The sequence below is a fragment of the Nicotiana tomentosiformis genome, chromosome 8 (assembly GCF_000390325.3).
Source record: "Nicotiana tomentosiformis chromosome 8, ASM39032v3, whole genome shotgun sequence".
NCBI classification, from domain to species: Eukaryota; Viridiplantae; Streptophyta; class Magnoliopsida; order Solanales; family Solanaceae; genus Nicotiana; species Nicotiana tomentosiformis.
The window spans coordinates 85,708,634-85,780,722 of record NC_090819.1 but is presented as its reverse complement, the minus strand read 5'-3'; the positions used below and the strand labels follow the sequence as shown (position 1 = coordinate 85,780,722).

Sequence of the window (72,089 nt, the reverse complement as noted above, 5' to 3'; positions counted from 1 at the left end):
TGAATCAATTTGGTTTGGGGTATGATTCATAGATTTGATATTGTTTTACACGTTCCGTGAGTTTGAGTGAGTCCGTTTTACGATTTCAAACTTGTTGATATGTTCGGGCGGGGTCCCGGGGACCCCAAGTGTTAATCGGACGAGGCTCAGACCAAGTTGGAAATTGGGAGCCAGAACTGAAGCTCCCAGCTACTGTCAGAATCGCACCTGCGCTTGGCCAGCCGCAGGTGCGACATTCACAGGTGCGGCAGAAGCTCGCAGGAGCGACACTCGCAGATGCGAGACTTATTCACAGAAGCGAAGATATAAGGGGAGGCCTGCCATCGCAGGTGCGGAATCTCGGGCGCAACTGCGAACGCGCAGGTGCGAGATGAAGAGCGCAGATGCGGAGCTGGGCAGTCAAGTTAAGCTCGCACCTGCGAGGCCTTTCTGCAGGTGCGAAAACCGCAGGTGTGGTACACCTTCCGCAGATGCGAAACCCCTGCTTGGCAGAATGTGTTAAAATCGGGGCTCAGACAATTTGGACCCATTTTTCCTCTATTTCCGGGCGATTTCAGAGCTTTTGAGAGGAGGATTTCAACTAGCAATTGGAAGGTAAGTTAATTCTACACCCCTTGAGTTAAATACATAGATTATGGGTAGATTATAACTAGTAAATCTTAGAAATTAAAGGATTAGATGAAAACCCTAGATTTTTATAAAAATGGGATTTTAACCACGAAAATAGTTATGGAATTGGATAGAAATTATATATTTGAGTTCTTGTGATTATGGGTAACGTTTTCATCCGAAAATTTCCGGAATCCGGGCACGTGGGCTCGGGGTAAATTTTAGGAATTTTACCATTTTGGATACTATAGTTTAGTTAATAGATGAATTTCGAATTATTGAGCATATATTAATTATTTTATATTACTTTTGGATAGTTTCGAATTTTTCGGCATCGAATAAAGAATTTTACGCGACGCGATAATCGGAAAGTAGACTTTGAGATAAGGTAAGTCTCTTGTCTAATCTTGTGAGGGGAAATTGCCTCATAGGTGACTAAATTAAATAATTGTTGCTAATTGTGGGAGCTACGTACGCACGAGGTGATGAGAGTCTGTGCGTAGCTACTATTAATATTAAAGTCCGGGTAGTTTAGGACTCAAAAGCATGAATTACTTGTGTAAATGGTAGTCTTTACTTAATTAAATTATTTGATATATATATATATATATATATATATATATATATATATATATATATATATATATATATATATATATTTGTGAGATTATTAGATAAAAATATTAAAGGATGAAAATATCATATGCTTGAATTTCTGTTTAAATTAATTAATTGTTAAGAGAAATTATTCTTCCTCCTGAATTTATCTTATAATAACTATACTCTCATTCTAGAGATACATAAGAAAATGTCCTCCTTTCTTGTAGAGCGGGCCGAACTCCTCGGCAGGATAGACGCATCTATGGATCGTGCCGCACGTCCCTCGGCAGTGTACACGACACTCTGGATCGTGCCGTACGTCCTCGATAGAAATCGTGCTTGATAATAATAATAATTACACGATTATTGGACAATTGAATTGTAGCTTGTAAAACTATTTGATAAATTAAAAATTTATTTAAATTGAATTGCAGCTTGTAAAGTTATTTGATAAATTGGAAGTTTTATTGAAATTGAAGGATTTAATTAATAGATTGAAAATTGTTGCATTTGAAATATTTTTATTATTTCTGCTAATTGAATAAATTATTGTTAACTCTCTGAATCATGCTGATTTGAATAATTATAATTTATTCCATTTATTATTGTTGACCCTTAGTGAGTGTCAAGGTTGGCCATCTCGTCTCTACCACTTCGATATTAGGCTTGATACTTACTGGGTACATGTTGTTTACGTACTCATGCTACACTTGCTGCACTTTTTGTGCAGGATCTGAGACAGATACTAGTGAAGGACCTATCATCGCACATCCTCGTTATCCAGGGGCATAGTGGTGAGCTGCCTTTCTGAGCCGTCCTGCAACTACCAGTGTGTCTTCTTGTATTTTTAATTCTGTCTATTTTCATTTCAGACAGTATTTGGAGTTTGTATAATCTACTAGATGCTCATACACTTGTGACACCAGGTCTTGGCACACATATTGGTAGAATTTGGTGTCTTATTATTTTTCTTGGATTTAAATTTTTTCGATATATGTTTAATTTATTAGTTGGCTTGCCTAGCTATAGTGTTGGGCGCCATCACGACCTATAGGTGAAATTGGGTCGTGACAGTTCCTAACTCAATATTGGTTAAATTACCCGAATCCATGGTTGTTTTTGACATTTAATTAGTGAATTAAGTTGGAAGATTTAGAAAACCCTCTTGGTTTAAATTGAAGATTTGAGGGTCGAGTTGAGGTCGGATTTTGGTAAAATTGGTATGGTTAGACTCGTGGTTGAATGGACTTTCGGATTTTGTAACTTTTGTTGGGTTCTGAGACATGGGCCCCACGGGCGATTTTTGAGCTAAATTTCAGATTTTGTTGGAAAATTAGTATTTTCTTATGGAATTAATTCTAATAAATTTTATTGACTGAATCAAATTATTTGTGGCTAGATTAGAGGAGTTTGGAGTCTAATTCACGAGGAAAAGATATTGCAGAATAAAGAATTCTACGGCTTGAGGTAAATAACAGTTCTAAATTTGGTCTTGAGGGTATGAAACCCCGCAATATGTATTATATGATTGGTTTTGAGGTGACTCACATGCTAGGTGACGAGCGAGTGTGCACCGTAGGAATTATGACTTGGTCAATTCCATGGAACTGTGTAGTTGAAAAATCTGTTGATATCCGTACATTTTTCCCCATATTAGAAAAATTGATCTATGAATCATGTTTAAATCATATGTTTACACTGTTGGGACCCACATAGGTCGTGTACTTGTGAAATCATTTGCTAAATTGCTATTTTGTACTCAGTCACAGTTCTATTTGCACATTTTTGACTCAGTCTCTCTTATTCATTATTGATGAATCATATCATTGTTGTTGGCTGCTTATCATGATTTTCGAGAGCCCGAGAGACTGGAGAGGTTGATGACTGAGTGAGGTTGAGGGCCTAATTGTGAGGATATTTATGGATCGGGCTACACGCCGCAACATGTTTTATTGATTTATGCCATGATTGGCTTGATATAGTGCTTGGGCTGAAAGAGCCCCTTCGGAGTCTGTACACACCCCTAGTGAGCGCATGTACCTACTGAATGCGAGTGACGAGTGATGAGTGATTGTGAGGAATGAGCGACAGTGAGGAAAGAGTGACTGTGAGGTTGGAGTGAATGAGAGGACTGATTGACTGTTACTCTGAGAGGATGCATTGATTTCATTATTTGTTGCATTTCAGCTATCATATATCACTATTTTTTTGAAATTTTGGAAAAACATTATTTTCTGTTTCGGTCAAACTTGACATGAAATTTCAGTACATAGATAGATCCCAAAGATTACTTGGACTGTTTCAAAGGGCCTACATTGAAATAATTCTGGAAAGATTCGGGATGAAAAACTGTTCACCTATAGAAGCTCCCATAATTAAAGGTGACAAATTCTTATTGAATCAATGTCCACAAAATGCATTGGAAAATGAGCAAATAAAAGACATTCCCTATCCTTCGCTTATTGGGAGCCTTATGTATGCACAGGTCTGTACTAGACCTGGTATTGCTTTTGCAGTAGGAATACTTGGCAGATATCAAAGTAATTCTGGTCTTGACCATTGGAAAGCTAGTAAAAAAGTTTTGAGATATTTGCAAGGAACCAAGGATTTTAAGCTCACATACAGATACTCTGACTTATTGGAGGTGATTGGATATTCAGACTCTGATTTGGGTGGATGCAAAGACACTAGTAAATCTACTTCAGTATATATTGCCCTTCTTGCTGGAGGTGTTGTGTCTTGGAGAAGTGTCAAGCAGACAATTGTTACAACATCTACTATGGAAGCTGAATTTATAGCATGCTATGAAGATACATCACACGCGTTATGGTTGAAGAAATTTATTTTTGGCCTTAAGATTGTCGATTCCATTTCAAGGCCATTGAGAATATTCTGTGACAATTCAACTGTGGTGTTCTTTTCTAAGAACAATAAGAGTGGCAGCCGAAGCAAGCACATCGACATAAAGTACTTAATGGTTAGAGACTATGTGAAGAAGCAAGATGTGTGTTTTGAGCATGTTAGTACTACTTTGATGATTGTTGATCCTATGACTAAAGGTCTGCCGGCTAATATTTTCAAGGATCATGTAACCCATACGGGTCTTAGTAGCTCTATTTAGCCTTGCTTTGCTCTCTAACAGTTTGTCTAGACATTATGTTTATTTTGATATATATGATAGTGCACACTTTGATTTTTCATGTACTATTTTGTGATCATTGGATTGCTATACCCCATATTTTCGTACGTGAAAGTACGCCATAAGTAAATTGATGAAAGCTCGAAAATGAGATATTACATCCCGCATTTTCGTACGTTAAAGTTTCGTCGCAAGTTAATCGACGTAAGTTCGGAAATGAGATTATTTTGAGATTATAAGAATTATGCTATTTCAAACAAGTGACGAGTAAATTCGTGAAGGTGAGGGGGTAAGCAAATCGAAGAAAATAAATTTCATCGAAGTTTGATATTTTGGGATAAAATACGGCCCGAGCTAAAATACCCGGTATTTATGGACTAGTACCATACAAGGTACCACATGGCCATGATAGTAAGGTATATAAGGTGTGTTAAAAGTGAGTACTATTTTAAGTAATTAAAGATAATTCTTAATTATGTGGGTAATTGATTAATTATTGGTAAATAGGAGATTAATTAGTTAAATAATAAATTAGTGATTAATTAAGAGTTTGGATAAACTCTTGAACCTAACGTGGCAGCCAAGAGCAAAGTTAGATATGACTCTTAAATCCATATAATAGTGTGGCACATTAAGAGAATTTTGTGGCTTAGTCATCTTACAAAGTGGGTTCCACACCACCAAGACTTAAAAGTCTCTCTAATTCACAAAATTAGATGCTTACAACTACTATGTAACGTGTAAGGCTTCAGCAAAGATAAGAATTTGCATTAGCAACGTGAGTGGCTTCATTCTTTCATACAAAGACATCTTCCTAAGTTATTAAGTGAAATGCTTGTATTTCATCTACATAGCAACGAGATTTCTTAATGAAATAGCAAAGAGATATCATTCTGGTAACGTAATTGCTTCAACATTTCATACGAAGACTATTTAATATTATAGCAACACGGGATTTGTAAATCTAAAGGAGTACGGTATAATCTTTCTCAAGAATATCATACGAATATTTTCCCACTTCGATCCGTTGTTACGTGTTGTCGCAATTGACTTGTATTAGAAGGATTGTCAAGAGAATCGGCTCAGGTATGTTAAGGGTATCCCTTCTTTCTTTTTGGCATGACCCAAATGATACTGAAAGAAACGAGCAAACGCACAGTTTCTATAAACGACTCTATTCATAGAAATATTAGGGGTGTCTATATTCTTGATTCCCCATGTGAATTATTATAATATCTTCTATTCATGGGTCTCAGAAAAATACGTATTTGATAAAATTTATCCGACATGCATATTATATTTATGACATTCCGAGAAAATCTTATTAACGTATTTCTTAAGGCATATTATTTTTATGACATTCCGAGAAAATATTATTAACGTATTTCTTATGCATTTCATGCATTTATATATTTACATTGACCCATGACCAGATGGCGTTATATACGCGTATATATGTATATTATATGTATATGGGATATGGGAAAAGGTTATGGCGTTATATACGCACCACCACCTGATCAACTGGTATACGTTGATGATTTGCCCACAGTGGCCGAAATGATATGATGGGATGCCCTCAGAGGCTTGATGATGTTATGAACGCATATACCAATGCAAGGTATGACGTTTATACGTATATGCATGACATTATAAAAATGAAATGATTCACAGAGCTATGCAGATGTACATGTCGAGTCTTTTACTCCATGTTTCTTTCATGTCTATTATTTACTGATTTTTATTCCTTACATACTCGGTACATTATTTGTACTGACGTCCCTTTTGCCTGGGGACGTTGCGTTTCATGCCTGCAGGTCCCGATAGATAGGTCGAGAGTCCTCCAAGTAGGCTATCAGCTCAACGGAAGATGTTGGTGCACTCCATTTACTTCGGAGTTGCTTGTTTGGTCAGTATGATTTAGACGTATATTGTTTGGTATGACGGGGCTCTGTCCCGACCTTTATGACAATTATATATTCTTAGAGGCTTGTAGACAAATATCATGTACGTAAAAGATTGTATGGCCTTTTCGGCCTATGTTCAGTATACGAGTGGTTATTTTGGTCTTACAGGCCCGTATGTCTTATGCATAAGTTGATATTTCATGTGGTATTCTACTTATCTCACGGCAGCCCCTCCGGCTCAGTTATCTATGATAGTATGATACGAAAAGATACGTTATGTTGCTACTTAGTTGAGTAAGGCACCGGGTGCCCGTCGTGGCCCATCGATTTGGGTCGTGACAAAAATAGTATCAGAGTAGTTCTGTCCTAGGGAGTCTACAAGCCGTGTCTAGTTGAGTGTTGTTTATGGGTGTGTTGTGCACCACACTTATAAGCAGGAGGCTACAGTGCATTTAGGACTGTTACTCTTTCTTTTTACTCTAGATCGTGTGGTAGAGCTCAGTTATAAGAACTTAATTTCCTAAACTCTATCTTATTCATAATACGATGATGCCTGCATCCAGGAAGATGATTGGTAAGAAATATAGTTGTGGAAGAGTTGAGTTAGAGGATGCTTATGATGGATAAATATGAGGTATTCAACAGATCATGTGTGTATTAAGACGTATAAGCTTCTTGATAAGGATCCCTAAGGCAGGAATGTCTATCCACTCTTACGGTAAAAAGGAATAAGAGAATCGGAAGGTAGACACAAGTTTCAGCAAGTAAAAGAAGCAAGGTGAAGAAGGGTGGGAGGTACCCAGTTAATGAAGATTAACAGTATTTACAATTCAAGTAGAGAAATATGAGCATTTTTGAGTTACCTTCAACTATAACAGAGGTATGTACAATTGGCTATACCTATCTCATTTATGCCCTACGGGGGCTAACAGAAGTAGTATAAGAGAAGGCATGATATCAGGATCTAACTGGGGTTAGGGTAACCCAAAATGGTAAATGGATTGTTAGCGTTAGCTGACATTTCCGAAGGATATTACATAGGTGCTAATAGATCTCCTTGTGAGACACCCAGAGGGTGCACTCTAAAATAATACAGCTAGATATGAATACTACAAAGATAGGCACTGGAAGCCTTGAAGGGATAAATATTACCTTAATGTAGCTCCAGTCCCTAACGGAGAAAGAATGTTAGGCAACCCAGAGAGCCAGTAGATGGAGCAAGGGGAGCTAAAAGCAAAAGAATGTCTTGTTCGAGTTTTCAGAATAAAGTGATAGACATAAATGTTAGCGGGAAATAAGAAGAGAGTTAATGAAACATTATGAGTAAGATGTAATACATGGCTAACAACGGTAGATCAAAAAGATGACAGTATTACAGAGTCTATAGTCAAGTGAAGGAAAAGGCAAGAGGTGACAGGCCTTGAGACAACAAAAGAGTATAGGCCATAAAGTCATATCCTCATTTCTAGAAGTAAGTTCGTGACTCCAACGCGACTACCAGAAGGAAAAGTTGGACCCTAGAGTAATAGAATTTAGTATGGACTGGTGAACAAGATAAACTAAACATAAATTAGGGACTGAGTGATTTGATAATGGTCGGCATCATGAGAATTTCAAATTGCGTTCCGGCGATAATAGAATGAACAACAGAAGAAGATTCATGAGAAATTCAGAGAATGGTCATTTAGTAAGACGCTTCCCTAAAGCAAGCAATGTGAGCAAAGTTAAGTTTAAGGGACTGTATGTGCCAGTTACACTAAGTGTCACCCTAGCGAGTAAGGAATTTCGTTATCCCTGGTATAGAAGGATTACCACGAGGTGAGTAAGGATCATGGATGATATGAAAAGACGCCAAAGATGAAGGGGTAAAACATCTATACATAGATCATCGTAGCAATAAATCTTAAGTACTCCCCTATAAGGGGGGAATATGGAGTGATGTGGCATTAAGTCAGAATTAAGTGGTTTTAATAACTATGGAATGGTAAAGTAAGAATGCGATAAACATGAGAAATGAATGAGATTACATTTATCCGAATCCTACAGTTATGCTACGATTCTAGAACATTATGTAATCACGACATCAAGAAAAGGAAGTAAGGGTTCATACCCGAGATGTTATTGATAGATAAGGAACCGGTGCGAGACATAAATTAAGACAAAGGAAATAACCCAAAAAAGTTTACACGGAATATTGATATGAGAATGAGCCAACGAGTAGTTAGTAGTTGATTCAGGAAGAGCCTAGTTATGGCTAAACAAGAGGACACTAACAAATCAACAGATTGTGCAAGACAAACATAGTGAACCCCAACATGGGGAATTCAGTCTCGCAGATATGACATCGTAATCCTTGAGATATATCCAGATAGGAGTTGGGTAGTTAAAGGTAAATAAAAGAGAATGCCACTGGGAAGACAGTCAAAATATAAGTTCAAAAGCAACCCTACAAGCATAAGGGCGTGGAGGTAAGTAACAACGAATAATTATATGTGAGTACGAACATCAAATCTCATCGAGTATACAATGTAATAAGCTCGTAGCCTTGCAAGAATCAGAGGGTCCTCCCTAAGTACTACAATGAAAGACTAGCTGAGGAAATAAGGACGAAGGCTTCAACCTAAGCACAGTGACCTAAAGAGGAAATGGTCTTGTAACAACAGTCTTACAACAACATTGTATGCACTCCATAAGAAAAAGGCACCTATCGTGGCTAATGAGCGGGAAATAAAACCAAAAGTAATATTGGAGACCTTATGAATTGCACAAAATTCTGGCATGCGTGGGAACTAAGATGAGCTAAGTATGCACGCAACAAGGGGGTAGAAAGACCAGGAAACGTAATTGCTTACGTTTAAAGAAAGCTGAGATGGATCGAAAGGAATTATTCTATTAGTGATCCAGAGTTAGTTACGTCATGAATGCACTTACGATTTCGGAATATGATCCATGCAGCATATATACTGACATTCATACAGTTGTAGAAGACTCTGGTATAAGTTAAAAGAAAGAATTGAGTCCAGGTCATAGACAAGGGATTAAAGTGTTAGATGATGGTATCACGGATATTCCATAGCGTCTATGAAAGTCTAAAGTAATAACTCATACCATGAGCCACATATCGGAAGATAGCTTAAGCCTACATAAAGGTTAATCAGAGGGAAGAGGAGACTAAAGAGTTACATCAACAAAGTAAATCAGGAGTCTGATTATTGGACCAAGAAAATTATAGAAATCGTGATTGAGGACAGTGCAGAATCACCCTTAATATCAGAGGTACAAGAGAGATAGTATAACAACCGTATTCCATAATGGCTCTAGGAGAAAATAGTTAGAAGAGTACCAGCCTCATAAGAAGTTAGTATGAAGCTCCCACCGGATTGTGTATGCGCCAGAGGTACAAGTATTATAATAGAGCTTCAAGTTGTAGATGTGAATCATACCTATATGGAAGGGAGGTCATGAAAGAAATAAAACATGTGACGCGAGATTTTAAGGCAAGTAAGGTAAAGGTGAACAACGTACGAGATACTCAGGTGCAGAATAAGGGGGTAATTGTGATAGATAAAAGATGACATTTGGGCCTTCGATTGAGTAATAATTTGATGAATTGTAAAGGATTAAAATACCCTCATAAGGAGAATCATATTGGGATACTACAAAATACGGTTATGGAAGTATAGTATCGCCCCTAGGTGGATCAATTTAAATACTCCAGATGTCCCCGATGAGACGTGAGCCTTAGCGGCAGTGTTACATAAAAAGTTTCAAGTTATCAGTGGTATATTGTAAATCAATATTGAGGTAAGTCAACAATGGATGGACAAAAGTCACAAAGTATGAGATGAGATTAGGTTGTCATTCTTAAGATGAACAGTAATGAGGAAGCATTAAAAGATCTAGATTTATACATATGGGATAAGCAATAAGAGTAAGCTGGAATTTGGTAGCAGACCTCAACAACGGTAAATCGAAGTAAGAGTTATGGTATAGTATGACCTACCTAGATGCAGCAAAGTCATACGGATGAATAACCAGGTCTATGAAATAAGATATAGAAATATTCGTAAATTCAACAAAGTACCGAGCGAAGAACTTCAATATACCTATAGATGCCCAGAGGGACATCGTATCAAGCTCAGTATATGTTTACAAAGTGAGGGCTAGAGATTGGCTAAAAGCTAGAGGAAAAAGGAGAGCAGAGTCGCATAGGCACACTCACAAGGTCAGACTCGTACATGCTGCACGATAAAAGGTAGCAACAGTTACGAGATTGGAAGAATTCCGATCACAAGTCATGGTGTGAGAAAGAGACCAAAAGGGGGGAATGCCCTGGCCTTTGGATTTATTCAAAGAACAGTTGCCTAAATGGCAAGAAGAGTATTAAAGTATTTGCAAGAGCTATGGGTTATGAGAATGATAAGTGCATCAGCTAACATTCGAGGACGAATATTCCGGGGGGGGGGGGGAGAAGATGTTATACCACATGTTTCGTACGTGAAAGTACGCCATAAGTAAATTGATGAAAGTTCGAAAATGATATATTACATCCCGCATTTTCGTACATTAAAGTTTCGTCGCAAGTTAATCGACGTAAGTTCGGGAATGAGATTATTTTGGGATTAAAAGTATTATGCTATTTCAAACAAGTGACGAGTAAATTCGTGAAGGTGAGAGGGTAAGCAAATCAAAGAAAATGAATTTCGTCGAAGTTTGACATTTTGGGATAAAATACGGCCCGAGCTAAAATACCCGATATTTATGGACTAGTACCATACAAGGTCCCACATGGCCATAATAGTAAGGTGTATAATGTGTTAAAAATGAGTACTATTTTAAGTAATTAGAGATAATTCTTAATTATGTAGGTAATTGGTTGATTATTGGTAAATGGAAGATTAATTAGTTAAATAATAAATTAGTGATTAATTAAGAGTTTGGATAAACTCTTGAACCTAACGTGGCAGCCAAGAGCAAAGTTAGATATGACTCTTAAATCCATATAATAGTGTGGCACATTAAGAGAATTTTATGGCTTAGTCATCTTACAAAGTGGGCCCCACACCACCAAGACTTAAAAGTCTCTCTAATTCACAAAATTGGATGCTTACAACTACTATGTAACGCGTAAGGCTTCAGCAAAGATAAGAATTTGCATTAGCAATGTGAGTGGCTTCATTCTTTCATACAAAGATATCTTCCTAAGTTATTAAGTGAAATGCTTGTATTTCATCTACATAGCAATGAGATTTCTTAATGAAATAGCAAAGAGATATCATTCTGGTAACGTAATTGCTTCAACATTTCATACGAAGACTATTTAATATTATAGCAACGCGGGATTTGTAAATCTAAAGGAGTACGGTATAATCTTTCTCAAGAATATCATATGAATTTTCTCCCACTTCGATCCGCCGTTACGTGTTGTCGCAATTGACTTGTGTTAGAAGGATTGTCAAGAGAATCGGCTCAGGTATGTTAAGGCTATCCCTTCTTTCTTTTTGGCATGACTCAAATGATACTGAAAGAAACGAGCAAACGCACAGTTTCTATAAACGACTTTATTCATAGAAATATTAGGGGTGTCCATATTCTTGATTCCCCATGTGAATTATTATTATATCTTCTGTTCATGGGTCTCAGAAAAATACGTATTTGATAAAATTTATCCGACATGCATATTATATTTATGACATTCTGAGAAAATCTTATTAACGTATTTCTTAAGGCATATTATTTTTATGACATTCCGAGAAAATATTATTAACGTATTTCTTATGCATTTCATGCATTTATACATATACATTGACCCATGACCAGATGGCATTATATACACGTATATATGTATATTATATATATATATATATGGGATATGGGAAAAGGTTATAGCGTAACTGGTATACGTTGATGATTTGCCTACAATGGCCGAAATGATATGATGGGATGCTCTCAGAGGCTTGATGATGTTATGAACGCATATACCAATGCATGGTATAACGTTTATACGCATATGCATGACATTATAAAAATAAAATGATTCACAGAGCTATGCAGATGTACATGTCGAGTCTTTTACTCCATGTTTCTCTCATGTATATTATTTACTGATTTTTATTCCTTACATACTCGGTACATTATTTGTACTGACATCCCTTTTGCCTGGGGATGCTGTGTTTCATGCCCGCAGGTCCCGATAGATAGGTCGAGAGTCCTCCAAATAGGCTATCAGCTCAGCAGAAGATGTTGGTGCGCTCCATTTGCTTCGGAGTTGCTTGTTTGATTAGTATGATTTAGACGTGTATTGTTTGGTATGGCGGGGCTCTGTCCCGACCTTTATAATAATTATGTATTCTTAGAGGCTTGTAGACAGATGTCTTGTACGTAAAAGATTGTATGGCCTTGTCGGCCTATGTTCAGTATACAAGTGGTTATTTTGGTCTTACATGCCCGTATGTCTTATGCGTAAGTTGATATTTCATGTGGTATTCTACTTATCTCACGGTAGCCCCCCTGGCTCAGTTATCTATGATAGTATGATAGAAAAAGATACGTTATGTTGGTACTCGGTTGAGTAAGGTATCGGGTGCCCGTCGTGGCCCATCGATTTGGGTCGTGACATGGATCAATAAAGTTGGACTCTAAATGACTTATATTAAGCTCATTCATAAAGTTGTTGACACTTTGTTAGAACATATTTTATGTTGTAATACATGGAAGGAATTGTTTGTTTAAGAGCATGACGACCACAATTCATGTAATGATATGTTCTAGTTAAAGTGATTGTTGCATAACTTTTAGTTGAGTGATAAAATCTATGGGCATATTATATGTTTATCTCTCATAAAGGATTATCTGATTTTAATATGTGGGCCAAGTGGAAGAATGTTAGAATTTAACGTCTCTTCTAGAGACTTCTAGTGTGGCCCATATATAAGGTAATAAATTATTTACATTGTCTCCCAAGTAAATAATATATATCAGATAATATTATGTAGTTATGTATATATGGTAGTTTCTTTGATGGAAAGAAACGTTTTTTTATTAGGAGTCCCTAGGGCAATCGTAATTTATGGAGAAGTCCTTATAGCTAAAGTATTTGCCTAAGAGTCCCCAGCCTACCTATAAATACGCTTGTGACTCCATCAGACTTGCATCCTATGATAGGCACAGGCTAAAAGGCTCATAGGTTTTTCTATCAAGGTTTTACAAAAGCGAATCCCTACCACGCTTGAACAACAATGGCCAAAGGTACGCTCATATTAATATTCCACTGCGTTGGCTATGTGTTTGTAGTCGAATTTCTACCAAAGCAGCTAGTGGAAAAAGAAGACGAGAAACAGGGAATATTTTCAATTGGAGCTTTTGTCGTTCCAATGTCAAAGTGCTTTGAATATTTATTACTATAGTTATGTAATAATAATGTGACCTAGACAACGTTGAAATGTTGTTATTAGCTCTGTTTTGCTACTCATTTGATTTGAACAGGTCTATGGTGCTGAAAAGAAGACTCCCGTTTCTTTAATTGCTTTCTATGCTACGGAGAGTCTTATAGTAAGGCAGACACAGAAATATAACTAGACTAGGGCATTCCAGCCTGTGCTGTGGAATCCGGTCTCTCTGAGAAAGAAGGTCGAGTAAGCTCACAGAAGGAGCTTGCGCGTATCCACGATTTACTTGCACCCTCGATTATGATCACTATTTGCTAGTAATGCACTAATTTTGTGTGGAAGATGTTGATTTAAGAATATATGAATAACAAATTGGGTGCAGAAAATGTTGCCGAAGCTTCTGGAGATGAGAGAGCCTGGAACATTTCAGGGTCAATGTCAAGAAAAGCAGAGAGACCAAATTATTGGTGGGCTATTTTGGATTTCCATGCTTAGTCAAAATTTGCAGCTGATGTGTCCATGTTCATCATTATACCAACGTGATCCTTTTCCAAATTTGTTAAGAGGGAAAGAGAAATTTTCCATTATAATCTCATAACTCACCCTTCTCCTTGATATTGATTATATTTAGCCCTTTTAGACAGTCTAAAACTTCACCAAAAGACTTTCCTAGTCATTTGCTTTTGAGAAGCTTTATTAGAATACAAGATTTGAGTAACAGATTTGTGCTTTTGATGATATGTAATGATTGCTCTCCACAAGCTTTACAAAGAATTGGAAAGATCCTTGGTTTCTCTCTTCTCAAAATAGAAAGAATAGAACATGTTTTTGTAGGGTACGAGCCAAAATTATCGCTAAAATTAAAGAAATAACATATAAGAGCTCTTGATTTGTATTAAAGGTATTCAATATGTATTATATGCCCATTAAATTTTGATCTTGTATATAGTATAATTTTCTGACAATAAAGATTCAAATAAACCCCTTGCGCCCCTAGCTTCGCCGCTATGAGACACATTGTGTTTCTATATTTCTTTTAAAAAGAAAGATAAAGAATAGCTCTTACTGTTGCTAGTGCCTAAAACTGTTCTTTGCTGCTTCTTTTTTTACCATTAGCATGAACAAAAAAAAGCTAGATGAAATCGTGGAAGAATAGTTACGTTAAAGTTCAGCAGCGTAACTATTCTATAAAACATCTATTTTTGCTGACGGAATGATATGATACTGTTTGTGTAATATCAAGAATGTTATAAATTGACTTTAAATATCTAAATATGATTATTAAATAATTATTACAAAATTAATGACCTATTACTAAAAAATATACATGTATATTAGCTCAAAGTGAACTTTTCATGTTATAACTTATAATTATGTATTAGTTGTGATTGATGAAGTTTATTCCGTAGAATCAGACAATCAGTCATGTTTGTGTTGGAGTTTAACATTCTATTTGTGATATATGGTAAGCAATACGTAAAATTCGCAAATTTAAGTAAATCAATAAATAGTCCCCAAAATGCATTTTTTGGTGTTGGTCCTTAGAGACTTTTATTATTCTAAAAGATCCTCATAAGTTTACTCTGGTTTCTAAATGGTCTCATAACCAGACCACCACTTGGTCTAAAATGACATGTTTTTCACGAACTTGCAACAAATGTCTTTGAAGTGAATGGTGTCCAAATCAAGAATTTGAATTATGAAATTTATAAGGTATAAAATAAAAATTTAAAAGTAAGTAGTTTTGTGTTTACTTTATATATAAAAAATACATATTTTTGCGTAACGTATAAGTATTAATGACTTTACGAGATGATAATAAGTTTCGTATCTTATATATTTATTTTGCATACTAAGAATGCTGGTTGCGATATAAAAGATATCACCTACCTTATCATACATAAATTATCATACACTCTAGTCTTGTATGACGTATAATAGTCTTTTCTTTGATAATTATTTTATATGATGATGGTGTCCGGATAACTTGCGTACATCGTTGTTATTTTATTAGAAAATACTACCTCTTACTAGTACAACCGATCAAAAACTTAGACAAAATAGAAATAAATTACATACTATTTGCCTCTGCAATCTTTTATGTGACTACTTAAAGAACAAAATAGTTATGGAATATAAGTTACCTCGTAGAGAGGTTACAACTACAATTAGTTAAATTATCAGGGTACACAATTGATACTATACATAAAATCCGTGTCTCTCCACTAAAAACATAAAATGTGATGCAGCAACCGTAATAAACCACAACTATATATACTTCTCTTTCTTCTCCTCTCTCATCCCGTTATCTACTAATGAACCCCATTTCTCCCTCAATAGCTTCTCCAAAACCCTAAAAATTTTATCTTAACAAATCCATCATTCTCCGTTTGTAAAGCTGAAGTACAAACCTTAGGGTTTATTTGCTTTGCCCTTTTTTCTATCATTCTTTAGAAGAAGAAGAAGAACGAACGAACGAAATCCCAATTTAAATTAGGAAAATTGGGTTTATTTAAAAAAGCAGGTAGAAATGATGGGGGGTAATTCGAATGTATTTGCGGCGCTTGATAGTTTAAGGAAGAAGAAGAAGTCTTCTGATAAAGAATCTAAGAATAGTAAAGGTTCGTCATCGAAGAAGGAACAGGAACCGGAAGTTTTGTGGGCTCCAGCGCCGTTGACTGTGAAATCTTGGGCTGATGTTGATGACGAGGATGATGATGATTACTATGCTACTACTGCTCCTCTTCAGTCTTTTTTGGGTTCGAATGAGTCTGAAAAGAAGCCTGAACCTGTTGAGGTAATTGGCCTTTTATGCCTGTTTTTTTTTATGGGTGTTGTGTTCTTTGGGTTCGGAAATGTTGTGAATTTTATGTCATGGATATGAGTGATAGATTTTATTTTTACCTTTTTGATAATAGTATGCTATTTATTTAGAAGTTCGATGATTCATGATTATATCTGGGAAGTCGTTGAAGAAGTCAATGAAACTAGCAAAGATAGTGTTGTGTCTTCTATAATTAATTAATTATGAACTAGGGTTCACTTATCAAAACAGTATTATTACTCTACTATGCTTCAATCCTGAACTAGTTGGGGTCTGCTCCGGTGGCGGAGCCAGGATTTTATACAAGGGGATTAAGAAATGTTACTTGGTATTTGCAGCCTTTTAAAAGGCGTGGACGTAAGGTGAGTCGTTTTACATATGCCTCAGCGGGGTAAGCCCCATAGGTATTTAATTTTTAATATTTTATAAAATAATATAATGACAGTAAATATTTATAAACATGTAAAATGGCATAAAAATTGAAGAAAACTATATATATGTGTGCTTCATCCCCACAAAAAACTAATCAAAACAATCTATTATACGTTACTTACAAGCACAAGTAATTTGAGTCTAAAAGAATAAAGTTTTTTATATGGAGGAACAAAAAGGATGATTAACCTGTAATTTGAACTTTGAATTTGTTGCTATGAAGAAGAATGTAGTTCTTTTTGTATTTGTAAAAAAAAATAAAATATTCGTTGCTTTTGGGAGATATTAGCAGACTAGCGGACAAGATAAAAAATTGGGAAAATCATGAATTAGGGCTTAAATCAATAAAAAAGGGTCTTTATTTTTAAATTTAATACTTTTGAGTTCCTTTTTAAACCTTTTGAGTAATTACCAAACTGACTTTTGAGAATTTGGGTATTATATGAAGGACTAATTCAACAAATTTTGTTTTAATTTTAAAAAGTCTCTGGGCGTACGCCCCAAATTGCGGGGCGTACGCCTCTTGTGACTTTTGCCCCACACCATTGCCCCGGGGCGTTTTTGGTACGCCTCGCCCCGGGGCTCGCCCCAGAAACGCCTTTTAAAACAGTGGGTATTTGAAACCTAAAGCAATTTTGAACCCCCTTTGCCCCTTTACTAGAATTTTTCCTAATATCTAGGGGGATTCAATAGCTTACCCTATTTGTGCATTATAATATTTTAGCAAAGTGGATTCAATTGAACCCCCTTTCTCCAAGCTAGCTCCCCCGTGGTTTGCTCTATTCAGATCCAGTCAATTTTAATAGGAAATAATTTTTCTTGTGGTTCTCTAAAATAGAAGTTTTCACATTTATATCTACACTAACATGCTATTTTCATACCAAGCTAAGATTGCAAAAGCCAGACTTAATGTAAGTGAAACAATAACAACTAGGCCTTAATTCGAAGTTCCAACTAGTTGATAAGCATATACGGAGGATTGTTTTGATTGTATTCTGTTATTAGTTGAGTCCATATTTATTTATTGTTGGTCTTTTCAGACTACTTCTTTATGTGATTTTAGGTCCTAAGAAGTTTGTCTCTTTCTGAAATTGGAATATTTGGAGGTTGTGGCCGCAAAAATGACTAGGATTTTCCGTTCTTTTGGAGCACAGGAGTTTTACAAGTTGATAGTTTGTTCCCTGCATGTAATACACCCCTTAAGTGTGTTCATTTCGCCTAATGATTTAATGTTCTGTTGGTTCCCAACTCATATGTATGTTTTATGTGTTGATTTGTTCGCCTAATTTTGGGGATAAATCCCTTCCTCTTTCATGAGGGATAGAAAGAGAATGGAGAAGGAAAAGGAAAAGGAAAAGGAAGTAAATAAGCACACAAGTTATTGCAATATATGGTAGCCATAAAAATTTGAACGCATCTCTGAGTCAGTATCGCACATATACTGATCGTTTAGTTGAGAAGGTTGAATTGCAGGAAACAGAAAGCGAAGAGGACCTTCTTGATGATGATGAAGATGAAGATGTGGAGGAGGACCATGACCACGAAGCTGAGGTTCCAGAACATGCTGAGCCAGTGGACCATAAGATAGAAGCTCCTTCAGCTCCTAAAGAAGCTGAGAGACAGCTATCAAAGAAAGAGAGAAGGAAAAAAGAGCTTGCTGAATTGGAGGCACTTTTAGCTGATTTTGGGGTTGCACAAAAGGAGAAAGGTCCAGACGAGTTACCTGGTAATTCTTTTGCCTCTCTTCTGACGACAGCAGCAGTCTATCCATTCTGTTAGTAAATTAATAATTGAAGTTGGGTGATGAAATTGATCTCACCTCCTTAAGACTGATTCGTTCCCTTACATTTTATCGACTCTGTAAACATGTCTACTCTTTATTCTTTTGGTTAGCACTTGTTGGTCATCTTGTGGTTAAGATTACTAGTTTGATTCTATGGGTATCTGAAGGTGGATTTTGCTAAGCGTTCTGTATAATTACAGATATTGCCAATGAGAAGAAAGAGTCTCAGCAAGGTGAGGATGCGGAAAAGAAAAATGGGGTGGTTACAGAGTCTAAAAATGCAAAGAAGAAGAAAAAGAAGGATAAAGCATCCAAGGAGGTGAAGGAATCAGAGGATCAGCCCAACAGCTCAGATGCCACTATTGGTCCAGAGGAAACTGGAGGAGGAGCTGAACAAGTAGAAGATGCATCAACAGTAGATGTGAAGGAGAAGCTGAAAAGGGTAGCTTCAGCAAAGAAAAAGAAATCCAGTAAAGAGACAGATGGTGCTGCTAGAGCTGCCGCGATAGAGGCTGCTGCAAGGAGTGCCAAGCTTGCTGCAGCAAAGAAGAAAGAGAAGAACCATTACAACCAGCAGCCCATGCGATAAATTCTACCCCAGCGTGGAATGATTAGCGTCAATGGTCCGAGTTCCAAACAGTTTGGTACACTATATTGCTTTTGGCTGATGCAGAATAAGGTAAGGGCTCTAGTTTTGGTCTTTAGGGCACATGAAATTATGGATTAGTTTTTGGAGCTTAGGCTAGAAAGTAAAAAAAAAATGAGGAAAAAGTAAAAGAAGTGTTTGGCTGGACAATTTTGCTGTGTGATAATTCGTATTTGGATCTAGAAAGTAAGCTTATGTGTAAAAGTGTCTGTTGAACTAAGGTTTTGATGGAATGAATTCGGATAGAGAACTATTGCTTTTTTTAATTGAATGGAGCATGATCTTTGCCTGTTAATTCGTTTATTTTTTGTTTGGCCGATTCTGTGATTCCATAATACTTCCTGTCTTAGCTAACAAGGGAAAAGATGGGAACGCATATCTGTGATGATATTGTTTTTCAGAAAGTCATAAAAAGACTTGGTGAACATGTTGTTTGATATCCCTATTGGTGGAAGATGGCAGGAGTCCGCCGAATTAGTTGAAATGTGTGCAAGCTGCGTCAGACATTAAGCCTTGTGTAAATAAGGTATGTTTTCAGAAAACTTAAACTAACAGGGAACAAGAGAATGAGAATCACAATGTGAAAGTGAACGGCTATGACATCTCTGTTTTGAGCATTTGGCATCTATTCTAAGTTTTGCAAAAAATTGAGATTGCATTGCCAAGGGCTATTGTTGGTTCAAATTGAAGGATTGCATCTGAATAGCTTAAGGTGAGAACGAAGTAGCTGCATGCTCCTCTTGAATAGTTTTGCTTTGCCTCATCAACCAGTGCAACCCATTTTATTTGAATAATTGTTTCCCACGAAGGCTCTGTATGAGAATTTTGTGCAATTTTTATCCAATGCACGAGTGGAAATCAGAATCACATGAAGGCTTTGTTTAAGAACATGTTCGCATAATCTTTTGTGGTTTACTGTTGTGAGTAATTTTTTTTCTTCTAAAGCACAAGCATTTCCTTGAGCTCGTGCTTATGCCTCCCAAAACCGCAAGAAAAAGCCAGCTAATCTTTCTTGAAAAAACTACTTGGTCGAACTGCCTAGTCTGCAAATCACCTCGTCTCTTTATGACTTTAAAATTAAGTGAGGAAAATTGATGCTTCTGAATGTAAGGTTTACTGTGCGTACTTCATGTTAATGATTGGTGGTATTTGTTCTATTCACGGTTATCGGTACTTCATAAAAGCAAAGTGAAACTAATCAAAGATGGAGGAAATTAATCTAAGTAAAAAAATAATAAATTCGTACTTCCTCCTCAATTTATGTGAATCTGTTGTAAGATATAAATAAATAAATAAATAGGTTAAAGAATATTGATCAGAGCTTGTGATGCAATTTTATTGTAAGGCAGTTAAGTAATTTTCTATTTTGATGGAACTTGGATATATATATATATATATATATATATATATATATATATATATATATATATATATATATATATATATATATAAATCAGAATAGCCATATTTATAACTGGTAATTGAAACATAGCCATAGTTCCAATGTATTCAAATTTAATCACTTTTCATTAAAAGATAAAATCTGAACAAAAACACTCTTAAAAATCCTGAAATATTTCAACATAATATGCTGGAGTTCAATTTTTTTACAAGCTTCCAGCATATATGCTGAAATTTTATAATGTGTTGGAGTTCCATCATAATTGCTGGAAGTTTATAGAGAAAACTACCCTCTATAGCCCCTCAAAATTTTAATAGCCCATGTTTTTCTCACTTACACGAAATGGCCCTTCGGCCCAAACATATTACATTTAATAGCCCGAAATGTCTATTTTGTATATTTTTTGTATAGTGACAGTCTATTTTATATATTTTTTGTATAATGACAGTCTATTGTATATAAATTGTACAATGACAGTCTATTTTGTATATTTTTTGTATAGTGACAGTCTATTTTGTATATATGTTATATATTGACAGTATATTTATTATATTTTTTGTATAGTAAGTGTCTATTTTTCATACTCCTATGCTAAGTATTGATTTTAAACACTTAAACGTATCTCTTTCTTTTTTGACTCTTCAAAAATCTAACTCAATCACAGAAATACCCAAATAATCTCCATAACAGTGGACCTTCAAGAATCGATCAGCAACCAAACAGGCGTATCCTTAAACGTAAAATACAAGAAGCCACAAGAAGCCACAATCAAACTCAACGCAAAACACAAGAAGTCACATCGTCTATTCCACTATGCACTATAAAATCCTCTTTTTTCTTTTGGGTAAAGTGGGATTGGAGAATGATCTTCGACTAATAATGAAGAATCACAGTACATCTCCAGCAGAATTCCAATGTTAACTAAAGGGGACAACAACATGGTCTTTTCCCTTTGTTGATCTAGTAGTGTTGGGTCTAATCGCAGCGGGTTCAAATGGTCCGACCCGTGACCAGTTGCTCGTTTTTCTCAAATCCAAATCTACCGATGAACTCAACTCTCTTTCTTCTCAGCTTGTTGATGTTATGGCTAGCCATTAGAATTACTTTTGGGCTATAAAATGTATATTACAATTTTGGGCTACCAAGTGATATATGTTTGGGCCGATGGGTTATAAATGAATTTTGCTCAAGTTTATATGCAAGAGTTTCATAATCCCGCATATTATGCTGAAACTTTTTGTGTGTTAGAATTTCAACATAATATGCTGGAAGTTTATATGCAGGAGCTCCATAATCCCGCATATTATGCTGGAATATTTCGCGTTTCAGTAAAATAATGGCTATTTTTCAATGACTTCGTAAGCGCTGGCTATTTTTTGATTACCAATCCGATAAATGACTAGCCCGTGCTATTTACTCTTCTTAATTCATTTCTTTACTGCGTATCCAAGTGACATTCATTGTACAAGTATATGATCATGTGCCTTTTGCATGCGATCATTGTTTCCTGCATGCAATGAAGTAGCCTTCATGCACGAAAGTAGCCTTTAGCTAGCCACCTAATTTCCTTACAATAATGATTAATGATTGCTAATCAATAGCCTTGCATTAATGATGGCTAATGTTAACCTTATCATAATGATTGTTAACCAGATTTCTGTAGTAGTGTTGGCATTATAACATTATAAAAGGTCCTCTTTCCTGCCTTCGAAGAGTGAATATTAACTCTCCATCAACCTTATGATTTAATAATGTGCAACCATCTGCCAAACCTTAATGTACCACCCTTTTCATTGGTTAACTGGGAAGACACATGATAAAAGCTACAGTATGCTGATTTCAGTGCTTGTATTAGTTGGAAACAACTATTGTCTGTCTGCCTGTGGAGCATTTGGCTAACCAGAAACTAATGTTTTTTATAAGAAGAAGAACCACATTAATGTGAATCAAATCATTGCCAAGGCAGTTGAATATCATCATGTAGCCGTCACACGTAAAACATCCACCAACACTAGGATCTTATACCTAAAGTGGCAACCACCAAAAAGTGGATTTTATATGTTGAACACTGATGAGGCTGCATGCACAAATACAGGAAAAAGGGGCTATTGGGTTTGGGGGGGGGGGGGGGGGGGGGCTTCAAATATAACAAAGAAGACTGGGTTTTGGGCTTCATGAGGGGCTTCCCAAATACTGATAGTTTAAGGGCAGAATTCCAAGCCTTATGGATGGGCCTTAAAGTAGCCCTTGAACAAGGTTTTGCACCTCTTGTGATAGACAGAGATTCTGAAATGATGCTAAAATTGCTAAAAGATGGTAATTTGATTCATAATCCCATAATCTTGGAATGCAGGTATCTGATGGATTAACTGGGGAACCCAGTAATAGGCCACAACTACAGGGAGCAGAACCAAGTAGCGGATCTCCTTACAAAGGAAGGAGCTAGGAAGGAAATTTTTGATATAACTCAATTTTTGACAGTTCCTCCTGTGTTTGCAAATGATACAGTGCGGACAGACATCTTAGGAACTGTATTTGAAAGGAAAACTAACGCATGTAATATTAACACAATGCTAGACATTGATGACAATCCTCAAGGGAGTCCATCCCCTATAATGATGTAATTTTTTGAATGTTTAAATATGTAAGAATCCAGTTAACCAAAAATAAAAAAAAAGTAAAGGACGACCAAGGGAGAGAAGATGCTCTAATAAATTCTAGTAAAGAAAGTAATTTTTGCTCGAAGATTTCAAGTAAACTTTTCTGGTACAATTTTCTTGTTTAAGTGTTTTTTTTAAGTAGATTGTGAAATTTACTAAGTTCTGTAATTTTCAATTATGTGGCCCAAAAAAAGAACCTATGCAACTGTTGCACTAAATTACGGAGCAAGAATAACATATTGCGTGTATTTTGTTACGTGCAACGGAAATTGTTATATAGTAAGATAATTGCCCAAAATCTACTTTAAATCACTAAAAAATAAAGTTTATTTCACAAACTAAATCCTTCCCTCTTTGTACGCGCGTATTGTTGGGAGAAGAAGAGAATTATTCTCTGTTGGAGAATTCTTCTGCATGAGATATATAGAAGAGGAGTAGAGGAAGAACTACCTATGATAACCACCATTGCACGTTCCCACATCTCTCAGTAGCGTGCGATAGTTTTTTAGGAGTCATAAAACCTCTGTTAGTAACCTCCTTAAGTTTAATCTCTTCTAAAACGAGTCGGGTCAGTTTACATGGGCGACCCGCGACCCAAACCTAATATCCAACATCTCCTACTTCGCACATGGTGGACTAGAATCAAACCAGTAACTACCATGGAAATAACACACATAATTCATACTGGCAAATAGTTCGTGCGACCTGCGAGCATTAAGAGCTATAATATTCTTAAACCCTTTAAGGTTGTTTAATAGCTCCATGTAAAAATCTAGTCATATGCAGAAAGGATTCACTACTACCATGAGGATCTTATTATTACTCTCAAAACCTCAGATATCATTCGCTATTCCAGTAGCTACTTATTCAATCCCTCAATTATCGAAAGAGGTAAACTCGAGTTCTCGTATAACATTGTATCCACAATTATACTCAATACCATCATGGTAAGTATAATGTCTGACCTATGAATACAAGTTAAATTACTAAATTATAGTTGTCTTTCCTTTCTACTAGAATCTTTCCATTCCAAATCAACTGCTTTCCTAGACATACACTGCATTGTCGAATCACTCATGGCTATTAGTGACATGCTAAAGTAGCAACATCGATTGGTACTTCAAAAAGCGATAAAAGGTCAAAGGGTATTCCAATAAAAAGTTAATATAACTTTTGGGGAACTCACACAATAAGGAAGCAGGGATCAATTCTTTCGTTATCCCATTGGTCGTTCGCACACGTGGTATAAAACACGTATTACTGTGTTCTCACCATATATTAGTGCGCGTGTCTTCTTTTACTAATTCAACACCGTACAGATCTTGGTCTAGACACCTATAAATGTCTAACCCGAATTTTTTATTTTAATAATCCTCAATCCTTCATCTTAGAGAAACTCGTATCTGGCTTACAAAACAAGTCATAATCGAATGGTGAAATTTGTAAGTCTAACTAGTTATCAAGATCGACCTTTACAAGTGAAATATGACCTCACACTGTTCAAAGTTCTATAACTTCTCATCTCTTTACAATTCTCAACGTAAGAGGCAATTGCTCGTGTGAGAGAGTCAATCTTGCAACTTGTTCGACATAGTTTATCAATAAAATATCATCCATACTAGATATGAACATAAATTCAAGAATCAAATATTGATGAGCATATTATCATAATCAAGTTATTTTATAATACATAAACATGGTCATATCCTTCACAAACCTAGAGCCATAACATGTTTCTCAAACTGGTCTCTAGATATCGCCTTTGTAAAAGGATCAGCTATCATATTTCGCATAGGAATGTACTGTAAATTTATCTTTCTACTTGCTACTATGTCATTCACAAAGTTATACTTGATGTCAATGTATTTGGTCTTGATGTAATACTTAAGATCTTTTGAGTATGCAATACTCGCTTGATTATTACAATATAAAGTTATGGGACCCTGAGAGTTCTTTGTAATACCAAATGCTCAAAACATCTCTTCAACTAAATATCTTTTTGTACTGCAGACGCACAAGCCACGAACTCAGCTTCCATCATGGAAAGGGTTGTACAAGTTTGTTTCTTACTTTTCCATGTCATAGCATCACCGTTAAGTAAGAAAGCATAATCAGATATTGATTTTCTATCATTCCGGTCACCAGCCAAATCATCATCTCTATATCCTCGCAAATATAAATCATTTACACTATAACATAGTGAATAATCTGCAGTTCCCTTCAGGTACCTGAAAAGTTTCTTCACAACTTTTTAATGATCTCTTCCAGGATTGGATTGATACTTGCTAACCATACCTACATCATAACAAATGTCCGGACGAGTACACATCAATGCATATATCAAGCTCCCGATAACACTTGAATACGGAACTCGAGACATGTCTTCCTTTTTTTTTTTTCAATCTTGGGACACATTTCAAGGCTTAAAGTTTCACCTCTCTCTATAAGAGGATCCATGGTTTTGCAACTTTTCATGCGAAAAAGCTCCAATTTTTTTAATATAAGTTTCTTAAGATAGACTCAATAACTTTTTGGACCGGTCTCTTTAGATCTTAACTCCAAGGATATAGTCTGCCTCACCCATATCTTTCATATCAAATGACTTTGAAAGCCATTAATTGATAGTTTTCAAATACTCCAAATTATTACCGGCCTATGAAATATCGTCCACGTAAAGAGAAAGAATTACAAACATCTCATTGGACTTCTTCACATAAATGCAATGGTCTTCATTGATCATGGTAAAATCATACGAGATCACCTCCTTGTGAAATCTCAAATACCATTGCCTTGAAGATTGCTTCAGGACATAAATGGATCTTTTTAATTTACAGACCTTCTTTTCTTGGTCTTTAACGATGAAGCCTATAGGTTGTTCTATATAAATTTCTTTGTTTAGTTCTCCATTGAAAAAAGCCGTCTTTACTTCCATTTAGTGTAATTTCATATCCAAACGTGCAATAATAGCCAAAAGTAAGCGAATTGAGGTAAACATCACACCTGGTGAAAATGCTTCCTCATAATCTATTTCATCTTCTCGAGTAAAGTCTTTTGCTACCAATTGTGCCTTGTATATTTTTATTGACCCATCCATTTTGTGTTTAACTTTGAGAACCCGTTTGTTCCCAATGGCTTTATACCCAAGCGGAAGGTCAACTAGATCCCATACTTTGTTGGTTTTTATGGACTCTAATTCTTCTTTCATTACTTTCATCCACTCATTTTTTTCAGGGTGCGATAAAATCTCAATCACAGACTTTGGCTCATCCATTTCTATGGGAGATACTAAGAAAATCTAATCTTCAATCTCATGAGTACGTTTGGGTATATTTTTTCTGGTACTCTTTCGTAGTTAAAATTCAAGTTCGTCAGAAGGATTTTAGGATTGAGAATTCCCACTCCTACTCGAATCAAGAACAAGATCCTGATCAATTTGATTATCAACCGTGTCAGAAGACACTTGCTGACTATCTGAGTTCAATATTTCATAAAGAGGTTCTCCGTTCTTTACCTCGCCCTTGTTTAGAAAATTATTTTCCAGAAATGTGACATCTCGTGATTCAATCTCAGTAACATTTACATCCTCTAATTCACCAATGAACACATACTCTTTGGAGTATTCTGAATATCTTATAAATATACATTTCTTGCCTTTTGGACCTAATTTACCAAACTTGCTAAAAGAATCTTTTACATATGTAGCACAACCCCAAGGTCGTAAATCATTTAAGTTTGATTTATGACCAGTCCGAAGCTCATAAGGAGTAGAAGAAACTGATTTAGAAGGCACTTTATTCAATATGTAGGTTGCACTCAATAATGCATATCCCCAAAAGGAGATAGGTAAATTTGCATGTGCCATCATGGATCTTATCATGTCCAATAATGTTTTATTCCTCCTTTCCGCTAGATCAGTTTGTTGAGGTATGTAAGGAATAGATAACTGTCTGGTGATCCCCTTTTCATTACACAATTTTTTAAATTGATTTGATATATATTCACGCCCTCTATCGGTTCTTAAGGTCTTAATCATTTTGTCTAATTGGTTCTCAACTTCATTCAGATATTTCTTAAAGAATTCAAGTGCTTTAGATTTATGAGAAATCAAATAGACATAACCAAAGCGCGTGAAATCGTCAATAAATGTAATGACATATAAAGCACCATACCTAACCTTCATATTCATTAGACCATAGATATCATAATGAATTAATTACAATGGAAGATCAGTTCTCTTTGCCTTTCCAAATGGTTTTACGTGTAATCTTTCCGGCAAGATAATTTTTACAAGTTGTCATTTTAATTTTAGAAAAAGTACCTAAATTTCATTCCTTCGCCAATCTATTCATGTGATCCTGCCCTATCTAACCTAATCTTGCATGCCGTATAATAACATCAACACCATTATTACTAGAATAATATGCTATAGTACAACAGTCAACATAATAGTTATACGTAAAAGGATTACATTCTAACACAATAAAACCATCATAACGATGTCCAAAACCATAAAAAAAATATTGTCAAGAGTAATTCTAACATCATCATGACTAAAATTCAAATTGAAGTCTAAATCTAGAAGAACAGACATAGATACTAAGTTTCGTCGAATTTGTGGAACATATAGGACGTCATGCAACATCAAATATCGACCACCATGCATGTCCATTCTGCAAGTGCCTATCCCTTTGACTTTAAGCTTTGCATTATTTCCTACATATACATACCTTGTTCTAGGTGAAACTCGACGAAACTCTATAAACGCTTCTCTATCATGGCTCACATGGTCGGTGGCCCCTGAGTCTACATGTAACGACCTGACCGGTTATTTTTCTTTCTAGATCCCTATTCCCCTAACTAAGACTCCTCGTACATGCTTTAACTATTTTATGACTTGCGAGGATGGTTGGTTTATGTTTGGAAGGGTTCGGGTTGAAATCAGAACACTTAGTTTCTTAATAGTGGCCTATGATGGCCAAGTTTGACTTGAGTCAATATTTTGAGTAAACGACCTTAGAATGGGGATTTGATAGATCCAATAGGTTTGTATGATGATTTTGGACTTGGGCGTGTGTTCGGAATGGGTTTCGAGTGATCCAAGAGCATTTCGACACTTAATGTTGGATGTTGGTTCATTGAAGGTTTCCTAGTTCTTTAAATTTGGTTTGCAGTAGACTTTGGTGTTATCGAGATTTGTTGGTTATTCCGAGCTTGGGAATAGGTCCGTATGGTGGTTTATGACTTGTACACAAAATTTGGCGTCATTTCGATAGTCTAAGTATGATTTGGCGCGTTCGGAGCTAGTTGAGATATTTGAAGTTCATAAGTTTATTCAATTAGGTTTTGTGGCACGATTCTTCATTTCGTCATTGTTTTACATGTTCCGAGAGTTCGAGCAGGTTTGTATTATGGTTATGAACTTATTGGTGCATTTGGGGGGGGGGTCCCGGACGGCTCTAGTGCATTTTGGACTGCCCGGAGCTAAGTCCAAAACTGCTGATGTACTGTTCTGGTTTCCTTCTTCGCGAACGCGGAAGGACCCTCTTATTCGCGATGGAGGATTTGGGGACTGGGTGATGTTGTTCTTCGTGTTCGTGAAGTAGGGGTCATATTCAGGGAGGGTTGGTACCAGTGGTATTTGCATTCGTGGTTGACTCGTCGCGTTCGTGTAGAAGGCCTGGGCTTGGGCCTGGGAAACTCACTTGCCTTTTGCGTTCACAAGTGGAGGAAAACGTTCGCGATGTGAGGGAGGCTTAGTGCATTGCATTCGTGAGTGTCTTCTCGCGATCGCAAAGAAGAGTTTTCCTAGGTTCGTGATTTTTGCCTTCGCGATCGCGAGGGCTTGTCCGCGATCGCGAAAAAGGCAAACATGGGCAGTGACTTAATAAAAATCGGGATTTTTGCCTTTTTGTTCATTTCTCTCATTTGTTGGCCTATTTTGGATCGTTTTACGGAGGAATTTTCACCTAGCATCTTAAGGTAAGCGTATTTTACACAATGTGAATTTAATACCTAGATTATGGGTAGATCTTAATATGAAAATTGTAGAATTTTAGTATTTTGTTGGAAAACCCTAGGTTTTGATAAAAATGGGATTAGACCACGAAAATGGTCATGGAATTGAGTAGAAATTATATATATGTGTTCTTTGAGGTTACGGGTAACAATTATTTACAAATATTTCCAGAATCCAGGCACGTGGGCTCGGGGGTGAATTTTAAAAATCTTTCAAATTGGGTTAGGTAATCACTCTAATAGTTAAATTATTAACGTTTGAGAAATTATTGATTAGTTTGTACAACTTTTGGCAAGTTTTGGATTATACGGCACCGACTTGAGACTTTTAGAGTGATGTGTGAACCAGAAAGTGGACTTGGGAATGAGGTAAGCCTCTTGACTAACCTTGTAAGAGGGAATTAACCCCATAAGTACTTAAATTGTTATTTGCTACTAATTTTGAGTGCTACGTACGCACGAAGTGACGAGAGTCCATACGTAGCTAAAATTCATGTTATATCCGGGTTGACATAGGCCTATATTATACTATTGCTTGCACTATTTGAACTCAACTTGCTAGTTTACTTGCCGTTATCAATAAGTAAAACTTGGTTAAAGATTATGTTAAATAGAGCTTCATCACTTAGAGACTTGGCGGAATATTTAATTATTGATGGAAATTATATTCTTATATGGGCTTACCCTGGAGTTGTAAATATACAACTCGTAATCCGAAGAGTTTCTCTATTCCTGGGAATCGGGCCGAATGCCTCGACAATATTTATATATATTATGGGATGCATCCATGAATCGGGCAGTACGACCTCAGTAGTATATGTACACGATTATTATGGATACACGTTGTTTACGTACTCATGCTACACTTCTGCACATATTGTGCAGGTTCTTAGGCAGTACATCTGGAGTTCGTCCGGGCGCGCATCAGCATTACCCGAAGGCTTAGTAGTGAGCTGCTTCACATGCTCCGTTCTGCAGCACCCGGAGCCTTCTCTTGTTATGTTTTATCATTTCTGTCTATTTTGTTTCAGACAGTAGTTCTTAGAGAAATTTGTATATTTACTAGATGCTCGTGCACTTGTGACATCGGAGTTTTGGAATTCTAGTAGACACTCATGGGTTTTGATTATTTAATTCACTATCTTACTGTCACGACCCAAAATCCAACTAGTCGTAATGGAACCTAACCCCAACCCCAATTTAACAATAATCCAACTCAAAAAAGATCTACTGAGAAAAATAATGATGATATAACTGAACTTTTATATAAAGAATCCCCAAAGACTGGTAGTACAAATGATGAGCTTCTAAGATATAGAAATGTACATAAACAGATTTGGTTAAATCTAAAGCTGCCACGAACAAGAGACAGCTACAACCGGAACGCAGGTTCATCTTCAAAGCCAGCTCCCGCCATACACAACAATATCAGCTCCAAAATCTACACGCAAGGTGTAGAAGTGTAGTATGGGTACAACCGACCCCATGTACTCAATAAGTAGAAAACCTACCCTTAGGTTGAAAGCAGTGACGAGCTTGGACAATGATTAGAGTCCAACACCAATAGCCAACAACAACTTATTACAACATAATAAAAACAGTATAAGAAATAACTCAAAGATATGATTCTCAACTCGTTCACAGATATGGAAAATAGGCATGTTTTTTAGGTATAACAGTAAAATCCAAATTATTCACCGAAATTACCAAAATATGAGTAAGTCAGAAAAAAACTGTGATTTTTTCCAAAACCTTTCAACAACAGATAAGATATTTCATTCTCAGATGGCATGAGAAAAATACATCTCTATGCCTACATGTCAATATGCATGTGAAATCATGAATGTCACAAAACCATGTAGCATAAGGAAATGCATCTCTATGAATGTATGTCAAGTACGCATTCCAAATGCAATGCATCACAGTGATGAACATATGCACTCACACTTATCACACTCGCACTCCGACTCATCACGCTCAATCACTCAGCATACTCAGTCACTCAGCACTGTATGGTACCTGCGCTCACTACTGGTATGTTAGACTCTGGAGGGGCGGATCCTACCTAAGCGCTAATATAAAGCCAATATAGCCTACTGCGGTGTGCAACCCAATCCCATCAATAATAATTTGTATAAAGCTAATATGGCATGCTGTTGTGTGCAGCCCGATCCCATCAATAATAATATATATAGAGGCAATATGACTTGTTGCAGCGTGCAACCCGATCCCATCAATCTCACTCACAATCCGGCCCTCAGGCCCCAACTCAGTCACCAGTCTCTCCAGTATCTCGGGCTTACAAATCTCATGCCAATCAGCCCAAACAATGATAACATGATGTGATAACAAATGATAACAGAGACTGAGATATGATATAAAAATGAATGAATATGACTGAGTATGTGATTGCAATTTAAGAAAATAACTCAACAACAGAAATGACCTCAATGAGTCCCAACAGAATAAACATATAGCCTAAACATGGTTTCTAATATGGATAACATTTCAATTACTCTAGCACATAGAAATTTCATGGATAAAAACAAGATTAGGTAGCTACACAGTACCACAAAATCAACCAAGTCATAATTCACACGGTGCACGCCCACACGCCCGTCACCTATCATGTGCATTAACTCAACACCAAACACATAACACATATATTCAGGGGTTCATATCCTCAGCACCAAGTTTAGAATTGTTACTTATCTCGAACAAATCGAATCCAATACCGAGCAAGCCAAATAGTACTCTAAAAATGCCATCATGTGCGTACCGACTTTTGAACTGCTCGAAACTAGCCAAAAGCAACTCAAGATCATCAAATAATGCCAAAGGAAATAAACCCAATCGATAAAGGTCGAATCTTTAATCTAAATCCCAAAGTCAACCAAAAAGTCAAACCCGGGCTCGCACCTCGAAACCTGACAAAATTTACAAAATCCGATAACCTATTCAATTTCGAGTTCAACCATACTAATTTCACTCAAATCCGACTCTGAATCGATGTTCAAAACTCGAATATTCACTTTATGAAATTTTAGACAAAATCTCCAAATTCCTCTTTGAAATTCAAAATCCAAATGCCAAAAATGAAGATAGATTAATGAAATATAATCAAAACTGAGTAGAGAATACTTACCCTAATCTGTGTGGTGAAAATCACCTCTAAAATTGCCCAAATCTAAGCTCCCCAACTCAAAATATGACAACATGAACCAACCCTCGAATTATATATAGTTTGCCCAGCACTTTCGCATCAACAACCAAATTTTCGCTTCTGCGAACTCGCACGTGCGGCCGAGCATTCGTTTATATGGAACACGCCCAAACTCAGTAGCCACTGCTTCTACGATCATCTCTCCGCTTCTATGCATATAGAACCGCGCCTGCGGTCGCGCATATGCACTCAGATCCCCTCACCTGCGGCTTCTCACCCTCCAGTCCAAATTCGCTTCTGCGATGAAGAGACCACATCTGTGAAGTCGCTTCTGTGACCAAGATTCCGCAGATGCGGCTACACCAGCACCAGAAATTCCTTCAGCCATGTCGCATGAGACAAAATGATTTGAACATCGCCCGACACTCACCCCAGCTCCTCAGGACCCCCTCTGAACATACCAACAAATCCTGAAACATAACACTGTGAAAGTATACAACCATGTGTTAATGATTAGTGTTTAGGAAAATATCTCTCGAGTATTCTCCTAACTTAATTTAATCACAATTCAACAAGCCCTTTCGATTTCTTAAGAGAATCACTGAATTAAACCAAATAAAATAATGCAAATATAATCACCAAAATATTCCCCTTTTGATTAAATAAGCCGGTGAATAAAGTTGCAATAATTCAAAACTCGATAAATGAATTCAAGCAAGAACTAGAGTTAAAATCCACAAATATTTATCAAAACACTATATCTGTCAAACCCTAAGGTAAACTACTCCATAATCATGGAGGAAGTCATCACAAATATAATTAAAGAATAAGGAAGCATCAATCTAATGTTACGATCCAAACTCCCATATTGAATTGATGGAAAGATGATGAAATACTGAGTAATGTAGCCTCCAATGCTCTCCCAAAGATTCCAAGGTCAAAAGTCTCTTCAAAAACTTCTTTTTGGTGTATTTATACCATGTAGTAGTGGGCTCGGACGAAACTACCTTTTCCAAGCCGAAACAGGAAAGTACTTTGTGAAAATCACACAAGCGCGCCGCGCCATGCGCCGCCCTATGCGGGGCGCTAGTGGGAAAGTTCAGAGAGCAGCTTCTGATGGATAGCAACACAAAATCATTACCGCGCCGCCCCATGCAACACGGTAGTGCAGTTTTCACAGAGTAAATTGTTTTTGTCCATTTTTTATATCCAAACTTGGCTCCCGACCTCCGAACGCGATCCCAGTTTAATCCCTTGGGCTTTTACTCAGACTTCAAAGCTCCAACTTGTTCGATTTAGCTCCCGATTATCTTTTTAACTCGGAATCACTTCCTGTAAGGCATAAAACACATAATAAGTGCAATACACTAACATTTAAGCTTAAACGCAAGTAAAATGCAGTAATTGGAGTGCAAACTATGACTAAAATACGGGATTATAGCCTACCACAAACACCACACAATTAAACCATTGCTTGTCCTCGAGCAATCAAACTGCACTTCTCATAAAGACGACCTTATTATCAGACAACTTCCCTAATGCATCATGCCAAGAATATTTAAAATAGACTAAGCACCATATCATAACATCCTAGACTCAAGACTCGAGTCCAAATTATGTGCCCTCACACAAATCATGTGCCCTCACACAAACAATAGAGAGTAGTTCCATACACAATAAAATTCACAAACAACTAGGAACTCTGGATAGATAGAATTAACTCATTCTCAGAAATAAAATTCATGCGCCACAGAAGACGTACCATTGCTTGCCCGTAGTGTAATACTCTATTAATTTAGCTCATTCAGTCAAGGATCAAGTATAAATTTAATTGGTTGTAATGTAGGATGCGGGATGGGTAGGATACATTTGGATATAGTGACTACACCTCCCTGAATACTTTAATACATACATTTCATAATTTAAACCCCACAATTATTTTAAACCAAACCCCAACCTTCACAATATTAAGCTCCCCATATTTTTAAGCACAAACAAGAAGAGAACTACTACTAGCAAGGAATCAATTTTTCTCTTTTCTGCCACATACTCACTCTCTCTCTTTTTTTTTCTTTTTTTTAAAGTTCCGATTCCAGTTCTAAACCCCACAATTATTTTTCTCTCTCTTTTTTTCCAATTCTTTACATGTGGCTTTCATAATTTTTCAACCAATGCACCTTTCTCCCTTTTCAATAGTTCCACTCAAAAACCCCGACCGTACCTCCACTTAGATTTTACAAGCTCATACAAATTCAAATGCTCACGAGAGGTAAAAGGTTCAACCAGATAGGTAACTCAAACAAAGGGGTCAAACTTGTAGTGTGGTTGCCAAAGAAATATGAATACAGGCTCAACGGGGCTAACTAAAATATCCATTAATTAGGTGGGTAAAAGCATATAATTGGCTCAATAAAGAAATACCTATATCACTTCCTAGACTGAACAAGACTTCTATTTCGTTTTGCAAACACACGGGGAAAGTTCTAGACATCAACTGACACGCACAGAATATCAACAAAACCTCACTCACACATTGGCACATAACTCACTTAGGACCGAATCTATCCTGACTCTCTAGTCAAAGCAGTTAAGCAAAGTTACAATCAACAATTTAAGGCACTTATACATGAGTCAAGAACTAAGCCTTGGCATCAAACCTAAGGCACTTACTACTCTCAAGGAACAACAAAGTTAAGAAAAGTCATCTCCATTTAACACTATAGCACAAGACTTATCTATTCCTAACAAAAGAAAAAACTAACTACACCCAGTTCAAGAAAAACCCTTGGAAAAGAGCCATGGCATAAAGAAAAACCAAGAGGGAACTGTTACACTACCTAAAAAAACAAAATATTTTTTTTTACTTTGATCCCTTAAGAAGACAGTCGAGAAAATCCATCATTGGGAAAAGTCAAAAAAGAAATTCAATCAAAAGAAACGAAAATAAACACACATATACATATTTACATCCCCCACCCCATACTTTAAATTGTGGCATATCCCCATGACACAAATAAAAAACAAGAGGTAAAGGAAACTTCCCCGATTCATCTAGTCCGGGTCTGAATCGAAGTCGGGATCTCCTTTGCACGCTCGACCCAGTGCACACATCCATGCTGAGAGCTTCTTTTCAGCCTTCTTTGGGTACTCCCCGCACTTATCCGTTTGACTCTCTCCAAGTTGCTCCTTTAGGCCCCCCTTTCTCCTTCCATATTGAGGATCAACCATTCTTCCCCCACTCTGAGCATGAGCTGCCTTTACTGAATATCCAGAATTGCTCTGCCCATAGCCAAGAAGGGTCTTCCTAAAATCAGAGGGACCTCCCTATTATCCTCCATATTCACCACAATGAAGTCTACAGGGAACACAAATTTATCCACCAGAACCAACACATATTCCACTATTCCTTCATGTATGATTGTGGTCTGATCCACCAGTTGTACGTACATAGGTATCGACCTGATTTCTCCAATCTCTCCCTCCAATTTCATGAAAATTGATAAAGACATAAGATTAATGAAAGCACCTGAATCACACAATGATTTTTTAAACATAGTACTTCCTAAAGAGCAATGTATAGTAAAACTCCCTGGATCTCAACACTTTTGAGGGAGATTATTTTGCAAAATGGCGCTACAACGCTCTCTGAGCTTGACCACCGATGTCTCTTCCACTTTTCGCTTCTTGGACAATATCTCATTCAAAAATTTAGCATAAGTTGGCATCTGTGAAAGCACCTTTGTGAAAGGTATATTCAGATGCACCTGCTTGAGCACTTCTAGAAAGTGCCTGAATTATTTGTCCAGCTTTTATCTTCTTTGCTTCTGGGGGAAGGGTAGAGCAGGCATGTATTTGCTCTCCTCAGTCTCATCATACATTCTTTGTTTGTCTTTCTTCTTCCTTGTTGGAACTTCAGATTTGTTCTTCTCCTTCAGGTCATCCTCTTGCTCTTCCCTCGCTTCATTCTGAACTTGATTTCCCGTCAACTCATTCTTCTCAACTACCAATGGATCTCGCAATACTTTGCCATTCCTCAAAGACATTGCATTTATAGTTTCCTTTGGATTCCTTTCGGTATTTGTAGGAAGGGTTCCTGGAGACCTCTCGGATAACATACTAGCAATCTGCCCCACTTGCCTCTCTAAGTTTCGAATAGCTGCACCATGAGATTCAAATCTTTCATCCGTCTTAATAATGAAGGCCTTCATTAGATCTTCCATGCTAGACTGATTTGAATGTGGAGACTGGTATTACTGCCTCTACTGATTCTGAAATCCTGGAGCTCCTTGTCCCTGGGGTTTCGGATTATTCTGCTACCATGAGTTCATAATACCACTTGGTGAACTCCAAGAAAAGCCTCGCGCCTCTGTCCCATATAGTTAAAATTATTACCACTCTGGTAGTTGCCTCTGGCAAAGCTTCCCATAACATTTACCACTTCATCTGCAGCTGAGGTATGATACTCATGTGTTCGATGACCCATTCCACAGAAATCACAAACGAATGATGGTTGGCTCTAGACCTTGGCTAAGGTCAACTTTCTTTTCTCTTTGGCCATGGCGTCTAGCTAGGCTTGAACTGATGTGTTGGAATCTACTTGTTAAACCCCAGCTGATTTTATTTTATCATTACTCTCAGCAAGACACTGGTTAGCATCTTCAGAGAGCTCATCAAGAATTGCCACAATCTCCTCAGGAGTCTTCTTCATTAAAGGACCTCCAACTACAGTGTTCAGAGTTCGTCGTGAGGGAGGTGTCAGTCCATCCCAAAAGTAACTGGAATTGCATCCACAATTCAATCCCATTATGCTGACACTTCCTTAATATCTCCTTGAATCTTTCCCAAGCCTCAAAAACTATTTCAGTGTCCGTCTGGCAGAAGTTGTGAATTTTCCTTCTGAATTTCACAGTTTTAGTCATATCTTCCCACGTCCTGCTGATTGACCTCATTGGTAAGCTACGAATCCAGTGCTTCATGTAATCCTTCAGTGAAAAGGGGAATGCCCTTAAGTATACTGCATCTTTTGACACTCCGTTCTACTGGAAGGTGTTCATGATTTCCTCAAAATCCATCAAGTGAGTGTTAGGATCTTCATTCACCTTCCCTCTAAAGACACAATTGTTCTGGATAGTTTGAATCAAGCCTTGCTTCAACTCGAAATTATTTGCTGCTACTGGTGGAGGTCTGACACTCGACAGTCCCTGATTGTAGACTGGTCTTGCATAATCACCCAATGCTCTACTAGGCCTGGGTACCGCATTCTCGAACGGATCTTCTACCAAGGGTCGATTTAGATTGAATCTTCGACCCCCATCACCGTCGACGGTCTCATCAGCTGCTCTACGGGCTGCCTCAGCTGCTATCCATGCAACTTCTTCTCTATGTTGTGCTGCCTCTCTTGCAGCTAAATTTACTCTGTCGTCACCGTTATTAGCCATGTGTTCTGGGGTTTAAGGTTGCCCCAAGAACTTTCCGATGAGTTTTTTCTCTTTCCTCAACTGTCGCAGACTCTTTTCCACATCTGGATTGTATGGAATCAATTCCTTTGAAGAAGTTCGAGTCATACACTAGAGATGTCAATTTGTTGCCTTCACACGGAAGAGGAAACCATGAAGAATAAATAAAATAAGTTCCTAGATTAGCACCAAAAATTAATTTAAACGCTATTGATTCCAATCCCCGACAGCGGCACCAAAATATGATGAGCGCAAAACACAACACAAAATTAATGCTCGCTAATGAAAGATAGTATAGTAAAATATCGTCTTCACAAGGATTTGATTTAAACAATGTTCGCTCAATTTATTGCTTAGTTGCTATTCATGAGGATCACACTTGAGTTAAATGATTATGACTACGTTTGACTACTAAAGTGAAGCAATTGACAATTGACGACAAGGAATTAAAGATTCGTAGAGTTGGTTTCTTATCAATGTAAGGAATAAGGGTCGAGACAAGATAGGTGCAAGATATCTATTTGGATTTAACTCTAGTTTAATTCACTCTAATATTCTAATGATTCTCACGAATTCACTCGATAATTAATTCAAATGCGAAGTCAAGACTCCTCTCTCGATTAAATCTTAACTTTACGAGGTGAACTAATTTAAGCACTTTGAAAGTATGCAAGCATGCATTAATATATTAGTCTTTAGAAAAATGTCTCTTGAATATTCTCCTAACTTGATTTAATCAACAATTCAACAAGCTCTTTCGATTACTTAGAGAATCACTGAATTAAACCAAACAAAATAATGCAAAGATAATCACCAAAATATTCCTCTTTCGATTAAATAAGCTGGTGAATAAAGTTGTAATAATTCAAAACTCCATAAACGAATTCAAGCAAGAACTAAAGTTAAAATCGACAAATATTTATCAAAATACTATATCCGTCAAACCCTAAGGTAAAATACTCCATAATCATGGAGGAAGTTACCACAAATATATTAAAGAATAAGGAAGCATCAATCTGATTTTACAATCCAAACTCCCGTATTGAATTGATGGAAAGATGATAAACTCCTGTGTCTTGTAGCCTCCAATGCTCTCCCAAAGCTTCCAAGGTTAAAAGTCCCTTCAAAAATATCTTTTTGGCGTATTTATACCATGTAGGAGTGGGCCCAGGCGAAACTACCTTTTCCAAGCCGAAACAGGAAAGTACTTTGAGAAAATCACAAAGGCGCGCCGCGCCATGCGCCGCCCCATACGAGGCGCTAGTGGGAAAGTTCAGAGAGCAGCTTCTGATGGACAACAACACAAAATCATTGTCGCGTCGCACCATGCAGCGCGGTTGTGCAGTTTTCACAGAGTAAATTGTTTTTGTCCATTTTTTATATCCAGACTTAGCTCTCGAGCCCCGAACGTGATCCCGATTTAATCCCTTGGGCTTTTACTCAAACTTCAAAGCTCTAGCTTGTTCGATTTAGCTACCGGTTATCTTTTCAACTCGAAATCACTTCCTAAAAGGCATAAAATATATAATGCGTGCAATACACTAACAGTTAAGCTCAAACACAATTAAAATGCAGTAATTGGAGTGCAAACTAAGACTAAAACACGAGATTCTATCCCACCGTCCCACTCACCCGAGCTCCTCGGGACCCCGTCCGAAAATAGCAAAAAGTCCCAAACATAACACTGACCTACTCGAGGCCTCAAATCACACATAACAACATCAAAACGACGAATCACACCTCAAATCAAACTTAATGAACTTTGAACTTCCAAAACTCTTGTCGAACCATATCAAATCAATCCGGAATGACCTCAAATTTTGCACACAAATCCCAATTAACATAACAAAGTTATTTCAATTTCCGAAACCATAATCTGAACCTGATATCAACAAATTCAACTCCCCACCAAATTTATGAACAGTCCAAACCTTCAAATTGCCAGCTTTCGCCAATTAGTCCTGAAACCTTCTAGAAATATCCAAATGCAAATCCAGGCATACATCCAAGTCTTCATCCGGACCTAACGAATCATCAAACCTTAGATCCAGGGTCAAATATTAAAAAGTCAAACTTGGTCAACTTTTCCGACTTAAAGCTTCCTAGTTGAGAATCATCCTTCCAAATCAATTTAGAATCATCTGAAAACTAAAACTGACGATTCACAGAAGTCATAATACATCATACGAAACTACTCAAGACTTCAAATAGCTTAACGGAATGCAAATGCTCAAAACGACCGGTCGGGTTGTTACATTCTCCCCCATTTAAATATACGTTCGTCCTCGAATGTGCCCAGATTCGTTCCAAAGCCATCAAATCGCCGAGTAACCTTACCATGCACACGGGGTGATCCCAAGTCACCCTATTACATATAAGCATGACAATACAACATAACTGAAGATCATTACTTAAACCTTAGTCCGTAAACCTTAGAACCCAATTTCCAACATCCGAAATTACTTACAAGACTCGAACCTCGCATCTACACACTGTATAAGTCTGAACAAGATATATCAAGCCATAACCATAACCCAAAATGTAATCACATGATATACCACATAACTCGTATACTTATATCAATAATTCTTGATTACAGTAGCTACTTAAAATAAATCCAATACCGATAATAAACCTCATATAAAATAAAACCTCATTCAAAACCTTCTTACACTGCCGGTGATAGAAGAAACATATAGAAACCCATAATGTAACGACCCAGCCGATCGTTTTGAGAGAATGAGCACTGATCCCCTGTTTATTATTCCCTCTATTTTATTTTATGGGTTTGTGACTTGTCGGGGTACTTGGTTTCGGATTCGGAAGAGTTTCAGAGTGGAATGGGACACATAGTCCCTAAATTGGAAATTTAAGTCATAGGAGTTGACCATAGTTTGATTTGTGTGAAGACGATTTCGGAATGGAGTTTTGATGGTTTTGATAGCTCCATTGGGTGATTTTGGTCTTAGGAGCATGTCCAGTTATTGATTTGGAGGTCCGTAGGTCATTTCGGCGTTAGTTGGCGAAAGTTGGAAGATTTTTGAAGGTTTAACTGAGAGTGGACTTTTTGATATCGGGGTCTGATTCTGATTCCATAAGTTGGAATAGGTTCATAATGTAAATTATGACTTGTGAGAAATTTTTGAGGTCAACCGGACTTGATTTGATAGGTTTCAGCGTCGAATGTAGAAGTTAGAAGTTTTAAAGTTCATTAGGCTTGAATCAATGCGCAATTCATGTTTTTAGCGTTGTTTGATGTGATTTGAAGGATCGAATAAGTTCGCATGATATTTTAGGAATTGTTGGTATATTCGAACGGGGTCCCGGGGGCCCCGGGTGTGATTCAGATTGAAACTCGAACAAATTGAGACTTGTGAAATTTGTTGAAGCTGGGTTGTTCTTGTGTTTGCGCACCTGCGGAGGATTGGCCGCAGGTGTGAGCTCACAAAAGAGAGCTCTTGGTCATAGAAGCGAGTCTTTTCATGCCCAACAGTGGTCGCAGAAGCAGGAAATATTGCGCAGAAGCGCCTTCGCTTCTGCGATGGCTGGCGCGCAGAAGCGCCAGTGGTCGCAGGTGCAATCCCATTCCCGCAGAAGTGGTCTCGCAGATGCGGGACCTTATCCGTAGAAGCAAAAGCCCTGGACTTAAGTGTTTTCCGAACCTGCCATTGGGTTTTCCGCAGGTGCGGCATCGCAGAAGCGATTCTTGGGCCGCAGGTGCGGTTTGACTAGGCAGAATTTGGGAAAGTCGAGGGTTTGGTTTCATTTTCACTTTGGGACTTTCAAAGTTCAGATTGAGGCAAGGTTTTGAGGGATTTTCAGAGGAAACATTTGGGTAAGAATTCTTGACTTGGTTTTGATTAATTCCCACCAATCTATCTTTGATTTCTTCATCTAATTAAGGTTTTGGATTGAAATATTTGGAGAAAAAGGTGTAAAGTTCTTAGACTAAATTCTTGGGTTTTGAAAGGCCAAATGAGGTCGGATTTAGATAATTCTTGTATGGTTGGACTCGATATCGAATGAGTGTTCGGTTTTTGTAATCTTGGTCGGGTTCCGAGACGTGGGCCCGGGTTGACTCTTTGGAGAGATCTTTCAATTATTTGCTAAAGTCATAATTTCATTATTTAAATTAGTTTCCTATAGTTATATTTATAGTATGAAATTGTTTTGGTTAGATTCGAGCCGATTCGAGTTGGGAAATCGAGGGAAAGGCCTTCTTATTGATTGATTGAGTGAGGTTTGAGGTAAGTGACCTGTCTAACCTTCTGTGGGGGAAATTCCCCTTGGGATTTGGTAATGTTATGGTAATTTGCAATATGTGAAGGCCGTGTACGTGAGGTGACGAGTGCGTACTCGGGCTAAATGTTAAAAATCTTGTTTTTGATAAGTAGTTCCCTTTTATTTCCTTAATTGAGTAACTCTAGCATGTGTAGTCATCATGTTTAGCCTAATCGCACATGTCTACGTGCCTTATCTCTTATTGAAATTTGTACAACATGCTTAGTTGAATTACATATTTTCTTGATGTCGTATTCATTCTTTAATTGTAGGATTATTTGCTTGTAATATCCTTGTTTCATTTGTTATGTGTTGGTTTCCGTGATTTTGTTGAGATAATTGTTTGGTTGTATGTCACGACCCAAAGCCTAACCCATCATGATGGCTCCTATCGTGGTACTAGGCAAGCCGACCTTTCCAAAACACTTTCAAAATTTAACAAAAATGAATTAAGACATTTAAAATAATCGGATTTTTTTATAAAACGGGGTAACACCCAATTAAAACATAAGTGCAGAAAAATAGTTCGATATCGGGGTGTGACTAAGTCATGAGCATCTAACAACCAATCTAGAAAACAGAGTCTACTATAGTCTATGTAAAATGCCAATACAAGAGAGAAAAAATAATAAGAAAGGTGAAACAAGGACTACGGATGCCGACAGCTACCTCGTAAGTCTCCGATAGTCAGCTTGCACACAAAATCAGCGACCGCCAGAATCGTACACACCTGGATCTGCACATGAAGTATAAGGTGTAGCATGAGTACAACCAACTCAGCAAGTAACAGAATTAAATAAGGAACTGAGAAGCAGTGACGAGCTATAAAAATATAGTTCATTTCAAAAGTTTTCAGTAAAGAGTGAACATGCTTTCAAATCCGGTGGTGTAAGTCAAATCAGTTCGAGCTTAAGTAAAACAGATATGAATCTTCTAGAAATTTCACCACAACAACAGATAATAACTAAGTGCAATAATAAATAAAAGCAAGTACAACCTCTCAAGGCAGCAGTCACTCAACTCATCTCAACAACTCATACCCTCGACTCTCAGCCCTCAGTATACACTCTCGATAGGTACCTGCGTTCACTGGGGGTGTACAAAATCTGGAGGGGCTCCTTCAGCCCAAGCACTATATTGCTACGGCGCGCAGCCCGATCCAATATTGTTGTGTCATGCAACCCGATCCAATATTATTGTGGCGTGCAACCCGATCCAAATATATATATATATATCTCAAAGGCTTATTGCGACGTGCAACCCGATCCATATACCTCACAGCTCGCAGCTCGATACTCAGGCCCTATCTCAGTCACTAACCTCTCCAGCCCCTCGGGCTCACATAATATCATAATAACCAGCCCAAACAGAAAATACAACAAGTATCAACAAGAAATGAGAGGAAATAGAGATATAATACAAGTAAGACTGTGACTGAGTACAAGACAGCAATTAGCAGTCAATTCAACAAGTATACGAACGCTGCAGGTCCTAACAATGATATCATATGTCCTAAGCATGATTTCTAACATGAAAGGCAGTCAATTGCTCAAAGACAAGGAAAAATAAGTAATAACAATGGCTTTTCGACTTTACAGTCTTACGGGACATACCAAGTCACAATCCCTCATGGTGCACACTCGCACGCCCGTCACCTAGCATGTGTGTCACATCCAAATATCACATTATACCAATTCTCGGGGTTCCTCAAAATCAGATTTAAGAGTGTTACTTACCTCAAACCGAGCAAATATCTACTCTGAAATGTCTTTGCCTCTCAAATCAGTCTCCAAAGGTCCCGAATCTAGCCACAAGTATAACAATACAATCAATATAGGCTAAAGGGATCAATTCCACAAGAAAAGTACTAAATTATAGCCAAAAATCCGAAATTGGCCCGAATCCGTCTTTCGGGCCCACGTCTCGAAATCCGACAAAAGCCGCAAAATCCGAAAGCCCATTCACTCATGATAACAAAATCCTATTCAAAACCTCAAAATCCCAATTCAAGAGTTCTTCCTCTTTTTCCCCAATTTCTCACCCCATATCACAAATTAGATGATAAAATTAAGGATGAAATCATGGGATTTAACCAAAACCAAGTAAGAATCACTTACCCCAATCAACTCCACGAAAATCCCTTCAAGAATCGCCCAATTCCGTGTTCTCTAGCTCAAAATATGCAAAATGGGTTCAAACCCTCATTTTTTAAATTAATACTGCCTGCCCAGATATCCTTCATCACGATCGCGGAACATTCCACGCGATCGCGAAGAACAACTATGCTGCCCCATATTTTTACCCAACGTGATCGCGGAATCACCCACGCGATTGTGGATCACTGCCTCTCATACCTACGTGATCGCATCCTGCCTCACGTGATCACATAGAGCATGGACCACACCTCCCCTCCTGCTCAAATCCTTCTACGCGAATGCGACCTCAGCCACACGTTCGCGAAACACATCTTCGCCCACATATGCGATCGCGTTCCTAACTCTGCAATCACATAGAACAAACTCACCTCTGGCCCAAATAAGCTTACGTGATCGCGAATGAATCCCTGCGATCGCGTACAAGGAAACCAGAACCTGCTAAAACCATAACTTCAGCTATCAAGCCAAGTCCAAAAATGATCCGTTAACCACCTGAAACTCACGCGAGGCCCCCAGGACCTCAACCAAATATACCAACACACCCCAAAATATCATACAAACTTAGTCGAGCCTTAGAATCACTCAAAACAACATCAAAACACCAATTACACCCGGATTCAAGCCTAAAGAACTTCTAAACTTTCAAATTTCACAAACGACGCCGAAACCTACCAAATCACGTCCGATTGACCACAAATTTTGCACACAAGTCATATTCAACATTACAGGCATATTCTAACTTCCGTAATCAGAATCTGACCCCGATATCAAAAAGTCACCCCCCGGTCAAACTTCCCAAAATTTGACTTTCGCCATTTCAAGCCTAAATTAGCTATAGACCTCAAATTCACAGTCCTGACACGCTCCTAAGTCCAAAATTATCCCACGGAGCTAACAAAATTGATGGAACTCTATTCCAGAGTCGTCTTCATACACTTCCGACTACGGTCAAAATCCTAAGACTTAATCTTTCATTTTAGGGACTAAGTATTTCGAAACACTCTGAAATAAAAAACAAGACCTCCCAGCAAGTCACATAAGGAGAAACAGATATGGGGAAAATAGTAAATAGGGGATCGAGGATAATACACTCAAACGGTATGATAGGGGGAGCCTGGGGACACTCCTAGGCCCCAGGCTCCCTATTATTCTCCATTGTCTAGTGCACCTCCTGTGCGGAGTGCTTTCGGCGTTCAATCTAGCCGATCAGGCCCAAGTTAGCCACAACAACCACGTCCTCCAAGAGCTTGTTTTGAGTGTGGTGATACTTTTCATATGGTAAGGTATTTCCCCAGACTCAGGAGAGGGGTGCACCTCTACAGACCACTCAGGCACCGCGTGCTCCTCCGGGTCCTCAGGCTATGGTTACAGCACTAGCTACCACTCCACCTGTATAGCCAGTCGAGGTGGAGGTCGGGAAGGTAGAGGTCGCCCTAGAGGGGGAGGCCAGACCAAATATTATGACCTTCCTTTTAGGACGGAGGCAGTTGCATCCGACTTTGTCATCATAGGTATTGTTCCGGTCTGTCATAGAAATGCATCAGTCTTATTTGATATAGGCTCCAATTATTCCTATGTGTCATCTTGTTTTGCTATGTATTTGGGTGTATCCCGTGATTCTTTGAGTTCCCCTATCTATGTGTCTACACCCGTGGGAGATTCTATTGTTGTTGACTGTGTGTATTGGTCGTGTTTGGTTGTTCTTAGTTTTTTTCAAACCATAGTTGATTTATTTTTGCTCAGTATGGTGGTCTTCGATGTTATTTTACGCATGGACTGGTTGTCTCCCTATCATGCTATCCTTGATTGTCACGCCAAGACGGCGATGTTGGCTATGCCAGGTATACTGCAATTAGAGTGGAGAGGTACTTTAGATTATGTTCCTATCAGGGTTGTCTTATTTATAAAGGCCCAGTTGATGGTTGATAAGGGGTATGATACGTATCTGGCATATATGAGGGATGTTAGTGTTGATACACCTACCGTTGAGTCAGTTCCGATAGTGAGGAATTATCCAGATGTATTCCCGATGGATCTTTCGGGCATGCCGTCCAACGAAGATATAAACTTTGGTATTCATTTGTTAACGGGAACTCAAGCCATTTCTATTCCACCCTATCGTATGGCCCCAACATAGTTGAAAGAGTTGCTTGATAAGAGATTCATTCAGCCCAGTGTGTTGCCTTGGGGTGCTCATGTCTTGTTTGTAAAGAAGACGGATGGTTCTATGTGAATGTGTATTGATTATCGCCAGTTGAACAAGGTTAAAGTGAAGAACATGTATCCATTGCCACGTATTGATGATCTATTTGATCATCTTCAGGGTGCCAGAGTGTTCTCTAAGATCGACTTGCGTTTAGGCTATCATCAGTTGAAGATTCGGGAGCCAGATATCCCGAACACTGCTTTTAAGACTCGGTGTGGTCATTACGAGTTCCTTGTGATGTCTTTTGGGACCAACACCCCAGCAACATTCGTGCACTTGATAAATAATGTATTTCAGCCCTATCTTGACTTGTTCATCATTGTATTTATTAACGACATTTTTGTGTACTCCCGGATCCAGGAGGATCATGAGCAGCACCTGAGGACTGTGCTTCAGACAAGTTATATGCAAACTTTTCGAAGTGTGAATTCTGGCTAGATTCAGTGGCATTTTTGGGGCATGTAGTATCGAGTAAGGGGATCAAGGTAGATTCGAAGAAAATTGAAGCGATGTAAAGTTGGCCCAAACCGTCCTCAGCTACGGAGATCCGAAGTTTTCTTGGATTGGCGGGGTATTACCGTCGATTTATAGAGAGTTTCTCATCTATTGCAGCACATATGACCAGGCTGACCCAGAAGGGTGCTTTGTTCAGGTGGACCGAGGAGTGTGAGGAGAGCTTTCAAAATATCAAGACTTCTTTGACTACAACCCGAGTGTTGGTATTACCTACTGGTTCGGGGTCCTATATGGTGTATTGTGATGTGTCACACATTGGTCTCGGTGCGGTGTTGATGCAGGGCGGTAGGTTGATTGCCTACACGTCTAGATAGCTGAAGGTACATGAGAAGAACTATTATGTCCACGACCTCGAGTTAGCAGCTATTGTTCATGCCTTGAAGATCTGGCGGCACTATTTGTATGATGTCCCTTGTGAGGTCTACACCGATCACCGGAGTCTACAACATCTGTTTAAATAGAAGGATCTTAACTTGCGGCAGCGGAGATGGTTGGAGCTGCTTAAGGATTATGAAATCACCATTCTGTATCATCCCGGGAAGGCCAATGTGATGGTCGATGCCTTTAGTCGCAAGGCGAGGAGTTTGGGCAGTTTAGCATATCTACCAGTAGCAGAGAGGCCTTTAGCCTTGGATGTTCAGGCCTTGGCCAACCAGTTTGTCAGATTGGATGTTTTCAAGCCGAGCCACGGTTTAGATTGTGTGGTTTCTCAGTCTTCTCTTTATGATTGTATCAGAGAGCGTTAGTATGATGACCCCCATCTGCTTGTCCTTAAGGATACGGTGATGCCAAGGAAGACACTATTGGAGATGACAGTGTGTTACGAATGCATGGCAGGCTATGTGTGCCCAATGTAGATGGCTTGCGTGAGTTGATTCTCCATGAGGCTCACATTTCGCGGTACTCCATTTATTCAGGTGCCGCGAAGATGTGTCAGGACTTGAGGCAGCATTATTGGTGGAGGCAGATAAAGAATGACATAGTGGAGTATGTAGCTCGGTGCCTAAATTGTCAGCAGGTGAAGTATGAGCATCATCGGCCGGGTGGAATGCTTCAGAAGTTAGACATTCCAAAGTGGAAATGGGAGCAGATCACTATGGATTTTTTTGTTGGGCTCCCACAGACTCGGAGGAAGTTCGATGCAGTGTGGGTGATTGTGGATAGGTTGACCAAGTCAGCTCATTTCATTCCAATGGCGACTACTTATTCTTCAGAGCAGCTAGCTCAGGTTTACATTCGCGAGATTGCCATGCTTCATGATGTGCCGGTATATATCATCTCTAACCAAGGTACTCAGTTTACATTACGGTTCTGGAGAGCTATACAACATGAGTTGGGTACTCGAGTGGAGTTGAGTATAACATTTCACCCTCAGACGGGAGGACAATCCGAGTGCACTATTCAGATATTAGAGGATATGCTTCATGCGTGTATGATGGATTTTGGGAGTTCTTGGGATCAGTTCTTGCTGCTTGCGGAGTTTGCCTACAACAACAATTATCAGTCGAGCATTCAGATGGCACCGTAGGCGGTGCCGGTCTCTGGTGGGTTGGTTTGATCCAAGTGAGGCTAGGCTATTGGGTACAGATTTGGTTAAGGATGATTTGGAAAAAGGTTAAATTAATTCAGGATCGACTTCGTATAGCCCAATCCAGACAGAAGAGATATGTGGATCGGAAGGTTCGCGACGTTGCGTTCATGGTTGGGGAACGGGTCTTGCTTTGGGTTTCTCCCATGAATTGCATTATGAGGTATGGGAGGAAGGGCAAGTTGGGCCCTAGTTATATCAGGCCTTTTGAGATTCTTGAGAGGGTTGGAGAGGTGGCTTACAGACTTGCACTACCACCTAGTCTCTCTACAGTTCATCCCGTGTTCCATGTTTCCATGCTCTGGAAGTATCACGGTGATCCGTCTCATGTGTTAAACTTAAGCTCAGTCCAGTTGGATAAGGATCTATCTTACGTTGAGGAGCCGGTGGCCATTTTGGACAGGCAGGTTTTGAAAGTTGAGGTCGAAGATCATAGCTTCAGTGAAGGTTCAGTGGAGGGCTCATCCAGTCGAGGAGGAAACTTGGGAGATCGAGCATGATATGTGTTTTCACCATTTCAGGTATGTCTCTATACTCGTTCGAGGACGAATGTTTGTTTTGAGAGGGGGAGTATGTAACGACCCGGCCGATCGTTTTGATAGCATTAGCCCTGATCCCCTATTTATTTCTCCCTCTATTTTATTTTTTGGTTTTGTGACTTGTCGGGCTCCTTGGTGTCAGATTCGGAGGAGTTTCGGAGTGGAATGGGACACATAGTCCCTAAATTGTAAGTTCAAGTTATAGGAGTCGACCGTAGTTTAATTTATGTGAAGACGGATCCAGAATAGAGTTTTGATAGTTCCGATAGCTCCGTAGGGTGATTTTGGTCTTAGGAGTGTGTCCAGCTATTGATTTGGAGGTCTGTAGGTCATTTTGGCGTTGACTGGCGAAAGTTGGAAGATTTTGAAAGGTTTGACCGGGAGTGAAATTTTTGATATAGGGGTTGGATTCCTATTCCGGAAGTTGGAATAGGTCCGTAATGTCAATTATGACTTATGAGCAAAATTTGTGGTCAATCGGACTTGATTTGATAGGTTTCGTCATCGAATGAAAAAGTTAGAGGTTCTAAAGTTCATTAGGCTTGAATCGATGCGCAAATCGTGTTTTTAGAATTTTATGATGTGGCTTGAAGGCTCGACTAAGTTCGTATCATGTTTTAGGACTTGTTGGTATATTCAGATGGGGCCCCGGGTGTGACCGAAACAAATTAAGACTTGTGAAACCTGCTGAAGCTGGGCTGTTTTGGTGTTTCCGCACTTGCAGAGTATTGGCCGCAGGTGAGGGATTGCAAAAGTGAGCTCTTGGTTGCAGAAGCGAGTTTGGTCATGCCCAGCAGTGGTCACAGGAGAGGGAAATATTCCGCAGAAGCGCATTCGCTTCTGTGATGGCAGGGGCGCAGAAGCGCCAGTGGTCGCAGGTGCAATCCCATTCCCGCAAAAGTGGTCTCGCAGATGCGGGCCCTTATCCGCATAAGCAGAAGCCCTGGACTTAAGTGTTTTCCGCACTTGCGATGGTTTTTCCGCAGGTGCAGCATCGCAAAAGCGATTCTTGCGTCGCAGATGCGGTTTGACTAGGCAGAAATAGGGAAAGTCGGGGGTTTGGTTTTATTTTCACTTTAGGACTTTGAGAGCTCGGATTGAGGCGAGGTTTTGAGGGAAACATTTGGGTAAGGATTCTTAACTTGTTCTTGATTAATTCCCACTAATCTATCTTCGACTGCTCCATCTAATTAAGGTTTTGGGTTGAACATTTTGGGAAAAAGGTGTAAAGTTCTTAGACCAAGTTCTTGGGTTTTGAAAGGCCAAATGAGGTCAGATTTGGATAATTCTTGTATGGTTGGACTCGATATCGAATGGGTGTTCAGTTTTTGTAATCTTGGTCGAGTTTCGAGACGTGGGCCCGGGTCGACTTTTTGGAGAGATCTTTCAATTCTTTGCTAAAGTCGTAATTTCATATTTAAATTAGTTTCATATAGTTATATTTATAGTATGAATTGTTGTGGCTAGATTCGAGAGGACCGGAGTTGGGAAATCGATGGAAAGGCCTTCTTATTGATTAATTGAGCGAGGTTTGAGGTAAGTGACATGTCTAACCTTGTATGGGGTGAATTCCCCTAAGAATTTGGTAGTGTTATGATAATTTACAATATGTGAAGGCCATATACGCGAGGTGACGAGTGCGTACTCGGGGTAAATATTAAAAATCTGGTTTTTGCTAAGTAGTTCCCTTTTATTTCCTTAACTGAGTAACTCTAGCATGTGTAGTCATCATGTTTAGCCTAATCACACATGTCAACGTGCCTTATCTATTATTTGAAATTTGTATAACATGCTTAGTTTAATTACTTGTTTTCTTGAATTTGTATTCATTCTTTAACTGTAGGATTCTTTGCTTGTAATATCCTTGTTTCATTTGTTATGTGTTGGTTTTCGTGATTTTGTTGAGATAATTTTTTGGTTGTAGCACGAGGTTTCTATTGTGCGGATTGTTATTGTGGCACGAGGTTTCTGTCGTGCGGATTGTTATTGTGGTACGGGGTTTCTGCCATGCGAATTGTTATGGTAGCACGAGGTTTCTGCCGTGCGGTTGTTATTGTTTGCACGAGGTTTCTGCCATGCCGTTGTGAGATATTTACTTTTGGGTCTACGAGGCAGTACCTCGGGAGTGCCCTTGTTGTTTTCCTCTATTTGTTGTATTGTTGTTGTTATTGTTCTTGTTCCTTAACTTGTAAGATTCTTTCTTCCTTACGTGTGGTAATTGTCTTCTTTGATTCCGTGTTGTTACCTTCTGTGAATTTCTATTGTTACACTTCTCTGTCATTTCATTATATCATTATATCTTCCGCCTTGTTTTCTTATTATTCCAGTAGGGCCCTGACCTGACCTCGTCTCTACTCTACCGAGCTTAGGTTTGGCACTTATTGGGTACCGTTGTGGTGTCCTCATACTATACTTCTGCACATCTTTTTGTGCAGATCCAGGTACTTCCTACCAGAACATGTATCAGTGAGCTAGTCCGTACGTGGAGGCTTCAAGGTATATATGCTAGCGTTCGCAGACCTCGCAATCCCCCTCTATATTTATTATGTTGTTTCTTTATCCTCATTAGACTCTGATGTTTAGAGATATTTAGTATTTTTGTTTAGAGCCTCTGACTTATATCTACTGGGTTTTGGGAGTTGTTATTACTTGAATTGCAGTTTTTATTTATTACAGACGTTGACGTTTTGAGATTTGGCTTAATATTTCAGTTATTCGCATACTTGTTAGGCTTACCTAGTCTTAGAGACTTGGTACTGTTACGACATCCTACGGAGAGAAATTGGGGTTGTGACACATAACCACCCATCATATTAGTAAGTCGTGGAGCTCTCCCACTCGTCCGACTAGAACCAAAGCCAAATTCTTAGCCGACTTTCGATATTATTCTCCCAAACATACCGTAATCAAATCCTATAGCACTCATTCTAGGTCCAATGATCCCATCTCATCAAACATAACTATTCTATTGACAGGCCACACCAATACAATCTAAAGCCACAACCGTGCAATCCGTGCACCGATAAGCAACGATTCAAATGTACTCAACATGGAAAATGGCTCAAATGAGAGAACCATTCTGCAAGCTCAACAAATACTACCACAACTGCAATGCTATGAACCAATCACACATAGTAGAACCAACACACACGAATCCATCACAAAGATCATATCCCAACATGACCCTGATGCAATGCGTGACCCATCCAAACATCGATCCATATGAAATACCTTATGCCCCAATTCTCAAAATCAACAACCACATGCAATTAGACATTAAGCACACGAAGTGCATGACTATAACCATGAAAAAGCGAATACCACAATATACCACAGCCCGGAAAGACCATAACCAAGGTGCAATCAACCATTCAACACCCCTAATAACCATCTCCCTCTAATTTCCGGTACAAGGCCTAAACAGAACCACATCATGTGTGCATATAACAAACAAATCACAACCCCTCGTAGAATTAGAATAGTGATACATAGAACGTATCAGAACACGGACAAGATCAACTCTAACCTAATAATACCCTTCAGCAATGAGCCAACAAATCTGAACCGGTGTAAAATACACATCCTCATTGGGCCTACCAATGGCCCCCCAAATCATATCCGGTCATCCCCAAACGGATAAATAGCCCTCCAAAAGTCCACAATGACCTAAACATAAGACATACTACCATCTGGCTAACTTTGGACACATTTTCACAGTCCACAACCACGAAACCATATGCCTCTGAGAACTTCCAGTCTCCAACTTCATAGAACATACGAATCACCATAGCTGATACCAATTCTACCACTCAAATGACTAACATATCTTTCATACACAATCATCCCACTAGAAACACTCCCCTTGCCACATAAATCTAAACATCAGCAGTCGATCAACCAGGTAAATACCGCAATACCAACGAAGCATCCGTAAGTCAAAACATAGTGTGCCTTATGAAATATGCACCCTTCTCCGGCATTACCGAGTAGTTATAGCTTTCATCAAAATATCGGAAACCATCTATGTTGTCTAAGAATTCATGACCTTCCCTTCAAAACTGAACCGCCACCTTGTACATGCAAATCTAAATCCCACAGGATGCACAGCATCTCTCATGCCGTCATATGAAAAGCACAAGGATCTCATAATTAACTCTGAGTCGCAAGAAAAATACATACCTGATCAGTCAGTAACCTTCCATTTGATCCCATCTAGGAGAAATCACAATATGCAACATGCTCCTCATGCCGGTAGGGAATATCAATCTCAAACCATGGTAGAAACCATCGAGAATTCTTCGAAACTCATTTGTACATGACCAAGCCATCAGAACAGAATCTCTCTAACTCAACCAAGCCATGCAGGTTGCAAAACCCAAGAGTATTGCCACAAAACACCTATAGAGACTCACCATATCATAAGTACCCAAAGAACTGATCATATCCCTTACCGTGTTGATCCAACCTACTACCAAGTTATCCTATTTCTCCGAGTTCCTTCCGAATTACCCTCAAGTTGACACTTCTCCTTGCCAGAATACTACGATCCTTACCCATAGCTCACCATAAGAGATCCTAGCATAAAACCACACCACCCTAAGGCCCATAAGTCGATGTATTCCCTCTTAAGCACCCCCAAAGTACCACAACCGAGACACCCACTTTGAAGAGACCCTCTGTGAATCTAAAGTTATTTCCTTCACCTTTCTGATACTGAAATGTAGAATCCATAATGATATAGAAATACTGCGAGTCTCGACACCATCCAATGTAAATCCTAGATTCTAGACGCATACAAATTCAAAAAATTCTTAATTGCTACATATAAATCTTGAACTCATTAGAACCTTCTCGAGAGTTATCCACCCTATTATAATCTCAAATGCATCGCCCAAACGAGCCGAACGACCTGTGCTCCATTAGAATAGTGACACCCAAAGAAGTAATCCATACCTCTAAGCAACCGAGTGAATCCCTTTCCTTAGCACATCACATCCACCACGAATAACAACTCAATCATTCCATGATTCCTTTATACCCATAAAGTGCAATACACCATGCATCTAGAAATTTCCTTGCTTATGCCGTCCTCAAAACCAGTCTACGCAAGTCATAACTGATCCACAAGTATGCCTCAGATCGAAACCAATACAACACATAATTATGCAATCAAATTGTCGATGGTAGACTCCCCCGCTTGGCTTAAATCCATAGAATAAAACATCTGATAACTCACAATACCCATACTCTATTACTGCCATAATCTCACAGTGAGATTTAACTAAATTCTTCACAAGCTCATGCAACACAACGCATAAAATACCTCAATTCATCCACTAAGCCCACATTCATGCTCGTGACAGTCAAGTCAACTTTCTCAACCAATCCAAACTCAAATTGCAACACATATAACCTACTGTAGAAAATAAACCCTATGCACAACATCATAAGGATCACATATCCGTATATTACCCCGTAGGTGATAACCCACCTGCTTAGCCTCAAACTGACATCTCTCTAGACCCTTTCACAGCCACAACTACTACGCAGTCACTTAATCTTCGTGAGTCTGAACTCATCAACAACATATGAGAATCTACTTCGCTCCATAAATAAACAACATGAAAGATCCCTCAATATGATCATAACTCGAGATTAACAACACATCAAGAAAGAAATCAAGCATCCGATAGTCCTTTTCACATCTCGAACAAACTCTTCTCGTCACATTCGAACCATCTGAACACATTCCGCAGTCACACCATACTCACCATATAGCCATCCAACTACTCACTAAGCCATAGAATCCTACTTCTAGGAACATATAAGTCCAAAAGCACATGCTCACACAATTGAAACAACCGAGCCTAAGCTGCAGTCTAAACCCATCCTCAAGTCCTCTAGACTGGACCATCACCAAGACACACATAACACATCTCGCACCTCATCCCTGAAATCCCCAAGCCATCGATGTACAGCTGGTACCGAGCGCTCATATGTGCATACGAGTGAGTGGAAGGAATTCAAAGAGATACGTTTCAATCTGAATCAATGCCGCACGATAAGGAAAGAAAGATTGGAAGTTCATCCAAAATGCCATGTAGCCTCTTGAAGATAGGTATGGACGTCATCATACCGATCCGCAAGACCCTACTAGATACTTGCTCATGACTCATAGAACCTATGAACCTAGAGCTTTGATACCAACTTTTCATGACCCAAAATCCAACTAGTCGTGATGACACCTAATCCTAACTCGCTTGGTAAGCCAATTTAACAATAATCCAACTCAAAGAATATCTACTGAGAAAAAAAATGAAAATATAATTGAACTTTTATATAAAGAGTCCCCAAAGACTAGTAGTACAAATCATGTACTTCTAAGATTTAGAGTTTACAAAGCTAGTACGAAATAAATACATCATCTGTTTGAAATGCACATAAATAGATTTTTATAAATCTAAAGCTACCATGAACAAGAGGCAGCTACAACCGGAACACAGGTTCATCTTCAAAACCAGTTCCCGCCATACTCAGCAATATCAGCTCCAAAATCTGCACGCAAGGTGTAGAAGCGTAATATGAGTACAAGTGATCCCATGTACTCAATAAGTAGAAAACCTACCCTTAGGTTGAAAGCAGTGACGAGTTTGGACAACGGTCAGAGTCCAACACCAATAGCCAACAAAAACTCATAACAATATAATAAAAACAATACAAGAAATAACTCAAAGATATGATGCTCAGCTTGTTCACAGATATGGAAAGTAGGGATGCTTTCAGGTATAACAGTAAAACCGAAAGTTTTCACCGAAATTACCAAAATATGAGTAAATCGAAACAAAATTGTGATTTTTCCCAAAACCTTTCAACAACAGATAAGATATTTCATTCTTAGATGGCATGAGGAAAATATATCTCTATGCCTACATGTCAATGTGCATGTGAAAACATGAATGTCACAAAACTGTGTAGCATGAGGAAATGCATCTTTATACTTGTATGTCAAGTATGCATGTCAAATGCAATGCATCATAGTGATGAACTCATATACTCATACTCTCATAGTACTCAATCTCACTGTCTCACACTCCCAGTTATCACGCTTAATAGCACACTCAGTCACTCAACAATGTACATTACTTGAACTCACTGCTGGTATGTTATATAAAGCCATCAATAATAATATATAAAGCCAATATGGCCTCCTGCGGCGTACATCCCTATCCCATCCATCTCACTCACAATCCGGCCATCAGGCCCAACTCAGTCATCAATCTCTCTAGTCTCTCGGGCTCATAAATCTCATGCCAATCATCCCAAACAATGATAACATGATGTGATAACAAATGATAACAAAGACTGAGATATGATATGCAAATGAATGAATATGACTGAGTATGTGATTGCAAATGAAGCAAATAACTCAATAACAGAAATGACCTCAATGAGTCCCAACAGAATAAGCATATAGCCTAAACTTGGTTTCTAACATGGATCACATCTCAATTACTATAGCACATAGAAATTTTATGGATAAAAACAAGATTAGGTAGCTACCCACAGAATCAACATAGTCACAATTCACACGGTGCATGCCCACACGCCCGTCACCTAGCATGTGCATCACCTTAACACCAAACACATAACACGTATATTCAGGGGTTCATACCCTCAGTACCAAGTTTAGAAGTGTTACTTACCTCGAACAAGTCGAATCTAATATCGAGCAATCCAAACAATACTTTAGAAATGCCATCCAGTGTGTACCAACCTCCGAACGACTCGAAACTAGCCAAAAGCAACTTAATATAATCAAATAATACCAAAGGAAACAAACCCAATCGATAAAGCTCGAATATTTAATCAATATCCCAAAGTTAACCAAAAATTCAAACCGAGCCCATACCTCTGAACCTGATAAAATTCAAAAAATCCGACAACCCATTCAATTTCGAGTGCAACCATGCTAGTTTCACTCAAATTCGACTCCGAATCGATGTTCAAAACTCGAAAATTCACTTTATAAAATTCTAGATAATACTCCCGAATTCTTCTTTGAAATTCATAATCCAAATGACAAAAACGAAGATAAATTCATGAAATATAATCAAAACTGAGTAGAAAGCACATACCTCAATCCGTGTGGTGAAAATCGCCTCCAAAATCGCCCAAATCCGAGCTCCCTAACTCAAAATATGACAAAATAAACCAACCCTCGAATTATATAGAGTCTGCCCAGAACTTTCGCACCAGCGACCAAATTCTCGCTTCTGCGAACTCGCACGTGCGGCCCAGCCTGCGAACATTCCCAAACTCAGCCACTGCTTATGCGATCATCTCTCCTCTTCTGCGGTTGCGCTTATGCGCATATAGAACCATATATGCTGTCGCGCAGATGAGCTCAGATCCCCGCACCTTCGGCTTCTTGCCCTCCAGTCAAAATTCCCTTCTGCGATGAAGAGCCTGCATCTGCGAAGTCGCTTCTACGACCAAGATTCCGCAGATGCGGCTACACCAGCACTAGAAATTCCTTCAGCTATACTGCATGAGACAAAATGATCCGAACCTCGCCCGACACTCACCCGAGCTCCTCGGGACCCCGTTCGAACATACCAACAAGTCCCGAATATAACACGGACCTACTCGAAGCCTCAAATCACACATAACAACATCAAAACGACAAATTGCACCTCAAATCAAACTTAATGAACTTTTGAACTTTTGAACTTTAGACTTCCAAAACTCGTGTCGAGCCATATCAAAACAATCCGGAACAACCTCAAACTTTGCACACAAGTCCCAATTGACATAAAAGAGTTATTCTAATTCTCGAAACCACAATCCCAATCTGATATCATCAATGTCAACTCCCGGTCAAACTTATGAACATTTCAAACCTTAAAATTGCTAACTTTCGCCAATTGGTGCTGAAACCTTTTGGAAATATTCAAATACAAATTCGGGCATACGCCCAAGTCCAAAATTACCATCCCGGCCTAATGGCACCATTAAAACTCCGATCAGGGGTCAAATACTAAAAAATCAAACTTGGTCAACTCTTCCGACTTAAAGCTTCCTAGTTGAGAATCATCCTTCCAAATCAATTCCAAATCATCTGAAAATCAAAACTGACGATTCACACAAGTCATAATACATCATACGAAGCGATTCAAAATTTTGAATAGCTGAACAAAATGCAAATGCTTGAAATGACCGGTCAAGTCGTTATACTTACTTTCCCGTTTAGTTTATGCTTTGTATTACTACGCTCGCTTACTATTTGTTTCTTATTAAATAAAAATCAAATATTTTAAAAATATTAAAATGAGGAATTAAATGGGTAGTTCACCGTTGGCTTGCCTAGTGGCGATATTGGACGCCATCACGACCTTTAGTGGAAATTGGCAATTGTACCTACAAACATATATAGTACTTAGAGTTGCATCTTGAAATGCTATCTTTTTGGCTCAGTGCACTCTCGAGCAAAATGCCCAGTAACTTGGCAATTGTAGCACTTCATTTCTTGGAATTTGACTTGTTTTCTTTCTTGGAGAATCCTTCTCCTGTCTCCTAACATTTTTCGTTATTTTTTCGGATTCTCTTGCACTTAAAGCTTGAACTCTTTGTACCACTTGATTCTGCCACAAAGGCACTAGGTGCAACTTTAGCAGAACTAAGCTGCTTGTCTTGAAGCTCCATGTGACGGGCAATATCAACAAAAGTTTTGATGCTATCATTGTGGGTCAAGTTAACCTTCAGATGTTCCCAATTATTGGGAAGAGACGAATCACTGCCTGAATCTGCTGCTCATCAGAGAGAACCTGACCAACACCATATTTGACTTCACACTTAGATGTTACTTGACACTGTGATCATGATATTTTTTGAACGTGTCAAACTTGATTGTTAGATGTCTAAGGCTAGTCACAGTTGTACCGCCATATACCTCTCTTAAATGTACTCACATGGCTTGAGCATTGGGATATTACTCATATTCGTGGATTAGATCATCAACAAATAAACTTACAATAATTCCGCGTGCAATGAAATCTTTCCTTTTTCAAATATTGTAAGTTTCCAGATCCCTCCTGTGTTGGGCAGTGTTACCCTCCCCTGGGCAACTCATAACATGGTTAATACTTTCAAGAGCATCTTTCTCTTCGAGTACATACCACATTTTATGACTCCAGATGTCATAATTTTTAGAATTTAGTTTTTCACCCTTGTTCAAGTTAGCAATGATACTTTTTGATGCCATGTTTGTTGTTAGAGACAATATTACAAGTTTAACTCATCAATATATACTTCAGTCAATTTATACATATGATTACACACTCAAGTAAATTAATTATAATATTAAATTTACATTTAATATAGAATCGAAAGGTCACTATATTTCCATTCATCATCTATATTTAAATATTTTAATTAATATTAAAATTACTTCTTAGTGTGCGCTTTATTTCAAGTCTCAATCCATCATAAAATAAAATAACAGATAATATATGTAACTGGTGAGACAAACATAATTCGAATTTTATTAAAATACAACACATAGTAACAATTTACATATTTGCTAGAACATACATATACCAATTAAATACTAACTCTTGCATATATACGTTAAAGGTGCACTAGGCCAAATTTTATGATAAATATCAGTTAAAACTTCATCCCCAAGGCTCTCGAAGAGAGTCCGCTAAAATAGCTAACGCTTTCAAATCAGTAATCTCTATGTAATTAGACAATTCAGCTCTTTTTAACAGAAAATGTGTACATGTTTAGGAATGGAAGCATCAAAGTCCATTTTAAATTCCTTAAACTCCCTAAATTTCTTTTCTCCTTCCCTTTTGTTTAGCCATTCGATCTCTTCTCATTTTGCCTCGCTCTTGGGATATTCATGATGACTTCAGACATTGAGTCAGAACCATTACAAAAATAAGTCCCGCGACGATGTAGCCTTCTATGTTGTCCCCTTCCTCGACTTCAAGAACTCTCACTTGGAATAATTCAAACTTGTCCCTGTTCAGCCATGTCTGGAATAGGACCAAGAAAACAATAAGAATGGGTACAACCATTCAATGAAACAACATATATCACAATTACTTGTAGAAGAATATCAATTGAGGGATTAGGACTAAACTAATTTTAATTCACTAAAGCAGACAACGATAGATATTAAGATCAATTTTGTTTTATGTCAGAATATCTAAGAAGTAACCAATTGGTCAATTAAAAAGAGATATGCCAAAGCAACTCCAAATTTAATGTTTGTTAACAACAAAAGAATTCATCACTACTTTAAAATTTCATAAAAGAAATTTCACAAAAAACACCAACTTAAAGCTTTCTACAATATAACATGGTGCTAAGCAACTTCTTTAAAATTAATGTAATATATATTTGTTCTAAAAGCACCATCAGAGGCAAAAAAGGTTAAAATAAATAGTTAATCCAAAAATTCCTTCTCTGCACCAACATATTTTTTTGTCTTCGGATTACAAAGATCCTTTTAATTATAAAAGAAACTTTGCCTTACTACTAAAAGATAAAAATAATTATGCAGAACACTTCTGGTGTAACAATAGATTAGATATTAGCCAAAAATCAATTCTATTACGTTAACAAACAAATTGTTAATTAGTTACACTACAAAAGAATTCTTTTTATATGCAGACTTTGTTCCCATTCCAATAAAGTTTTACGGTTCTATCAAAGCTAAACTTAAAACACCAAACGATACCACAACGGTTATCCAAAGAACTTATCAACGCCATTAGAATTTTTATCAAGCAATCGATCGTTTTCTTTCTTTTACTGTGACAGTGCAGAAGAAAATTACAGTAGCAATCTTAAAAAAATATAACATCGACTAGGAAGATATAAACCAGGAAATAATATCAGTTGCTTTGATACCATTGTTATACTAAATTACGAAGCGAGAACAACAAATTGTGTGTATCTTGTTACGCGCAGCGGAATTGTTGTAATTGCTACCAAGATAATTGTCCCAAATCTACTTTGAATCACTAGGAAACAAAGTTTATTTCACAAACTAAAGCCTTACCTCTTTGTACGTGTATTTTGTTAGGAGAAGAAGAGAAAGTTATTCTCGGTTGGAGAATTCTTCTGCAGGAGAGATATATAGAAGATGAATAGAGGAAGAACTACCGATGAAAACCACCACTGCACGTTCCCACATCTCTCAATAATGTGCAGTATTTTTGTAGGAGTTATAAAACCTCCGTTATTGATATTCTTAAGTTTAATCTCTTCTAAAATAGGTCGGGTCAGTTCACATGGGCGACCCGCAATCCAAACCTAATGTCTAATAGCAATGATAAGAAATCTTGTTTTAGAGAGTCAATACTTTAAGACAGACCCTAATAGCAGTTGTCGCTTATTTCACTGAGTTGTGGTTCTAAAAAGAAGATTTAACTTGATACATTCCATAAAAAGAAAACCATATCTATATATAGAAAGTAAAATTTAAAATTGTATATGGGGATTATAAGATTCGATCATGCGTCAAAAGAATATCCTTAGGTCTTGAGTCTACAACTCCGTAATTTGTGTCACCTACATAAGGTAGAAAAGAATACTTTGCATAACATCTCAATGTCAAAGATAAAAGGGACGAAAAGAAGAATTGACGAAGCGAGTGTTCTCAAAGAGAAAATCGTGATGGAAAAATATGTCTCTAGTATTTTATACTATTCTAATGATAAAATTATTTCTTACTAATGCTTATAGTAGGCGCTTACAGTTTTGAGAGCAAAATCAAGACTATGTACATAGACACCCCTAAACCTATATTTTCACGAGTGAAAATTATTTACGTCCCCCAAGTTTGCTTTAAAAATCAAACTTATCCTACAATTTTGGACAATTATCATTCTACTCCTCATATCAAAGGTGACTTCTTAAAATACCTATTTTACCCTCTATAATTTTTATCTCTTATTTCTATTCTTTAATAAATAATATTTTTTTATTTTAATTTATGTTATCGACTTACTTATAGACAAATTAAAAAAATCTTTTTGAGAAAAAATAAGAAGTAGTAGTCAAGCATATAAGTTTATGATGTTCAGTAGTGAAATAAATGAGAAAATAAAAACTTAAAATAAATAATTTACTCGTATCAGTAATTTTATTAATAGCAATCAAAACTCAATATATTTACAAAATTGAGAATAAAATATAATAAAAATTTTATAAACTATACAATGTAGGTAATAAAAAAATAATGGGCATAAAATAGAGGTAAGATTTATAATAAATTTACAAAAATTATCTATATATAACTCCCCCTTCTCAACCCGTATCTTGTTCGTTCTGGAAACACGTCTTCCTATTCCATCTTTTCTCGAATCTCCTTTAACGAAAGAAATAGTAGCTCGAGAAAGAATAACAAAACCTATTTCACTCGCTTAGAGTCTAGATTAGAATAATAGTTCTATCTAGTTTGGTGAGATATACTGTCACGACCTAATTTCTCCTATAGGCCGTGATGACGCCCAACGTCGTCGCTAGGCAAGCCAACGGTGAACTAGCTATGTATTTATTCTTTTTAATAATTTCAAAGCAGTTGATTGATTTTTTATTATTTATAAAGTAAATGAGAAGTAAAAAATTTAATAAAGTAAAGCGTAAACTAATAAAAGAGCAAATGCGATGAAATAAATACTCAAAAAGCCATAAAGTGTCTACTACCATGTTTCCAAGACCCGGTGTTACAAGTGTATGAGCAACTAGTAAAATATACAAAATACCTATGTTACTGTCTAAAATAGGATAGACAGAAAGTAAATACAAAAGAGAGACTGCGGGTGCTGTAGAACGGACTCAAAGAGCATGTAACGACCCGACCGGTCGTTTTGATCTCCAGCGTGCCATTCAGCAATTTGAGGCCTTGAGTAGCTTCACTTTAGGTATTATGACTTGTACGTGTGATAGGAGTTGAATTTCAGAAAGTTCGGAGTTGATTAGAAAGATAATTCTAATTTCGGAAGCTTTAAGTTGGAAGAATTAACTAAGGTTTGACTTTTGAGTAAATAACTTTATAGTCGGGATTCAAAGGTTCCAATAGGTTCGTATGATGATTTCGGACTTATTTTATGTTCGGGTTAAGTATCGGGTGGCCCGGGAGCATTTCGGCGCTTATTATGAAAAGTTAATATTTTAAAAGTTTAAGAATTCCTTAAGTTTGATTTGAAGTGGACTTTGGTGTTATCGATGTCTGTTTGAAGTTCTGAGCCTTGGAATAGATTCGTATCGTGACTTATGACTTGTACGCAAAGTTTGGCGTCATTCCGAAATATTTTGGTATGGTTCGGACGCGTTCATCGAAGTTTGAAAGTTTAAAGAAGGATTCCGATCGTCGATTCGTAGTTTTGATATTGTTTGGCATGATTTAAGGCCCCGACTAAGTCCGTGTCATATTTTGGGATGTGTTGGTATGTTTGGACGGGTGTCTCGGGGGGCCGGGTGCGGATCAGATCAAAAACGGATCGAGTTTGGTCTTGGGAGAAGTGCTGAGGTAGCTGGGATCTGGTGCAATCGCACCTACGTGGAAAGAGCCGCAGGTGCTAGCCCGCAGAAGCGGCATTTGGACTGAGTTGGGATGGCCGCAAATGCGAGGTTATTTTCGCATCTGCGAGCCCGTAGATGCGACGAATGTTTCGCAGAAGCGGAAGAGGCCAGTTGGGCGAAGGACCGCAGGTGCGGAGTTTGGGCGCGCAGATGCGCATCCGTAGAAGCGGGGGTTAGGCCTTTGGTGCTGGACCGCAGGAGCGGTCAGGGCTCCGCATGAGCGGTCAGAGCTCCGCATAAGCGAGACCGTAGGAGCGGATTTTTGTCTGCAGAAGCGAACTTAGTAGGAACCGTACCTGCGATGGGAATATCCGCGGGTGCGGAGCCGCAAAAGCGGCTAATGGACCACAGGTGCGAAGGTCGCTGGCCAGTGAGGTATTTTTAAATCCAAGACTTAGCCCATTTCTCTCACATTTTTATTTGTTTGGACGATTTTTGGAGCTCTTGGAGGGGAGATTTTCATCATCTATGGCAAGGTAAGTTATTCCTACCTATTGTAAGTTAAATACATGGATTCTATAAGGATTTAAATATGGAAATTTGTAAAATGATGGAATTTTGGTAAAAAAAACATAGATATTTTTGGAATTTGACCACAAAATTGGACATGAAAATTGGAATAAATCATATATTTGGATTCGTAATGTTATGGGTAAAGGTTATCTTCGAGAAATTATGAAATTCGGGCACGTGGGCCCAAGAGTCAACTTTATTAACTTTTAGAGCGGAGTTGAAAATTGTTATGAATTGATTAATTATGGGTAATAGTGTATATATTTATGGATTTTCATATTTGCTTGACTAGTTTTAGAGAGACGGGCATCGGTTTGAGGTGTTTGAGAGGTGTTGGAGTTGGTCATGGAACATCTGAGCAAGGTAAGTCTCATGTCTAACCTTGTGAGGGGAAAACTACCCCTTAGGTGATAATTATTGTTATGTGCAACTAGTTGTGGGTGCTACATATGCACAAGGTGACGAGAGTCTGTATGTAGCTAAAGCATGTTTATGTCCGGGTAGATTTAGGACCTTATCATGTAATATTTGAATTGTTTGGACTCATTTTTGCTGGCCTAATTAATTGAATTTGCAATTGAAATTGATTTAGAAATAAATATATGTATACTAGGCCAAGCCTTATCACTCTGAATTGTTGGCGAGTAAAATAAGAAACTATAAAGATCATATTCCCTTTATACTCATGTACTGTATCGTAAGCACGTGTCTCGTAATTCGGTAACTTCTTTCATTTCTTGTGGAGTGGGCCGAATGCCTCGGTAGTATAATAGATGCATCTATGGTTCGTGCCGCTTGAACCTCGGCAGTGTACACATTATTCTGGATTGGGCCGAACGATCTCGGCAGAATCGTACTTTATATCGCTAGTAGTCCGAATATTCATGAGATAAACTTTCCACTAATGCCCGGCATTTTATATGGTATTCCTTATGTATTTGATATTGGCACTTGACCTTTTCTGAGTTGTTAAGGCGGAATACAAGATCGAGAAATTTATACTTTAAAAGAAATATGAGGAAGATTATGTAACTTACAGATTTTTCCCACTATCCCCGTACTTCATATCTGTTATGGATTATTATATTATTTTATTAAAACTCTAGTAAGTGTCGATGTCGATCCCTCGTCACTACTTCTCCGGGTTTAGGCTAGATATTTACTGGGTACGCGTTGATTTACGTACTCATTTTGAACTTCTGCACTAAATGTGCAGGATCTGATAGGTCCATTTGGCGATCATCGTGGTGCGTAGGTGCACCTGTTGAGGGGATTTTATGTGAGCTGCATTCCAGGCTACGCATCGCAGTCGATCGAGTCTCCATCGTACTATGTATTTTATCATGTTTATTTACATTCTGGACAGATGCTATATTATTATTATTGAACTCCTTAGAAAATGCTCATGCACTTGTGACACCGGGTTTCGGGGTTATACTAGTTGATACTTATGGTTCCGTATATTATTATCGATTTCCATTCATCTTATAAACTACAAATGTTGTACGTTTCCGTGGATTTAGAAGTGTAAATCTCCTTCCTTATTAAAATCTATGTTTTTGAAAGTAATAAAATGAGTAACTAAATTGGTAAATCACTGTTGGCTTGCCTGACAGTAGTGTTAGGCACCATCACGATCTATAGTAGATTTTGGGTCATGATAGAGCAGCTCACCACTACGCCTCAGGGTAACACAGGTGCGCGCTTGAATGGACACCAGATGCACCTGCCTCAGATCCTGAACGATTAGTGCAGAAGTGTAGTGTGAGTACATAAACAATATGTACCCATTAAGTATCCAGTCTAACCTCGAAGAAGTAGTGACGAGGGGTCGATATCGACACTTACAATGGGCCAACAAATTAAATACAATTTTTCTAAATAGGCATGGAATATGTGAATAATAACACAATAGCAAGCAGTGAATAAATAATTCTTTAACTGATAGTAAATTCCAAATCTCCAACTAACACATACTAACTCCAAATCAATTTCGGGCCAACAAATAAATTATAACCTCTCAAGTCATAAAATAATATCAAGTGTAATCGGGCTCCTAGTATCATCATGCACGAGTTATGACGATGTCGTACGGCCCGATCCAAAATAATGTTTTCACTTTCGAGGGTCGAATGACACGAACCATAGATGCATATATTATACTGCCGAGGTGAACGCCCCGCTCCCATGAGAGTAGAGAAGTTTACCTCGTTCGCGGAAGTACTTGCAACGCGAGAGGTCATGGATTTCTTAGAGTTATTAAGTATTCCTCAATTCTTCCAAAAATAAGAAAATCTAAGTAAAAAATTTGCAACTTTAAAATCCCTAGTCTCAACTCTATTCAAGACAATTAATATGCATAATAAATACAATGGTACAATTAAAGGCACTATGTGGATCTAAGTCTACCCGTACATCTCATGGAATATAGCTACGCACGGACTCACGTCACCTATTGCATACGTAGCTCCCCACACATGTAATACACAATACGATACACCGAAGGGAGTGAGTTCCCTCTTATAAGGTTAGACAAGAGACTTACATAGTTCTCAAGCTCACTTCCGGTCCACAAATACGCTCTAAAGCCTCAACATGGTTCCAAACAACCCAAAACTAGCCAAGTATTATATAAATTAATCAATATACACTTACAAGTTCATAATTTAGCTACTAGAGAAATTACCCAACCCAAATTGGAAAATTCCTAAAATTTACCCTCAGGCCCACGTGCCCGGATTCCAAAACCTTTTGAAGATAAATGTTACCCATAAACTCACGAACTCAAATATATAATTTTTACCTAATTACATAATCATTTTCGTTGTTAAATCCCATTTTTATCAAAATCTAGGTTTTCAACAATCTCCTAAAATTTCCACATTTTACATGCTAAAATCTACCCATAATCTATGTATTAAACTTACATTGGATAGGAATTACTTACCTTCAATAGCTAGGTAAAAACCCCTCTCCAAGAAGCTCCAAAATCGACCAAGGAAATGAAAAATGAGAGAAAATGGCCTAAGTCCCGTTTTTAAAACATTCTGCCCATGTATGTGCCTTAATCGCGATCGCGAAGGCTAAACTGATGATCATAGGGAAATAACTCTACACGATCGCGATAGGATACTCGCGAACGTGATGCACTGGGCCGGCTACTCCTCGCGAACGCATGACCCAACTCGCGAACGCGTAAGGCAACTGGGTTGCCCAGACCCAGGCCCTCGACCCTACGCGAATGAGTTACATCTGCTCGAATGTGAAAGCCACTGACCCCAACCTTCGCGAACGAGCCAAGACTTCGCGAACGCAAAGCACAGAACCACCAAGTCACCAAATTCCTCCCTCGCAATCACGTGGGTTCCTTCGCGTTCGCGAAGAAGGATACCAGAACAGCACACCAACAAATTTTTGACTTAGCCTCGAGCGGTCCGAAACGCACCCAAGCCCTCCGGGGCCCTGTCCAAATGCACCAACAAGTCTAAAACCATAATATGGACCTGCTCGAACTCTCGAAACACGTAAAACAACATCAAAACTAAGAATTGTACCCTAAAACCAAATTGAATCAAATTATGAACTTCAAGTTTTCAACTTGCTCTGAACGCGCCGAATCATACTTAGACTACTCGAAATGACACTAAATTTTGCGTACAAGTCTTAAATCACAATACAAAACATTTCCCAGGATCAAAATCCCAATCGAACCTTGATAACACCAAAATCTACTTTAAACCAAATTTAAAGAACTTGAAAACCTTCAATGCGCCAACTTTCAATATTAAGCACTGAAACGCTCCTGAGTCATCCGAACATACGCCCATGTCTAAAATAATCATACGAACCTATTGGTACCATAAAATCCCAATTCCGAGGTCGTTTACCCAAAACGTTGACTCAAGTCCAACTTAACCATTTTAAGCCAATATTAAGGAACTAAGTGTTCCGATTTTAACCTGAACCCTTCCAAACCCGAACTAACCATCTCCGCAAGTCATAAAACAGTAAAAACACATACGGGGAGTCTTAATTAGGAGAAAAAAGATCTAGAAGGCAAAATGACTGGTCGGGTCATTACATTCTCCACCTCTTAAACAAATGTTCAACCTCGAACGGGTCTAGAATCATACCTGGAGTGACGAATAGGTGTGGATATCTGCTCCACATGTCCTTCTCTGTCTCCCAAGTCGCCTCCTCAACCGGTTTACCCCTCTACTGAATCTTTACCGCAGAAATATTCTTGGACCTCACCTGGTGAACCTGTCAGTCAACAATGGCAACTGGCTCCTCCTCATAACCTAGGCTCTCATCTAGCTGAACCGTGATGTAGTCTAATACATGCGACATGTCGGCAAGATACTTCCGAAGCATAGACGCATGGAAAACCGGATGAAATCCCGATAGATTGGGAGGCAAAGCAATCTCATAAGCAACCTCCCCAACTCGTCTCAACACCTCAAATGGACCTATAGACCTTAGGATCAACTTGCCCTTCTTCCTGAACCTTATGATTTCCTTCATCGGCGAGACTTTCAAGAGAACCTTCTCGCCCACCATAAATGATAAGTCACACACCTTTTGATCTGCGTAACTCTTCTGTCTGGATTGCGATGTGCGAAGTTGCTCCCAAATCAACTTCAATTTCTCCAGGCATCCTTAACTAAATCAGTACCATATAACCTAGCATCGCTAGGCTCAAACCATCCGAAGGGTGAATGACATTGCAGACCATACACAGCCTCGAATGGAGCCATCTCAATGTTGGACTGATAATTGTTGTTATAAGCAAACTCGGCCAAAAGCAAGAATGGATCCCACTGCCCTCCGAAGTCAATCACACATGCTTTCAGTATATCCTCCAAGATCTGAATCGTCTGCTTCAACTGCCCGTCAGTCTACGGATGAAAGGTTGTGCTGAGCTTTACCTGAGTCCCCAACTCACTATGTAATGCCCTTCAGAAATGCGAAGTAAACTGAGGGCCTCTATCTGATATGATGGAAACAGGCACACCATGCAATCGCACAATCTCCTTAATGTAAATCTAGGCCAATCTCTCTGAACAATAAGTAGTCACAATTGGAATGAAGTGTGCCGACTTGGTTAGCCTGTCGACAATGACCCAAACCGCATCGAACTTCCTCAAAGTATGCGACAGTCCAACTACGAAGTCCATAGTAATGTGCTCTCATTTCCACTCTGGTATAGCCATCTGCTGAATTAGGCCACCTGGCCTTTGGTGCTCGTACTTAACCTACTGGCAATTTAGACATCTCGCCACATACTGAAGTATGTCCTTCTTCATCTGCCGCCACGAATAATGCTGCCTCAGGTTGAGATACATCTTTGTATCCCCTAGATGAATAGAATACCAAGAACTGTGTGCCTTATCTAGAATTTTCTCCCTCAAGCCATCACCATGAGGAACACATAGGCGACCCTGAAGTCGCAGAATACCATCCTCATCGATAACAACCTCCTTGACACCACCTTGTAGTATCGTCTCCCTAAGAACCAACAAGTGCGGATCGTCAAACTAATGAGCCTTGATCTGCTCGAATAATAAAGACTGAGCGACAATGCATGAAAGAAATCGGCTGGGCTCTAAAATATCCAACCTCACAAGTCTGTTGGCCAAGGACTGAATGTCCAAAGCTAATGGCCTCTCCTCTACTGAAATGAATGTCAAACTACCCATACTCTCAGCCTTTATGCTCAAGGCATCCGCAACCACATTCGTTTTTCCTGGATGATAAAGGATGGTAATATCATAGTCCTTTAGTAGCTCAAGCCACCTACGCAACCTCTAATTGAGATCCCTCTGCTTGAACAAATGCTGCAAGCTACGATGGTCGATGTAAACCTTACAGGACACCCCATAAAGATAATGCCTCCACATCTTAAGATTATGAACTATCGTGGCCAACTCCAAATCGTGTACAGGGTAATTCTTCTCGTGGGGCTTCAGCTGACGTAAAGCATATGCAATAACTCGCCTCTCATGCATCAATACACAACACAAGCCAACGTGTGAAGCATCGCAATACACAGTATACATCCTTGAACCGGAAGGCAACACTAACACCGGGGTTGTAGTCAATGCGGTCTTGAGCTTCTTAAAGCTCGCCTTGCAATCATCGGACCATCGGAACGGAGCACCCTTCTGGGTCAATCTAGTCAAAGGTGTTGCAATAGATGAGAAGCCCTCCATAAACCAGCGATAATAACCCGCTAACCCCAAGAAGCTCCTGATCTAGGTCGCTATGGTAGGACGAGGCCAACTATGAACTACCTCGATCTTCGTGGGATCTACCTTAATACCCTCACTTGATACAATATGCCCCAAGAATGTCACAGAACCCAACCAAAACTCACACTTGGAGAACTTAGCATATAGCTTCTATTCCCGCAAGGTCTGAAGCACCACTCTTAAATACTGCTCGTGCTCCTCCATGCTACACGAGTAGATCAATGTGTCATCAATGAATACAATGACAAACAAGTCAATATATGGCATGAACACCCAGTTCATAAAATTCATAAACGTCGTCGGGACGTTAGTCAAGCGGAAGGACACCCTGGATTAAATAGTACCGAAGCATCCCTACCGCAAACAGAAATAATACTTGTGATCACGGCATCTGAGGCTACTGCATCTGGTATGGCTGGAAAACCATAGAACCTAGTTAGAGTGCCACCTGACTGGCCTCCATCTCTAGGATGGCCCCTACCCACCTGCACTCTACCTATGGGTGGCCGGATAGCTGGTGTGGTAGCTGGTGCGGTAATCGTAGGTTGATGACCCTGTTGTACTGCCTTACCTCGAAGTCTAAGACAAAACCTCTTCATGAGGCCAAGATCCTCGCACTCGAAACAACCCCTCGGAACGGTAGACTACTAACTTGAAGTCTGACCCGGATGGCCTAAATACCCACTGGAGGAACCCTGAATAGTTGGTGGGCAGTAGGAGCTCTCTGGAATGGCGCTGAAATAGGGCCGCACTGGAGTACCCCAAGAAGGCAGCGGTGCTGGATATGTGGGCCTGCTAGACTGACCCCTCAGAAGCTGACCTCTGCCCCCAGACAGAGCAATATTGAACCCTCCAGAATATCAAAATCGTTTGTCCATCGGCGTCTATTCTTAGCTTTGCTGACGAAAACTCCTTATCCTCCGAGCTATCTCCACAACCAACTCGTAAGAAGTCCCCATCTCAACTTCTCGGGCCATAGTGGCCTGGATACCAGAGTGAAAACTCGAAACAAACCTCTGCACTTTCTCTGCATCAGTGGGGAGTATCATAAGCACATGGCGAGATAACTCAAAGAATATCATCTCATAGTTGGTCACTGGCATCTGACCCTACTGGAGCTGCTCGAACTGAAATGGAAACTCTTCCCTCTGAGAGGGTGGAATATATCTATCCAGAAAGAGACGTGTGAACTTGTCCCAAGTCAAGATAGGAAAACCTGTTGGCCTGCCGAGAAGATATGATTGCCACCATTGACGGGCCCTGCCCTCCAGCTGAAAGGTGGTAAAGTCCACCCCATGTGACTCTAATATCCTTATGTTGTATAGTCTGTCCCTACAATGATCAATAAAGTGTTGGGGGTCCTCATGTCGCTCACTTCCAAAGATAGGAAGATGTAGCCTGGTCCATCTATCCAATA

The 72,089-nt window shown here is 38.5% G+C and overlaps 2 protein-coding genes across 3 annotated transcripts; one reads left to right on the top strand and one right to left on the bottom strand.

The window, feature by feature from the left end:
- Positions 1-15,932: 15,932 nt before the first annotated feature.
- On the top strand, positions 15,933-19,623 carry LOC104093256 (uncharacterized). 2 transcript variants are annotated; one of them, XM_009598985.4, is made up of 3 exons: positions 15,933-16,440; positions 18,373-18,625; positions 18,883-19,623. In XM_009598985.4, the coding sequence occupies exons 1-3, from the start codon at positions 16,174-16,176 to the stop codon at positions 19,269-19,271; spliced, it is 909 nt and encodes a 302-aa protein (XP_009597280.1). In that variant the 5' UTR covers positions 15,933-16,173; the 3' UTR covers positions 19,272-19,623. The 2 variants fall into 2 exon arrangements, with proteins under 2 accessions (XP_009597280.1, XP_009597279.1); XM_009598984.4 differs by having other exon boundaries at positions 15,935-16,440; positions 18,361-18,625.
- A 6,699-nt stretch (positions 19,624-26,322) lies between these two features.
- Positions 26,323-26,661, bottom strand: LOC138897770 (uncharacterized mitochondrial protein AtMg00820-like). The gene has a single exon (XM_070183781.1). It carries the CDS (start codon positions 26,659-26,661, stop codon positions 26,323-26,325), a length of 339 nt encoding a protein of 112 aa, XP_070039882.1.
- Between the last annotated feature and the right edge of the window lie 45,428 nt (positions 26,662-72,089).

What these genes read in the sequence shown, in the direction of transcription:
- LOC104093256 (XM_009598984.4), top strand. Translation starts at nt 16,174, where the DNA reads ATGATGGGGGGTAATTCGAATGTATTTGCGGCGCTTGATAGTTTAAGG. An exon ending in AGAAGCCTGAACCTGTTGAG is followed by an intron (nt 16,441 to 18,360) that starts GTAATTGGCCTT and finishes TTAGTTGAGAAG; the next exon opens with GTTGAATTGCAGGAAACAGA. An exon ending in AGGTCCAGACGAGTTACCTG is followed by an intron (nt 18,626 to 18,882) that starts GTAATTCTTTTG and finishes GTATAATTACAG; the next exon opens with ATATTGCCAATGAGAAGAAA.
- LOC138897770 (XM_070183781.1), bottom strand. Translation starts at nt 26,661, where the DNA reads ATGGATGAGCCAAAGTCTGTGATTGAGATTTTATCGCACCCTGAAAAA.